General features: G+C 35.4%; 1 protein-coding gene across 2 annotated transcripts; it reads left to right on the top strand.

The window, feature by feature from the left end:
- Positions 1–40,744: 40,744 nt before the first annotated feature.
- LOC114305417 (protein neprosin) lies at positions 40,745–46,083 on the top strand. 2 transcript variants are annotated; one of them, XM_082869192.1, is made up of 7 exons: positions 40,745–41,168; positions 41,283–41,369; positions 41,498–41,782; positions 42,656–42,820; positions 43,103–43,156; positions 43,550–43,696; positions 45,521–46,083. In XM_082869192.1, the coding sequence occupies exons 1-7, from the start codon at positions 41,007–41,009 to the stop codon at positions 45,896–45,898; spliced, it is 1,278 nt and encodes a 425-aa protein (XP_082725318.1). In that variant the 5' UTR covers positions 40,745–41,006; the 3' UTR covers positions 45,899–46,083. The 2 variants fall into 2 exon arrangements, with proteins under 2 accessions (XP_082725318.1, XP_082725320.1); XM_082869194.1 differs by lacking the exon at positions 43,550–43,696 and having other exon boundaries at positions 40,777–41,168.
- The last annotated feature ends 26,006 nt before the right edge of the window (positions 46,084–72,089 follow it).

Below are 72,089 nucleotides of genomic sequence, written 5' to 3'. Positions count from 1 at the left end.
GGTATGCGTGATTGGTGGCACGAGGATCGAGACATGCATATATCTGTACAAATACATTGCTATGCCCCTTTCCTGCTCTCTGTTGCAGCAAAACGAAGAATCAGTAACTTTTCGGGATTTGGCACGCATTTCAAGAACAGGTGTAAACAGAGGCTAATTGGGGCATTCCGGTGGATTTCCGCGCAAGACAATCCGGACATGCATCATCCATCAGAAGCGAAGCAGTCCCTGGCTTGCACGCCAGTTTTATTTGCTTTCTTAGTTAATTCATTAATTAGGATTTTGTAATATTTTGGACTGTAATATTCTTTTATTTTGGGGACTGTAATATTTGGACTGTATTATTTATTCGGACCCTCCGAGTGAGGGCACAACTGTAATAAGTGTGCGTGAGTGTGATGTATATCTTCCAACCCCACGTCTTTCTCCCTTTTATTTATCCGCTTATGATGGTTAGATTAGGGCATGTTTAAATTAGCATACAGTATGACAGCATGTTTGCATCATTCATCTGTTTTGCATGCACCGGGCTCGGCGCATCATACTAACTGCATTGTATTTTCAATTCCAAGTTGAATACATGTTAGTTGTAGCATTTCATATGCCATCTTAGAATAGCCGAGCCTACTATAGTTGCATTTTGCATGTGTTGCATTAAGCATTTTTGTATACTTAGGATCATGCATGATTTCTAATGTAGTTCCTATTTTGGCTTGGAGTACTCGGTAAGTTCTATGCTTTAGCATCCTCGCATGCGTGTGAGTGACTGCCATGAATAGCATGCTTACCATGAGGCTATGTGCTTATGTGATATATCTGCCTGAATGCCTGTGGGTGAAGGTTGAGTTGTTTAGATTGGAATAAATCATCGACTGTTTGTTTTAAGCCCACTAGATAGTGGCAAAACCATCTTTTCTAAACCCACCTGCGGGTGGTAAAATCTGCATTTTAAGCCTACTTGCGAGTAGCAAATCATCTTTCAAATAAACAAGCATGAAATGTTTTGTTCCAATTCGGGCGATCCAGTCTATACTTATACGCTGTGTGCATCACATAGTAACCTAGGCTAATAACCGGAATAAGAACACACAAAGTTTTCAAAAATAGATATCACGGTTAGTAGAGGCCGATCTTTGATCGGGCGAGCGGGGGTGCTCACGAAGTGACCTTCCCCAATCGTACCCAAGTTCCCGAGCCGAGGCAACTTTGGTGATGACGGACACGTGGCCTTTTGGCACCGAGTCAGGGTTTCCTAAATTTCCCAAAATAAAATATTTAGGTGGCGACTCTGTATCTGGCAAAGCAGTCCATGTTTGGCACTTCTTTCAAAAATCTGTTTTCTCAAAACGATTTGCCGGATTTGGACTCTTTGGTTCAGACTTAGAACCGTGACTACACAAAGTCGAGTCTAAGCTGTAGCGAGGTCCCCCCGCGGGCTTGTTACAGTTACCAAACGCCACCTATAAATTTCTCTTTTTGTAAATCTTTTTTCACTAATCTCTAATTTTGCATAAATTATTCACAAATTCCTTTCAATTTTTATGTGAATTTAATGATCTAATTAAAAAATGGTGCGTACACACAAAAAATGTAACACTAAGCATCTATATTACAACCAACTATTTAATTATGAATAATCAACTTCTCATTGTTAACTGTATTATATTGTTACAAAAGATTTTATATATTATTTGTGTGATATCTTATATATGTTATTGTATTCATACATTGTCGATCTATGATGTTATATTATCATAGGATATTTTAATTTTCTAACACATATCGCTTTAGTAATATAGTTATATTTCTTAAAAAAAAATTACACAATTATATTTCTTAAGAAAAAAAATTACAAAATTGTGTATTGTTCTCTTTTCAACTTATATTCAATATATATAGACATTATGAGAACCCGTATTTTTGCATATTAAATTATTTTGGTAATTATATTTAGCTACTTAAATTTTGTAATAAACATCCATAATCTAATTCCATAACAGCATTTTGTGATGAAATTCTATAATTAACTTTTAATTATTTAATTAGTGAAATTTTTATCTTCATAGTATTATTATTGTTGTTGTTGTCGTCATCGTCGTTGTCGTCACTTTTATGCCTACACAAATCTAATTCTTAATATATATTATTTTGTATAATTGTTCTGTATAAAGTTTTGCATTAATAATTTGTGTACAAGAAAATTAACCCATGGAGATTAATTGGTTTAATCTCAAGTCTTTTAGTTACATGTAATAATATTATAATATTAAGTCAATTAATAGTAATTATTAAATTATAATGTTAATAGCACCATAATTAGTACCAATATTAAATTCCTTTAAATAAAATTATTTATCTTATTGTGATTAAATTTTTGTATCTAAATACAGTTGTGGAAACTAAATGAGTTAAATAAATAATAACTAAATTAATCAGGGATAGTACGGAGCAAAATATCTAGTGATTAGGTTGTATATATTCATTGATTTTTATCTTTACACACACAACCAAAAAAAACAAATGCAAAGTCAAATTTTAGGCAAAGAAATCCGGCCCCCATCTTCCCAAGGAGGTTGCTGAGCAAGCGTACCAATGCATGCTAAGGCATGCTTACAGCCACACCCTAGCCTAAACATTGTAGGTAATATTCCCAAGTCAAGAAGAAAAGAAAAAAAAAATAATTAATTAAAAAAAAAAAAGAAAGGGCCTCCACACTCTTAGAAATAAGGACACTATTCAACCTAGCCATTCTACTATACACGGCGGAGGAGAAGAACAAAATAAAGAGAGGAAGAGCAGAAAAGAAAAGAAAAAGAGAGGAAGAAGAGAGGGTGCTTGATGGTTACTAATTCAAAACTAGTTTTGAGAATTGTTTGTAAAAGCTCTTGAGGTAAGAATACTCAATCTCTATCCTCCCTTAGATATTTTTTTCTTTAACTAAATCTATATATTAAAAATATGCAAGAGTGTGCATAGTTAATACACACATAACAAGAATAGCTCAATGCATATTTATATTTTAATAGAATGACAATCTTATAATTATATGATTTCTGTTCTTCTTGTAAACATAGATTAGATGGTTTAGCTATTGATTTTATCTTCTTATGTGTTTAAATATTCTCCATTGTTTGAAATAATCTTGGATGGGGTAAAATGAGATAGGATTGGTTCATTTTTACTCAAAACTTATATTTCCTTCACTATTTCAAATTTTATTGGAGGTAAAATGCTCTAATAAATTGAAAATAACTTGTGTCAAAAATATGTTGGTACTGGGGTATATATATAGGTGTTCTATACACGTATAAATTTTTATAAAATCATTGGACATCATTCTCTTACTGAAATAACTATATGTCCTAAGTGTTGTTCACAACACAACAGAAACAGTGACTTCAAACAGGTCCCATTTTCTCTGCAAATGGTTTTTTTCTGCACGACCACTTGGGATAGTTATATATAAGAGTTATCTTTCATTTTTCGCTGAATTCACAAAAAAATGGATAAGTCTAAAAGGAGAAATTGTAGTTTTACTAAAATGCGATAGAATCTGTCCAGTTTTCTTAGAAATATTATTTGACCATCTTCCATTGGTTTTCAGTCTTCAAACTCTTCTGGAAAAATGTTCTAAACTCAAATATCTAGCAAGCCGTTCTAGCCATACCTCTTTTTGACACCGTTTGAGGCCCCTTTCTATTTTTTAAACACAGATCACCTATGTTGGAAGTTACTGTAACTCACTGTCCCAGAAAAACCAAATTTTCTCCAAATTTTATTTCTCCATTTTAAAATAGTTTTTATCCCTGGTATTCTTCTCGAAATAATTTCCTAACTCGATGAACTAGCACCGAATAAAATATTGTAATAGTTTAACTTCGCTTGTTATGGGTTTCATTTTTTTTTTTTTTTTTTTTTTTGGGTCTGACCATACAGTGCTGAAAAAAGAAGTGTGTGAATTCCTAAGAAATTTTATGATGATTCCTAAGACATTCTATCATATTTATTTTGGTTTCCATACATGATTTTGTTGTACTATATAAACATTATGTAATTGTGGTTTTTAAACTAAAACTTGCACATGCATGAAAATGTGAATTCGGCGAAGTAAAGAAACACGAAATTGAACCGATGATACATTAAAATTTAAAAGTGATAGGGTGAGCCCGGTTTAGAATCTTGCGTAAGTGACTTGTGAATCCTAACATGGCACGGGAAGGTATTTAAGCTCTTATTGGTGTAAGCGATATAAGGTTGGTGGTGTGAGTGTCACAACATAGACCGTTTCCTTAGGGAAGACTATGATGTCACGACTCGGGTACGAAACCCTGGTGCGTGGGCATCATTGGTAGTTATAACAAGTAACATTTGAATATTTGACCAAGGGGGAGTCAGAATTGTCCGTGGCCATTACTTAATGGTTGAGTGGAAATAGTGCTCCGCAGGGAGTTACTTAGACTTACCTGATAAACTAAACCTATGTAGATTTAAAAGAAAAGTTGACATTTTTCTTATGATGAATTGTTGTTTCCGTTTGCCATTGTTTTTATTATCTATTGTTATTATTTCAACTGATAGCATTCCTGTTATGCGTATTAAATGCTACTTGTTATTCTGTTACTACACATTATTCATTAATTATGAGTATTATTATCGGGGTGGGCATTTTTGGGGTTGTAGTATCTTATTGAGCTCGTCGCTCATTGGCATTCCCATTGCCCTGGCGTTTTATGCCAGGTATCAAAGAAATCGAAGGAAATACCGAGGCCTTATAAGGCGACATTCAGCCTTGGTTAGCTTGAAGAGTGCCCAAGTTCCATGAACCATTTTTCTAAGTTTTCTAGTTTTTCTTTAGTTTTCTTTTTATATTTGTGTTATTTTTTTATGTACTAAGACTAAGTTTTAAGTTTTATTGGAGTTGTAATTTAAGAACTTTTAACTTCTGGGTTATTAATTAATGGATGCTGGTAAACTTGGTGGCAACATTGATGAGGAGCTCTTAATTAAGAAAATTGATTTTAAGTTCTAAATTTTATTATGATGTCCTCAAATTTTGGGGCGTCACAGACGTACACGTCATACAAACAAGTGTTCACAATAAGTACTTTCAATAACAAATCAAGGCTTTGCAAAACACCTCCATCACGACAATAATTGTACTTTTTTTCCACTCACGGAATATATCACATTATTGAGGGAAAATAGATTTTGAAATTCATAATAATATGATATTGTCTCAAACTCTTACTCATCAAAATATTTTTATTATAATGAGTTATAATGGTGAGCAACAAGAAAATAAGAATATAGTGAAACAAAAACTATAGACGATCTATTGGAACATGCTCTCCAAGTAAAGTTAGACCAGCTGAAACAGGAATTGTCCTATCTATTGTCAACTTTAAGAAAACAATGTACCTCAAGCACACATTTTAGTCAAATTATAAGGAAATCATTAAATGATGTCAAAATATTATCATAGCAACTCAACGATACAGAAAGTAAGTACATCAAATAAAAAGTTTTGATCAAGTTTTGTTATATGCTGATTACTTACAGATGCCATAATAAATTATGTAACTTGACAATTTCATGAAAGTGACTCTTCAAACACTTATAAGCATGGATTTATAAACATCGTGAAAATAATTATAAAATTCCGATATCAATTGAAATATTAAGCTACAAGGTCACTCCATTTTCTTAAAAAAACTATTTCACATTTTCTACATAAAGTAAAATATACTAATGGCTAATTTTATATTTTTCATCATGCGAGATATTCGTGGCACAAGAAATGAGACTCAGTAACTCTTAATGTATAAAAATATATTACACATTGATATTAATGCATTCTTACACCAATAGTATGCAATAGTGAGTTCAATAAATTTATATTAAGAGATGAACTATTGAATAAAATTGTGTAATTGTGCAATTAATTTACAACAACCCTCATTTTGTCTTAGTCATATTCATAAGAATTTACATGATTTTGGTTTGTTAGACTTGCATCTTGCAAACTTTGATATTTTGTCTAAGTAAGGGTTCTTTTCTTGTTTTGATGCTATTGTATTTTTGCCTAAGTATAAGATACCAGTTTGTTCTATGCTTGGTGTGTTGAACCTGTTATTTACCTTTGCTACCTCAAACCAAGATCACACCTTTGAACCTCTTACACCTAGGCCGAGGTGTGCATCACCTAGGCATTCGAGATCTTTGATCCTTGAACCTTCTTGCTGAGTTGTGCACCTTAACCAACACCTAACAACCTTGTTCCACGACTTGTGCAACCTAGGCCAAGTATTACCCCTCTTAGCTAAGGTCAGGAAGACCTCACCTAACTTTCACTTGTCTAAAGCCTATATTTTGATCCAGGATCCTTGTCTTGCTAGAGTATCCATGCCTCCTTACTTGTTGTATGCACTTTGACTTACTCTTGTCTTTTCATTCAGACAGCTTTTTGAGGAGATTTGACCAGATGATGCCATGTGTCCTAGTAGTGAGTATTAATCAGTAGCAGTTGAGAAACCCATATCATTTGTCATATTTTTCTCTAGAAAAAGAGAGAAGCTCTAGGAAAAGGAAGAAGAAGTTCTTGGAGGAAGTCAGATTTTACAAGCTTGATTCTTAGACCTTGAACCATTTGATTTGTGCTTTGAGGTTAGATTCTTGATTTATTTTTGTTGTTCTTTATATTAATATGATCACATTGCATGACCTAGCATGATTCATGAGCCATGCATTAATTTAAAATTTTGTTTTAGAAAGAAATGTGGTGTTTTTGTGTTCTTGAAGAATAACCATATTTTGATCGAAAGGTTTATACCAAGTCCTATGTTTTTGTGTTTGTTCTCATGAAATCTTCAAGTATGGGTACCTAGGTCATGTTTCGAACTAATATCATGAAATCTCAGATTTTGAATTTAGCATTCATGTCCTTCATGTTCTGTATGTTCATGTTCTTCATGTTCTTCAAGAGGAAACCCAGATTTTCAGACTTTATTATTCTCTAAGTGTGGTCATCGAGACCCACTCTTGTCCAAACCTCACACCTATGCCAAGCACTACATCTCACATTGGCCTACATTGCATGATCACTTACACATTAGTCAACCTTCTATGAATACTTAGGCTGACCACAACACATCATTGCCGATACCTTGTAACATCCTAAGCGGGCAGCCACATCTCGATCAGGTAGACCACACCTCAACCAAGAGATGCAGAACCTCGACTCTGACCTCCTGAGTTCACCCAGTTAAGCCATTTCAGCACAGCTCATCTCTATACACCCATTTCTAGACTTGGTTTGTACAAGCATGCTTTTTCTAGAAGAAAAACATTGATTTGACTTTCAAAACATGTTTTGCTCTATTTTGACTTGGTTTTGGAAAGAAATGTCAAGATGTATTTTACTTATGTGAAACTTGTTTTGAGAATGCATTACATAACCATCTTTGAGCATCTCTTCTTGTCTCCATGAAGTGCATTCAATGGAATTTACCATGTAATTGTAGGTCTTGGATTATTGCCTTAATCCCCTCGTTCAAAAAGTTATTGTGAGTGATATTTTTAATAAAATTATGTTATAATGTTTTAGATAAAAACTTTGCTTTGTTTTGGAAAAATATTTAATCAAGTATGAATGATTATCTCTTAGTTTTTGTATCAAGTATTATGTTTGTTTTGATGACATTCTTGAATGGTCCTATGTGCTAGGAGATTTTAATACAACTAATACTTTTGTTTGAGATATCTCCTTTGCACCGATGGGTGGGCTTGTCTAATCGATTCCAAGTCGGTTATTCCTTTGTTTTGTCAATGAATGTCATCCTTTGTATTATGTAAATGTTAGTAAGCATCTCTTAAAGTTTTGAAAGCCTTGATTGATGAAGTTAGTTCATCCTTTGATTTGTTATAAGCTATGATATGTATTGTTTTGGTAAAATCTCAGATACCATTCATTCAAACCTTTATTACTTATATCATTCACTAAGTTTTCAGCTCACATCTCTCCCCTATATATATGTAGGTGATGAGCAAGAAGGTGATGTCGCCTAAGACTTTATTTGGAAGATGTTTTGGTCCATACTTTTGTATTCATCTTAAAAATTATGCTTCTTAGCTTTATAGTTCACTTCTTTTGTATGCTTTGGCTAGAGAAGCCTTTTGATCAAGATGTAATGTCAAATTTATTCTATTTTGTATCCAAGTTATAAAACCATGTTAATATGTATGTTATTTCATTTAATCTATGCGCAACTCGTATGGACTAATTTGATTTAAATTTATTACTTCCGCACATGTGTGCCCTATACGTATACTCTGTATGTGTGAATTCTTGTAAGTTCGTCTTTGGTAATCTAGGATTATTAGGGGCGGAATGAGGTCGTGACATAATTTCATACATTCAATTGTATTACAAGTACAGATTATGAAAAATTGAAGTGGAAAGTCGATAGAAAAATATTTGTATAATACTATATATTTAAAGGACTTGTTTATTGTTTATTATTTAAAATAAGATTATGATCTTGACAATCTAACTATAAATTAATATTTATATTTATAAAATTTCTCATTTATCGAATATATATTCATTTCTTACTTAGTTATATTTTAGATATAGATAAATTTATTCATACAAATTTTCATACTTTATATACATATTATGTATCAATTTAAAAGATGAAAAATGTTTGGGAGCTCTAAATTGGGAGCACTAAAGGAGCTCTAGAGAGTGGGTCCCACTGACTGATGTGATGTTTTGGCCTTAAGTTTTTTTTTTCTTTTTTTTTTTTTGAATTTTCATATCATTAGTGATCTATTAATACTCTCAAATTAATGGGATGTATCATTGTTGTTAAAAGGTATACATAATCATAATATTAATAATTGATAAAAAAATCGTATGTTATGTGTAACTACTAGGTATAATAAATGTCTACCAAACAATTTCCTTTTTAGAGAGATCATTAAATTTGTGGTGACTAGATTCCCGACAAAGAAAGTAGTGTAGCTTTTCTCTGCCATAATATGCAGCTAATGGTAGCTCCATTGGGCTTTGAAGATGACCAAATAGATAGGGCCTTATTTATGTCCTTTGTTTGGATCTAAATGCTAATAATAGCCTCCCTTTTTCATTACACATTGGGTGTGTTTGATTGGAGATACGGAGGAATTATTTACTGTGCAAGTTATAATTCGGAGGAAGTATTTAATTTGTCGTTTATTTTTTTTTAGTCTGTCGGATATGGAGTCCGGCCGGACTCCTTATCTCCCATATGGGGACTATTGTGTCTTAGGGGGGGTGTGAGACAATTTTGGAGAGACAATCCACAGTTGGGATTAGGTGGTAAAATGACCATTTTGACCTTCCACTATTTAATTATGTATTATATTTAGTAAAATTTAATAAAATTTAAATGTCTCAATTTAAAAATAAAATAATTTTATTTAACTTTTTATTGATGTTTTATTTTTTTTTAAATAATTTTTTATAGATACTTTGTTGATGTTTTATTTGAAAATTTTGTTTATATTTTATTTAATTTCATTATTTAAATTTTAATAGATGTTTTATTTAATTTCATTGTTTAATTATTATTATTTTTTAAAAATTTATTTAAAATTTTAATTAAAAAATAACATATATTTTTATTGATATTTTATTTATTTAATTTAAAAAAATAAATTTATTTAATTTTGTAAAACATAAAATAAAATAAATTTTTATTTAATCTCGATAAAAATAATAAAAATATTAAAGATATGTTTAATATTGCTATTATTTAATAAACTATTGAAAAAGGATAAAATAGTATTTTGGTCATTTATTCTATCTAGTCCGTCCAACCAAACGTTGAATTCACTAAAAATAGTATTTTCCAGACATCTAATCCTATAAAAAAACAAACACATAATACATATCCAATTCTACCAAATAATTCGGGGGATTCACAATCCCAAAACTCAAATTCGAAGGATTCTAATCAACCTTATCCAATCCGTCTAATTAAACACACCCACTTTGCGCTCAGCCTATCCGTCGGTCTCTTTTATATATACATATTAAATAAATTTTTGTTTGTTTGTTTTTTCATAACCATAAAACCTACTCTAGCCTATATCACTGCTCATGAACAGATTGATACTATTCTTCCTTCAACAATGATTTATCCCACTAATTTAAAAACACTAATTAATCACTAATGAGGTAAAAATTCAAAAAAAAAAAAAAAAAAAAACGAGAGCAAATATCCCATCATGTGGGACCCACACCACTTTAAAGCTATTAGTGCTCCTCTTTTTAGTGGTCTCACTCATTTTTATTCTTCTTTAGAGCTCTCCAACCTACTAAAAATCACTTTTCAGCTTTTTAACCCATTTTTTTCTTTTACAAAAAAAACTCAAAAAAAAGTTTAAAATATAACTTTTAATTATCTTTCCAAAACACTCCAAAATAATGAAAAATAAACAGAGATTTATTGAGTTGTGTTGTTTGCCCCAATTTAGACTGATACTACAAGTTAACACCAGCAATTATAAGGTAAACGACATTTGGCCCCTTTATTTTTTCATTTAAAATATTAACAATATATGACAAGTAATTGAATGTGCAAGACATAAATTGATGAAATTAAAATTATAAAGACTAAGGTAAAATCTTTTAAAATTACATGGACTAATGATGTAATTTACTTATATTTATTTTCAGATTTTGTCTTAATTTTTTGTTATTTTAATTTACAATTTCTGCAGAAAAAATAATTAGATTATAGATTTGCTAAACTATTTGTGAGTATCATCTATGAAACTATACATTTTGATCTGTTAACTATAAAAGATATACAAATGTCTCCATTTGGAGGGAGCAAAAAAGAGTGAAAGTGGTGTATTTTTTTAATTAAAAGAATCAAAATGTATCAGATTTATAGATAAAAGAACAAAAAGATTAAAAAAAAAATAGGAGACATTTTTTTTTTTACTGAGTTTAATATACTTTTCACAACACTTTAACTTTTGCCTATTTTGAAGACATTTTTCGTGTCAATCTCAATTCTAAATAATGTCACAAGAACACTTATTAACATTGGTATATATAAATAAGTTAACAATAAAAAAACACTTATTAACACTGCATAAACACCGCCTTTTTCATAGATGTAGTAAATCCCACAAATATGCAATTTTGTGTAGGGCTCACCATTTCAGGGTGAGAGAGAGAGAGAGAGGGAGAGAGAGAGAGAGAGAGAGAGTTGTAAGGCGGTATTTGGTAGTCTCAAAAATAGGACAGGCTTCTCTATAGTCCACTTCTCTCTAATTTACATGGTAGATTCGAGTATATTGTTAAGTTTGTGAGATTCATCACGGGTCCTATTTTGATTATTCAAACGTCTAATATATAGAGTTCGTTAAGTACTTTATACTTACAAAAAATCATGTTAATCGAATATCAATAGCTCCTTGATCGGAACACAATTTTGCCAATTAATTTTAAAAATAAATTATTAACAAAAATGTGTTCCGATTAAGGTAATCGATATCCGATAAGCATAATTTTTTGCAAGTATAAAGCACTCGAGGAATTCTGCATATGAACGTTTGGATTATCGAAACGAGACCCGTGACGGACTCCACAAGCCTAACAATACAGTCCAGTCCACTATGTGGACCGGAGAGAAGCGATCCTCTTAAAAATATTATCAAATCAGTACAAATATTTTTTTAGAGTTTGACCTTTGTAATAAAATAAATTATGAATTTTTAAGTTTGTCAATGTAAATTCTAATCTTTTAATTTATTTTCAATCTAAACATTTGTGTATTTTCATTTATTAAAATTAACGAAAAATAATATTTTTAGTCATTAAACTCAATACAATATATAAAATATTTAAAATATTCATTTTTATTGAGTTTAATGACTAAAATATACATTTTTATATCGATTTTACTTGACAGAAATAGGCAAATAATTAAAATTAAAAACAAGTAAAAAATTCAGAATTTAAATTGACAAGATAAAAAATTCAAGATTTATTTTATTAAAAGAATTAAATTTTGAATTTTTTTTTAAATATAATTTTCCCAAATATTACTCATCTTTGGATACTCATCTTGTTGTCTTCAAAAAAATAATATAAAATCCCACTACTTAAACCAAGGGTAAATTATAAATGCATCGCCTGAGGTTTGGTTATAATACGAATTGTCCTTTGTGGTTTAAAAAATTATAAATATCTCCCCGTAAAAAAAATTTATTTAAAAGAATTAATTAAAAAAATAAAATTTCTAACTATTTACCTATACAATAATAAAATTATCTGAATTATTAATTAAAATAAAATTTTAACATTATTAAACTGTTAATTAACTTGATGATTCATTAATAAAATGACCCATTTATTATGAAATTAGAAACCTTAGAGGCATAATGTAATTTTTAAAATCACAGATGATAATTTATAATTTAAATAAATCTCAAAGGGTGTGTTTATAATTTAACTTTAAACAAATAAAGTAAAATTTAAATATCACACACCAGGGGTGTTTTTTAAAAAATAACAAAGAACTGATGAGTTCCACCACTTGATCCAATAAAAGTTAAATTAAAATATCGCACACCAGGAATGTTAAATAAATTTCGCAGTCTCTGACAAAGGCCCTCATTTAATATTTGGTAGGAGAATATTGGACAACCATACGTTGATTCCCAACTGTTTGTTCATGGCAATTATTGTGAGGATTAAATTACACTACCTTCTTTGGCAATTTAAAAGAAATATAATATAATTTATAATTTTAATATAATTATATTAATTTTTATTTTAAGAAGGTCAAATAAACCAAAAATAATGCACATGATGTGAAGACACAGAGATAATATGGTCAGACATACATTTTTGTATAACAGAGCTAACAATGTTATTCTTCTATCTATTTGATTAACAAATTACTAATGAAAAAGAGACGATATGTAATGTGAATTAAAAACGTACAGTATAATTATTCTAAACTTATAAAAAAAATATTATTTATTTATTTTTAACGTGTAATTTACGGTATATATTTGAGTTGAAGGCGACAGTTCTACACTCCTTATTCGATAGTCAAGGTTATGCTTGCATGCCATATTTACACTAGCTAGGAAAAAGGGGAATTGCCCATGCTCAGAGTAACCTATACGCATATCATATATCAATATATGATAATTGATTGAAACAAAACAGCGATAATAAGTGTTTCCCAGCTAAGCAAAAATTGACCATTGCATTGGAATTGTGTGGAAAATGTTAGATTGTGTGAAAAATGTAAGATACTTTTAACTTTTTATATTAAAAAAAAAGTTTATATGAAATATTAGTAGAGATTAAATTGATGTGGCAGATAAATGATGTAACCTAAATAAAAAGTGATGTGATTTAAATAAGATAATATGTTAAATAATATTTGATATTTTAACACATGCCAGACAACCTAAGTCCTTAGGGTCGATATATTGAGTAAGTTACAAATACCTTCTGTGGGAATATATTTTCTGAATACCAACACGTGACTAAGGTGACGTCGACGTGTAAGTCGAGGTGCCACGTGTCCTGGTCGTGATGCCGAGGTTATCTCGGCGAGGCCGAGGTTACCTCCGAAGATATCAGAATCTGAGATAAGCGGATAAGGCACAAGAGTCCTAGAAAAGAGGAAGACTACAGTTGAGAAAGGATAAGACTCTTACGGAGTTTATCCCAATCTTACTGGGAGTCCAAGATAGATAGTAATCCTAAGTCCATTAGAGCTAGGCTCCTGTTGGGACAAGGATTGAGTTAGCTATAAAAGAGAGGCACTCCCGTGGGTCTAAGGTACGCGATTTATATTCTGAATAGTGACTTTGCACTATTGATTATCTTTGAAAGATATACTGAATTGATCGTCGGAGTGCCCCTTGGTGGACGAACCACCACTGGAATCTTCTCTTTCTGTTACAGGTTAGCCAGGTGTCATCTATTTTGCCAGTGTTCTCTAGCTGAATACTGAGTTGGGCAGTGTGATCAGAAAATCACTCACACATCTTCAGATTTGCTTAAAATATGAATTGTCTCTTGTGATTTTAAAAATTACATTTCGTTCCTTGAAATTTCTAATTTCATAATAAATATTTCATATTATCAATAAATTATTAAATCAATTAACAATTTTTAATTATGTCAAAAATATATTTCAATTAATAATTTAACTAATTTTATTATTATGTAGCAAAGTAGTTAGAAATTTTATTTTTCAATTAATTTTGTTAAATAAAAAATTCTTACAATGAAGTATTTATAATTTTTTAAACTACAAAGGATAATCCGTATTTTAATTAAACCTCAAGAGATATATTTATAATTTATCCCAATATATTTTATAATGCTTGCTTACTCCATTGTTGTTATGATTTAAGATCTCGTCAAAAAAAAATTAACTATAATATTACATTTATCATATTTCTATATCATATTATACTTATCATCTTATGTATCAATGTAATATTGGTGTAACAGATCTCACTAATATTGTTACAATTTACGATGTTGCTGAGTAAACTTTAACAGTAATGTTACACTTATCATGTGATTTATCAGCATAATATTTACGTAATAGGTGTCATCAACGATATATTTTCAATGCAATATTGATAACTAAATTAGCCCATTGAATTGTAAAATAAAATACTAAAAATAAATGGACATTGTTATATTAATCAAACCTTAAATACAACTATCATATCATACTATCCTATAAATAATATAAATATAACTGTCTATCATATTATCATGTTGAACTGGTGTAGGCTTGGGATTTAAGAGTTTGCTCCTCTTTATGTATCAAGTTCAAAACTTCTTAGGTGTTATCAATCCTTATGTTGAGTTAGTCCATACAGAGCTTTGCTCTGGCTTTAAATGGGCCCCCCGCTAGTGGACGGTGGGATTGGTCCCCTAAGAATTAGTCGAGATGCACGCAAGCTGGCCCGGACACCCTAAATTATCAAAAAAAAAATATATATATATATATTGTCATGTTGAACTCCATACATGCGATAGTTAATACATGCATGACAGCATGAGAAGGTATTTAGTATTTTAGAATATAACATTATCTTTGAGTGTTAAATTTTTTTTCGACAACCATTAGATTTAGTGATCGGCTTTCCTTCAGTGCAAGGTCTGGATTGGAGGGTGTTGTTTAGGTTCGTAGAGTTTATCATGAATTTATTTTAATAATTTAAACTGTTTATTTTTTAAGTTCTACGTGTATAGTATACAAAATAAATAAATAAAATAAGTCGATTAAATAATCGTAACCTATTCAATTTATCGCATTTGTCTAAAAAAAATAGGGGTAAATTACAAATACACCCTCGTGAAATTTGCTTAAAATACAGATTGTCTCCTGTAGTTTGAAAAATTACAAACACTCCCTTATTAGAATTTTTTATTTAACAGAATTAACTAAAAAAATAAAATTCATAATTGCTCTACTATACAGTAATAAAAATTGCCTAAATTATTAATTAAAACATATTTTAAACATTATTAAAAACTTTTAATTGACGTGATAATTTATTAATAAAAGGGACGATTTTTTATGAAGTTAGAAACCTCGGGATGAAAAATGTAATTTTCAAAATCACAGGGAGCGATTCGTATTTTAATCAAATCTCATGGTGTAATTGTAATTTACCCAAAAAATAGATGATAAGTGTGCTTTTAAAAATATATAATCCAATTTTTATTTTTATTTTTTGTGAAAAACGCAAAAATTAAATAGGTTACAAATATTGGATCAATCTTCTTTTCATTTTTTTTTTTTTTTTGTGAATGATATACACATAAGATGACCTTACAAAATAAATGATTTAAATCATTAAAACAAGATTTTTAGTGAACTTCATGAGCCTAAATAACACCCTCTAGTCTAAATTTGTATTGAAGAAGCTATGCCCTAAATTTGATACTACATGCATTTATTAAGGGGATATTTGGAATGAACTGTACTTTTTGACTTTTTGATATAAAAAAAAATAGAGGAAAAAAATATGTATATTTGGGATAACTTTTTGACTTTTTACATAAAATTGTGTATTAAAATATTATAACAAATATCAAAATTATATTTCTACCCTTGAGTGGACCTCCGACAAAGCTACAGCGCCTAGCAGCTTTTGCATTTCATTTTTTTTTTTTTTTTTTACATACTACTGCAAATTTTGCGTGGACCAACGTGTGGCACTTGTGTATAGATAGGGTGATGGGATGCCACAACTGGAAGGAGGAAAACTGTCTTTTTGCTGTTTGAATTTTCAGACATACATTCCCGGCCAAACAAGGTAAAAAGATGAATTTTTTAATCTTTTTTAGTAACTTTTTAATTTTTTATCTTTTTTAGAGTATGTCAAATATGCACTAAATTTTACAATACATGACAATTATTATGTAGGGTTCTCATGTATATAGAGTTTTTTTTTTAATTATTGGACAATAGTATCAGGTCATTATGATCATATTGTATCACAATTTCTATTTAAAATTTTATAATGTAATAGGCAAATTTCCATTAGAATATCTAAGAAATTGTTATTACCTTTTTATTTGAAGTCACATGGGAGATATTCACCCTGTGATTCAACAATTGAGGCCGATAGATATCTTTGCATGCCCGTGATTGAATAAGAAGGGTCTGTTTGGTTGCATAAATGAAATGATTTCATTACAAAACAATTTTTTTTTTTTTTTTTTTTGAATCTCTCAATGTTATATGTTGCCCTATATTTTAAAAGTAAAAAACCAAATTTAATTTTCCTTAAGAAACAAACAAATTTTGTTTATATTTTAGATTATTTATTTTTTTGCAGCTAAACAAATTTATTATCTAATTAATAAATAAGTTTAATTCTAAATGTTTAAATTCATATTTTTTTTGAGACAACCAAACAATACGTAGATTATGTCCTAACATGTCATCCTTCATCATGCTTACACCAAACATGTAGAGACATTTAACTAGCTTCCAAACTCCACACCATTAATTAACTACATGGATACCCATCTAAATAATTTCTTTCTTGCCCTTTGAAATATTTGATAAATCAATCAATGATTAGCCTCCTTAGCTTTTTATATAGATCATCATTTTTTATCCTAATTATTTTACTCAAGACCCTAAAAGGATGTGGGCTCTTTGTCAATCAATGGAGGGAAGTACATAAAATAATACAGTAATATTACATATTTAGAATATATGTACATACAAAAAAAAAATATATTCAAATTTTATAGTTTATGGACGAAATTCATTCAAAATGTACTCCTATAACAAAAAGTTTAAATGCACTTCATAAATTTAAAATTTATAAAAATTTTAGATATTTTCAAAATGATATTGATCACTTCAAGTTTATGACACAGCAAAGCTGTAACAGTACGTGGGCTGAACATTGCAGAGCATAATAATATAACACAATTATAAACTTAGATTTAATTATTTAAAAATTATTTAAAATTATCATCTTGTGATTCACATTTATTTTATAGATAGAGCTCACATTCCATCAATTTAATTTTCATCACACAACCATCCACCCAAAAAATTATGAATGAACAAGTCTGAAATTCAAAACTTTTCGTATGAGATTAGACAGAATATTCAGTTAACTGGAGAAAACCGTCTCAAAAATATCTTTCACTCATGTATGTTAAAATAAAGTCAAAAGGTTGATGGTCTTTTATATTCCTTGATGAATTTCAATCAATTGATTTATTTTAATTAGTTATTGCTTGACACTTTTAATTGAGAGGTTAAAGAGTTAACATTTGGTAGGATTAATTAGTCCTATTTTTAGTTCTTTATTTCTTTATGGGCTTATTTCTTGTATTGTGTTAGATTTATGAATTGTGTTGTTCGATTTTCTTATGTAATTTATAATCTAGTTCGATGTAGATATTTATAAATAACATCCCATTAATTAAAAATAAAAATAAAAATTATCCGATGAGTTCCACGGCTCCTTTTCACCTCGTACTTAGATACATGAATCGTACAGGTACACGTGATGTCATTTTCTGTCCCAAAATTTTTGCTCTTCGCTTGTATCTTTTCCTTAACGCATGATTAATTAATTTTACTGATAGATATTTGTGATAAAGAAAGGTTACATCACAATAGATGTCAGGAATAAAAATATATAAATTTATGAAAAAATTTATAATTTTAATTATTAATATTTATAATTTTTTTTTATTGATTTGTAATTACGTTTTCAAAACCTCATTGACATGGTATTTCTCCCTTAAAAAATATAGTAGAGAGAATGTAGGAAGGGAAAATCCAGTGGAAAAATAGCGTAGAAAAAAAAAAAAAATTGTGATCCCATTCTATCATTCAATGGTAAGTGTAATAATTTTTTTTAATTTAAAATAATTATGATTTTACATTCTTATTTCATAACTATTAGATATGCAATGAAAAAATTCTATTATATATATGGAATGGAGAGGATCAAAGTCCGAAAAGAAATACAAAAAAATTACATTTATGTTTTGACAAATGTCTCATGTGAGAGAGAAATGACAATTCTCGCTCGTGAATAGAGTCAAATTATAACTTGACTGAAAATATAAAGGATTAATTGTTATAATTGAAAAATAAAAGACGAAATGAGATTTGCTGTAAATTATAAAGGTGCAAAGTATAATTTACTCTAATTTTTAACTTGAAAAATCTCATATCACCAAAAAAAAAAAAAAAAAAAAAAAACATAGGAGGAGGAAATAGAAAATTTAGAATAAGGGATATTAATATAAAAACTTCACTTATAATCTTTTATTACAGTGATATACTCTCTTAGATCTAGCCTATAGACTAAATTTTAAGGAGTGACAAAAAAAATAAAATAAAAAAATTAATAATATTTATTGGATTAATTTCCCTACCATCTCTCAATATCTAGCCCCAAATTCAAAATTATTTTTCTCAAGCTCTGGGGAATTGTTTGTCCATCCATATATATTGGCGTAATTCACTTTTTGGAGTAAAAATTGTGGGGTGGTCACTCAATCATTTTAAAATTATAAGTATAGTGATAGCACAAATAATTGATTAAATCAATGTCATTGTCCAAACAAGTCCCAGGCAACTGTAATGGGATTTGGACCACCTATGGAGGATTAGATGGTTCTGCACGATTTTTCTAAGTGGAACACCACCAAACATTTCAAACTTCTATAGTAGTAGACAGCTATTATTCCAATGTTTCTCTTACCTCCACAACTCTAGATACAATGTTTGTACCCAAACAACTCCAGTTTCACCAACACAGTTTTCTTCTTTAATTTTAAAATTTTGACTTTAATTTTTGTTTATTTTTTAAAATTTTGGGTTTGTCAGTTATGATTGCGCAATGACATTATATTTGGGGAAATTGTATTTCAACATATTTATGATGGTGCAAGTCATTTTTTACATTTGGTGTGTCGCACCCAAAAAAAAAAAAAAATTCCTCTAGAATATTAGCAAAACAGTAAGGAAGCTCGAGCTCCTTTACAATGCATTTACCACACAAACTTTGGATTAATAACCAAATCCAGTGCACAAAACTTTCGGGTCTACATCATAAGAAAAAAATTACAATTTTTATAGTAAAATTTATGAATTTTTATAGTGTAAGTTAAGATTTTTGTAATAAAAGTTATGAACATAAAATTATAATGTATACTTTTACACTATGTTTGAATCATGAATGTAGATAATGATTTAGAAATAGATAAAAAAAAATTAGCCTTGGCCCCGTTTGGGGACTTACTTTTTTAGTCAATTAGTCAAAAAGTTACTAAATTAGCCAAAAAGCCAACAACTCATACCAAAAAGTTAAAGATTCTCATTTCTCTCTACTTTTTGCACATCTTTTCGTAATTAGCCAAAAAGTCATCCCAAACATACAAGTTATTTTCATTCACATCATCGTCTCCTTTTCTTTCTCTTTTTTAAATCTCTATCCAATACTATGATGCAAACACAACCTTTAAATTTATGAATAACAAAATTATTATTATTATTATTATTTTATTTTTTTTCGTGATAAAAGTTATATTTTGTGTAATGAACAAAAAATTATACTTTCCATATAAAGTGGGTTAGCCTTTCCTGGTAAGTTAAATTTTGGCAGTGTAACATTGTGAAAATATTAAATTTTAGTAATGTTGCTCCGATGATGCACTAATAATTTATTCTATTTTCTTCACTAAATTAAATTAAAAGATTTGCAGGCAAAAAAAAAAAAAAAAAAATCTAGCCAAATTGTTAAATTTTGTGTCAGACAGAGGGTTTAGCAATATCACTTTTTGACAACCCTTTTAACAGTTCCTTGGAGTTTTCGTTTTATAGTGAAATTGGCTTAATTTGGCAGCGGCAACTCCATTGGAATTGTTCTTAGTTGATCGATAATTTTCTCTTCGTACTTCTAAGTGAGAAGCGAGATCGATTGCACTTGCTGAGCTATGTCACGACTCCTAAGTTGGACACTAGTAGACGCCAATAAAATTATTTTTTCAACAAAATTGCTATCTAGCAACCTAATTTTTTTTTGTACAGATTGATTCTCGTGATTGAAATCCACACTATAACACCAAGTCAAATATCACTTGTAGTGCCAGGTCATCACTATCTTTAACTTGGATCATAATGGAAGCTAATAAAATTGTTTTATGAACATTTACTATAGTCATATTTAACCTTGTTAAGGTAGAAAAAACCAACCTTAACAACTGATGTGAAATGTCAACAACTGATAATACTTTGTATGGATTTGAACCCTGTGTGGTAGTGGGGGGTAAAAGAAAATTTCCCATCACATTAGGGCTGAGGCCATGGTGTCTACCCCTAAGAAGTGAATGACAAGAAGCACTTTAATGCTCATTTGTATGGATTTGCAACTTGTGAGGTAGTTGAAAAGGACATCTCCATTCACATTACGACTCTAGGCTATGTCTACATCTAGGAACACAACATATAGCAACATGAACCAATGCATTTGTTGCAAATTCCTCACAGTACAGTAAGTATAACATGTGAACTTGTTTGGAGCTCCAATCAACTCTCACATGCAATGGTTGACAATGACACTTTTTTCCACCTTGCATTTATCAATTTTCCTATCTTATATATAAAAAAATAAATAAAAGACAACCAATCAAATTATTATTCAGGGTTAATTTCATGAAACTCTGTCGAGGTTGTTTGACAACTCTGCCTATTTCAAGTCCGAGTAAAGGAAGAGGGTTGTGTGTTAAGTTGCTGACAATCAACATGTAAAAAAGCCGCTTGGATCTCTTATGAAAATGAATCCTACTTTATATCGATTAAATACTAGGTCATTCTCTTTAAGTGATGCATTGTGCCTGCCTCCGGATGTTTCAAAAAGTGAGTGAGGGATGCTGCATCGACGCTTGGAGTGGTGAAAATGGGCAAAGGTTTCGGCGTTTTTCTAGATGGGCACGAATAAAGAAGCTAGTCAAAAAATATAGGTTTAGGGTGGCTACATGGAATGCAGGAACTTTAACGGGTAAGACTATGGAATTGGTAGGTGTCATAATTAGAAGGAAAGTTAATATAGTTTGCATATAAGAAACTAAGAGAACGGGTGAGAAAGTTAGGGAAATAGAGGATACCGGTTTTAAATTATATTATAGCGGTAAGGATAGACATAGGAATGCGGTAAAAATAATAGTTGCCAAGGGTTTTGTAGAACATGTAGTTGCAGTCATTAGGAAATGTGATAGGATTATGTTAGTTAAACTAGTTATTGGAGAGAATATAGTAAATGTTATTAGAGCATACGTTCCCCAAGTAGGATTAAATAATTAGACTAAGAGAGATTTTTTAGATCAAATGGATGAGGTATTACAGGAGATACCCGTAGAAGAGAATCTAGTTATAGGTGGTGATTTTAATGGCCATGTAGGAATAGATAAACTAGATTATGAGAGGGTGCATGGTGGGTATGGTTTGGGTGATAGAAATGAGGTTAGAGAGAGAGCATTTTAGATTTTGCATTGGGACCAAGAGAAATGAACATTTGATAACCTTTAAGAGTGGGTCAATTAAGAGCTAAATAAATTATTTTCTAATAAGAAAAATGGACCGTCTAAAATGCATCGACTGTAAGGTAATTCTTAGAGAGAAGCAAACGTCTCAACATAGGATTTTGGTATTAAATTTATACTTTAAAGGGCAATACTAAGCTAGAAAGGATAGTGCGCGTTGTAGGACGAGATAGTGGGACCTAAAAGAGGATAAACTAGAAATATTTAAGCATAGAATGGAGAGAGAAGATACTTGGGATTTAGAACATGATGCTAACACTATGTGAAACTTGATGGACAATTGCATGAGGAGAATCTCAAGGGAAGTTCTTGGAGAGTCGAAAGGAAAAAGACCTAACTCTAGGGAAACTTGGTAGTGGAGGAATGAGGTTCAAGCGGTAAAAAAAAAAAAAAAAAAAAAAAAAAAAAAAAAGTGCTTTAAAAAGTGACAGAATGATAGAACTGAGAAAAACCTTAAGAGTTACAATTGGCTATAAGGAGGTCAAAAAGGTAGTGAGAGAGACTAAAATAAAAGCCTATGATGACCTATACACTAGACTAGATAGTAAGGAGTAAGAAAATAGGATATACAAATTTGCTAAGATAAGAGAGAGAAAAACAAGAGATTTTAATTAGGTTAAGTGTATCAAGAGTAATGACTCTAAGGTGTTGGTGAAGGATGAGAAGATTAAGGAAATGTGAAAGAACTATTTTGAACAGTTGTTAAATGAGAAACATTGAGGTAGGTCAAAAGGGGAGGACGTAGGCCATAATAAGGAAAACCAGGACTACAAGTCTTATTGCAGGATTAGGAACTTTGAAGTGGAAATTGCACTTAAGAAGATGAAATCGAATAAGGCTCTAGGGCCTAATGATATCCCTATTGAAGCTTGGAAATGTTTGGGTAAGAAAGGGGTTGCTTGGTTGACTAGATTATTTAGTAAGAATTTATTGACTAGGAAAATGCTAGAGGAGTAAAGGAAGAGTATTTTAGTGTCAGTCTATAAAAATAAACGAGATGCACAAAACTGCAACAACTATAGAAGAATCAAGCTAATGTGTCATATAATGAAAGTATGAGAGAGAGTGATGGAGCGTCGATTGTGAGATATAACAGAGGTGTTAAAGAATTAATTTGGATTTTATGCCTGGTAGGGTCAACAATGGAAGTGATCTATTTTTTAAGGAGAGTAATAAAAAAGTACAGAGAAAAGAAAAGAGACATTCATATAGTTTTCATCGATCTTGAGAAGGCATATGATAAAGTGCCTCGAGATATAATGCAATGGGTGTTAGAGAAGAAATGGGTGAGAAAAGGTTACATTGATGTGATTAGAGATATGGATGAATGTGTGGTGACTACTAATAGATCGTGAGAGGGAGATTTATGGTTTGGAATTGGGCCGAGGTAACGGCCAGGCAGGTTGAGAGCCCAATGATGCATGGGGCCGAGATGACCGGCGATCCGCCTGTTGACGGGCTGCCAGGAATTGGGCTGGGCAGAAATTGGGCCAAGCATGTGCCGACCAGACCGTAAAGAAGCTGCTCGGCAGGTAGTGCTCGGTTGGACTGAGCTCCTTGATCAGGCGAAGGCGGAGCCAGTCGAGCTGAATGACCGGCGCCCGGAAAGGCGTGGTTAGCCGAGATAATCATTTGATCGGCAGTAAGGTCGACCACAGGAGGTGCCTCGGGCTAGGCTTTGCCGAGATGCAGCCTAGCCCGGTCCTCCTTGGGCTTAGCCAGTGAAGTGCTTGGGTATGAAGCACGGCACGACAGTGGATAAAGCAGCTCGGCTGCCGAGCTCCAGCTGTGAAGGCAGGCAGTTGAGATTAGGTGATGGTCAGCAAGGTTTATGCTGACAGATGGGATAGCAGAGCCACGTGTCAGGAGATGACTAGGAGTAGATATGGGGCGCAGAGGGTATATACGCATGTGGACGCCCCCCCGTACGCGGGAACACGAACATTTTGGTAAAGAAATTCTTACACTCAAACACTCCTCTCTCTTTTTCTATCCTAAGGTGTGTGCTGACTTGATCGTCGGAGGGTTTTTCCGGCCACACACCGCCGGGTAGCTCACCCTCATTGGCTCGTAGGGGATTGGACAGAGATGGAGCTCGAAAGAAAGGAGTACAGGCTTGCCGGAATATTTGCTCCCCGTACAATTGGCGCCGTCTGTGGGAAGGTTGACAGACAAAACCTTGTCTTCCAAGTTCATCTGATCGCCGTCCATGGCGAACAACGATGAGTTTCCGTTGTCTGCCATAGACGGAGCCACCCCGGAGTTCACCCGAAGGAGAGAGGGTCCTCCCGCCATCCATCCAATGGCGGACTTGGGGACGCCCACTGGAGGACAGTCAGTAGACGCGCGGGATAAGCGCGGAAGAAGTCATGGTCATTCGCGGAGTCCAGACGGTCACCGGCGGAGGAGAGACTCACACGCCAGACGACTGTAAAGTAAGTTGAGGGACCAAGATGCTGTCATCCGGCGAATGGCGGCGGAGATGAAGGATCTGAAGCGACATGTCAAGGGGAAAGGTGTAGCTGGAGTGGGAGACCACAGTGAGCGCACCCCATCCCGCCGTTCAGGCGGACAGAGTCAGCGACGTACTCAGTCCATATCTATTACCAGAAGTTACCACGTTGGTGATTCCGATGTAGGTGCAGAGAAGTCTAGCGCACAAGACAGCACCTACAAACCCTCACGTCCGGAGACGACGTCGAGGTACTCTTACTCCGCTCATTCAGAGGATCTACGGGCAGTCTTAAAGGAGCGGGCTCGCCGGCGCGAAGCTCAGAGAATATCGGCGTTCCAGCGGTTATCCTATGGGGTTCATGCCAGCGAGGAGGTCGGAATGCCTCCACCCCGCCAAGCAGTGCCACTCTTTGAAGATACGGACTTGGCCAGGCTGAGCGCCACCCCTTTCTCCCTGGAAATAGAAACAACACCGTTTCTGACAGGCTTCCACCAGCCTAAGTTCACACTCTACGACGGAAAAACCGATCCTTACATGCATGTGAGCCACTTTCGACAGGTTATGGCCGGACATAGGCGAAACGACGGACTTATGCGCCTAATCTTCCTGTCAAGTTTAGGCGAGCTGGGCTTAAAGTGGTTCGAGAGGTTGTCGGAAGGGAGCATACAAAGGTGGCATCAGTTGGCCGAGACGTTTGTTACACGCTTCAAAACCAACACAAAAACACCGAAGGAAGTCGATCACTTACTAAGTGTCAAATGGAACTGTGCGACACACTGAAGGCATACAACTCAAGGTACTGGGAAACCTTCAACGAGATCTTGGACTGCCCGGTCAACCTTGCAATCACGCAATATAAGCGTGGTCTCCCGATCGGCCATAGATTGCGGGACTCGCTGACCATGCACCAACCGACCTCCATGGGCCAGCTCATGCAGCACATCAATGAGCACATCTGAGTAGAGGATGACGCGTCAGCTTCTACCGTGAAGGCAATACCGGTAGCAACAGACAAGAAGACAGCAGGCAAGGTGCACGCAGTTGGGCAAGAGTCCAGCCACACAAATGAACGAGCAGAGGAATCAGACCGTGGCTCGAATCGCAAAAATCGGGGTAGAGGACATCGGAACGACCGGGATGACTACGCCCGAGATGATGTGGCGGATGCTAATAGAAGATTGAAGGCGAGGACTGGCATCACCACGGTCTTCAAGATTCCAATTTATCGCATACTTAGTGAAATCCGAGACGAGGAGTATGTCCGGTTTCCTGCTAAGTTGGGCGATGGACAGAAGGACTACAATCTGCGGTATCATTGCACATTCCACCGGGAGAGAGGCCACCGGACTGAGGATTGTTTGCCTCTGAGGCAACACTTAGAAGAGCTGGTCGCGGCCGGGCACCTAGACCTTTACATTGATGGCGGTGTGAAGCCAAATTAGGCTCCGGTTGAGCCCAGGGGACAGGATGACCGAGATGCGCCGCCACAGGGAGTTATTAATGTCATCCACGGCATCATGGAACCGGAGCGTGTTTGTGAACTCCGGGGCATGATAAAAAAGGCAGAACATATGAGGGAAGTTTTGTCGGTACAGCCTACCATCAAAAGGGGAAAGACTGAAGAAAAAGACGTGATTAGTTTCACCTCAAGGGACCTAGAGCGTATCCAGACGCCGCATAATGATGCCCTAGTAGTAACACTACGTGTCAAGGACTTTGATGTTAAACGGATCTTGATCGATCAGGGAAGCTCGGTCGAGATCATGTACTATGATGCGTTCAAGCAGTTTAAACTCCGGGAGACAGACTTAGCTCCGACAACTTCGCCACTGGTTGGATTCAACTCACAACCGGAGTGGCCTTTGGGAAAGATTATCCTGCCGGTCAAAGCGGGATCCGTGGTCAAACAAGTTGAGTTTTGGGTGCTACAAGTGCCTTCGACGTATAACCTTATCCTTGGAAGGGGATGGCTACACGCTATGCAAGCTGTAGCGTCGACCTACCACCAGGTGATGAGATTCCCCTTGGCTATGGGGACAATCGAGGAGATTTGGGGCGATCAAGTCATGTCCAAGCAGTGCTTCGTGGTGGTCAACGGAAGCCGGGTTGCCAAAGGATTCGTTCAAATGATTGAGGGACCGGAGGACTAGGGTGTCTTGGATGATGTGGGTATCAAGGCCGAAGACAAGGCTGTTGAGGAATTGGTTGAGGTGCGAATTGATACAGAACAACCGGACAAGTTCTTCTTGCTCGGCTCAAGTCTCACGGCCATAGAGAGGACCGAGATGGTTGAGTTTTTGATGGCCAATATCGAAGTCTTCGCGTGGTCGCCCAACGACATGCCTGGCCTCGATCCAAGTTTTATCTGCCATCACCTCAATGTCTTCCCTGGAGCAAAGCCAGTCATCCAGCGAACAAGGAGATCGGCACTGCATCACGCCGAGGTAGTTGCAGAGGAGGTTAAGAACCTGCTTGAGGCACGAGCAATTCAGGAAGTGCACTACCCTCTGTGGATTTCCAACACAGTAGTGGTGCCCAAGAAGAATGGAAAGTGGCGAGTTTATGTCGACTATAAGACAGTCAACCGAGCTTGTCCCAAAGATAGCTTTCATTTGCCGCGCATTGACCAGCTAGTGGACTTGACGGCTGGACATAATAGGCTCAGTTTCTTGGATGCCTACCGCGGCTACCATCAGATTGCCATGCACGGGCCTGACCGAGAGATCACCTCTTTCACGACTCCAAGGGGACTCTTCTGCTACCGAGTCATGCCTTTTGGTTTGAAGAACGTCGGGGCAACCTTTCAGAGGATGGTGACCAAAATCATGAGATTCCTCAATTCAAATGATACTAACAATGCTCAAACTCATGAGATTTCTCAAAATTATGCATTTGGTACTATATTTTTCATGAATTTGTCAAAATGATATTCAAAACTCTCATGCATGTATGATCTCACATGAATTCTTGTTCAATCATCTTCAAAACATGTAATTAAGCCTCATAAGCTCATTATTCATGACTGCATGTCTCAAATGATTATCAATTCAACTTGTTAACATGTCTCATACTCAAACATGAAGTTTCATAGCAATTTGTTACATGCATAAACATATTGATCTCATTTTCATCATTTTCAATTCAAATATTGTTCTTAACTTCATATCATCTTTGAATTCACTTAGTTATGAATTTAAACGCATAAATTTGAGTTCAATTACTCACCTAGAAGCTTCAATTTTCCAAATTCTAGCTAGTTCTGAGTGAATTATCCCAATTCTTGAATTCTCTTGCAAAATCTACAAGGATGCTCTCTTTCTCCCTCTAGAGTATATATTTTCAAATTTGGAGCTCAAGAAATGAGCTTAAGCACATTTAGTTTCTATATATATGCTTCCTTAATCAAACTTAATTAGAACTAATTAATTGTGTTTATTTTAATCAATTTAATTTAATTAATTTGATTCGAATGAATTTTTAATTAAATTTCGCCATAGACTCTAAAAATTATGCTAATCACAATAGTACAATCAATTTTGGTTTCTGACGCCTCCACAGCCCTCAATTTTATTTTATAATAGAAAATAGAACATATTTTTCTACGGTGAACAGATAGAAATTCAAAAGCACATATAATCATATAATTAGCATGCAAAATCATATCAAGCACATAATTATAGGCATAATTAAGATTAATTAGCATAACACAGAGTAGGGTTGTTACAGTCATACTTGGAATGAAAATTTTTAAAATATCTAATGGATATGCTTTATCTCAGTCTCATAATATTAGGAAAATTCTGGAAAAATTTGAGAAGTATGACAATTGTCCTGCTAAGACACCTATAGATGCTAATGTTCGTTTATTAAATAATACAGGTAAAGACATATCACAATTAAAGAACTCGCAAATCATCGGAAGCTTGATGTACTTAATGAATTGCACAAGGCCTGAATAGCCTTTGCAGTCAGCAAATTGAGTAGGTACACAAGTAATCTAGGAAAAGATCATTGGACATCTATAATTAGAATGTTTAGATATCTAAGACATACCCAAAATTATGGATTGCATTATATGAAATATTCAACAGCACTTGAAGGGTACAATGATGCGAATTGGATATTGGATACCAATGACTCCAAATTCATAAGTGGATATGTCTTTACTCTAGGAGGCACAACACTCTCTTGGAAATCCTCCAAACAAACTTGCATAGCTAGGTCCATAATAGAATCAGAGTCTATCGCTTTGGATAAAGTAGGAGAAAAAGCAAAGTGGTTTCAAAATTTCCTAGAAGATATTCCGATGTGGCCAATAAGCTTAACAAAAGACTTGGACATCATTCTTGTTTTTGCTCCGTCTTAGCATGTATTAGACCTTATTTCAGCATGATATACCCCTGTCTAAGGTTGGTTTGATAGCCTCTTGCATGCACCATGCACTTGTAGTGCAATCCTCTCTATTGCCTTAACATGCATCTTGTGTTTGGATTATCATTCTTGCATGTTTTGGCTCAACTCAAAGAAGCTTTCCCTCATGTTTTACCATGCTTGAGCTCTGTTTGATGTTTTTTTAGTCATGCATGCATTGTTTTGTATAGCCGTAGTGCATTCTAGCTTGTTAGCTTTGAGTGTCCAAGTCAGTAGCATGCATTACTTAGACCATTTTCATGATTTGGCATCATTTCATATGTGATTTCAGTCCATATAGTGTGGTCATGCACTCACATTTGTCACATTTTCCATGCATTGGGAGGTTTGTGTTTTAAGCCTTGAACATGAGCCATTATGCATGTCTTATTGCTTATGCTTTTGGGATGCCATCCCAGTGGCTTTTTGGGATTATTTTGACATGCCATAACTCTGATTTTTATTGGTTAAGTCATGCCATGCTTGGTCTTGGTACGTGTAGTGTAACCCTCTTTATTGGCCTTGTATGCATCATGCCTTATGCCCTTCATGTTGGCTTGTTTTAGCTTTGGCCCATGCATGTTTTAGACTCATTTTGGCATGATTTAGGACTGTTTTGGTTGTCCTTGGCCCTTTGGGGTTATTCATGTGGCTTTGGTACAAGTTCCTATGCTAGTTTCAAGCTTTGAGCTTTCTTGCATGCCATACTTGTCTTGCTTGGTTGATTTGGTGTCATTCCATACTTAATTTCAGAGCTTATAGTGTTGTTACACTTCCACTTTTGTCACCCTTTGAGTGCCTCTAAGGGTTGTGTTCTTGTTGCCTAGCTTGTGGACCAATATGTGTGCATGCATGTTTTGCCTTTTGGTGCCTTAGTTTTGGTGTTTTAGCCACTGATTTGGGCATGACTGAAATCTGTCCATTTTAGTTTAAGTCCATTTTGCATGTTGTTGCATGCTTGTCGCATTGCATGTTGTTGCATCGCTTGGTACATTGCATGTTGTTGCATGTTTGGTACATTGCATGCTAGTTGCATTACATAACATTGATGCATACTTGTTGCATGCCATGTTGTTTACATGTTTAGGTTGCAATGCATTGTTTGCATGCCATTAGCTTTGTTAAGTTGTGCATGCATTGCATTGTGTTTGGTTTGGGTGTTAAGCCAAGCACGAGGAACGAGGGACGTTTCATACTTGAAGTGATGAAACGTGCCTCAATTCTCGGCCGCCGATCCTCTTGATCATGCATGATAGAGGTTAAGGCATTTATGTGTTTTTGTGTATTTCATCCATATTGATTTGTGCAACTCGGCCTCTTTGGCCATCATGCATCAAAATGCATGATTGATGGCTCAAGAGTCGAGCACTACACTCTTTTGAGCTTCAAACATGATAAGGAGTGTGGTTGTACAAATATTTTCTTGCAAATGTATTGCCATGCCTCTGTTTGTACTCTGCTGTAGCAAAAGGAGGAGTTTGCAGGAAGAGATGGCCGATCGGCTATCTAGTGTGCCGATCGGCTACATATATTTGGCCGATAGTCTCAAAATTGATCGATGACCATTATCCACTGGCCGATGGCCACCTCTCTTGGCCGATGACCTCTTAGAATGTCCATGAGGTAGGTCAGAAGCATCATAGAAGTTGGCATAATTTTCAGAGGTGCAAAACAGTGCAAACAAAGGCAACATGAGACATGGCAACGGATTTCCGAGCGAAGTCGATCGAGCATGCATATGCCCTTCTTCTCGAGGTCGTTTTAACTGCTTTGTATAGTTAGTTAATTTGTGATTAATTAGTTAATGTGTTAGCTAATTTAATTCATCGTTGTAAATTCTTAATTAGCTTAGCTTAGCTAATATTCAATTTGATTATGTAATAATTAGTCTAATTAGATTATTGGATTAGTTAGAATAGCTTAGCGTAGCTAGTTTGTATTATTCATTTGGATCCTCCGTCGAGAGGGCGAATTTTGTAATAAGTGTGCGTGAGTGTGTGAATGTCTTCCAACCCCACGTCTTTCTCCCTTTTACTTAACCGCTTACGATGGTTAGTTCTAGGTCATGTTTTGATTAGTATCCTTATGCTTGCATGCTTGCATTCATTCATTCATCTGTCTTGCATACACCGGGCTCGGCTCATCATACAAACTACATTGTATTTCAATACGTTTACTTGAATACGTGTTCAACAACATGTTATCAAGTTGCATTTCATATGCCATCTTAGAATAGCCGAGCCTATTTTAGTTGTATTTTTGCATGTGTTACATTAGGCATCTTAACATAGCTAGGATCATGCATTGATTACTAACTAGTTGTTATTTTGGCTCGGAGTACACTGTAAGTGTTTATGCTTTAGCATCCCTGCATGTGTGTTATTGATTGCCATGACAACATGCTTGCCATGAGCTATTTGCTTAAATGATATAATTGCCTGAACGTCTGTGGGTGAAGGTTGGATTACTTGAATTGGAACAATTAATTGAAATGCGAGTTTTAAGCCCACTTGAGGGTGGCAAATCCACGTCTTAGCCTACTTGCAAGTAGCACCTTCAAACCATTTTCAAACAAACATGAGATGTTTTGTTCCAACTTAGGCGATCTAGTCTATACTTGTATGCTGTACGCATCACGTAGTAAGCTATAGCTAATAAACCGGAATAAGAATGCATGTGTTTTCAAAAATAAAATATCATGCTGAGTAAAGGCCGATCTTGATCGGGCGAGCGGGGGTGCTCATTGCATGACCTTCCCCTCTCGTACCCAAGTTCCCGAGCCGAGGCAACTTTGGTGATGATGAACATGTGACCTTAGGCATGAGTCAAGGTTTCCTAAATTTCCCAAAACAAAAACATTTAGGTGGCGACTCTGTATCTAGCAAAGCAGTCCATGTTTGACACTTCTTTATTAAAATCAGTTTTCCAAAACGATTTGCCGGATTTGGACTCTTTGGTGATTTATCGGTCTTGCATTGCAGTTTGCGAGATTAGATTTAGAACCATGACATTGAGTTCGAACTGTAGTAGCTAATGAACAAAACAGATTTCGCGCCATTCGCGCGAGGAGCCGGGACTTTCGGGCACGTCTACACATACATTGTGATAGTAAAACATCAATAGGACGGGCACAAAATCATACGTATAACAACAAGTCTCGACACATTCGTCGACGACGTAATACCATTAGGTAGTTGCTCTCAAATGTTATAATTAACATTAACTATATAAGGTCTAGAGATAATATTGCAGATCCATTAACAAAAGGGTTAGCTAGAGAGCAAGTGTTTAATTTATCGAGGAGAATGTGATTAAAGCTTCTTAACTAAGAACCGCTATAATAGAAACCCAACCTAGAAGATTGGAGATCCCAAGAACTAGGTTCAATGAGATAACTGAATTATGGAGATTCCCTGATCACTAGAGAGGTTTACTTTCCTACCTATTTCTATGATAAGAAGAGTGATCCTTGTAGCGTTGTAAGGATAAGCTTTGCTTTTAATGATTCTTATATCTTTGTAATCCAAGTGGAGTGTGGCAGGACACTCTTTGTCACGACCTAAATTAACCCCTAAAAGTTTAGGACATGATCGGCCTGTACTTAGGCCTCAAAACAAAATTTCAAAAAAAAAAATATATATATATATATATATATATATATTATTCACTAATAGGGCTCAAAACGGAAGCAATCAAATAATAGAATGTCCATTGAGTAATGCATATATGCCGGGATCATTACACAACTAATTATAGATGGAGAAGTCCACATGCACAGTTCATATAAATATAAGTCCTTGTCATGTGTACATACACAAAGAGTTAATAACCCAAAAATTACATAATCATAAAATGTTTAACCAAAGCCACTAAGAACTTAACAAGAATGTGGCATTAAAGGGACTCCTTAAGAGATAAAAGACTCCAACTTTGGGGCTTAACAAACAAGTCCTCAAAAGACGCTTGAAGCTAACCTAGGGTTGGCCTACAAGCTGACCACCTACAAAACATACATGAATACGGAATGAGCCAGGCTCAATGAATAATAATAATGTATGAAGGCATATAAATGAGCATGTGTCTTGAAGAATATGTATGCAATACATGTATGTCCTTTTCATCAGCACATTCCTAAACGACTTTGGGTCCACATAAGACAAAACAACCTTAGGCCCAATAATAACAGAACGGCCTCAGGCCCAATAATAACAAAACGGCCTCGAGCCCATTTCATATGTCATTGCAGTCAAGTGTTCAACTAGGTTAACCAAAGCACAAGTTATAAAAATATATAAATCATAACATTCAACATATTGTTACACTAATATTACTCACAGTGATCCGGTCGTGCAATGATTTCTTTCGGCGAGCAACCTACACATCATGCACAGAAATTGATAAGTAATGCATTCTTTTCTTTTCTTCTTGTCTTTTGTCATTCTTTTATTTAGTTCACTTCCCATTCATTTTTAAGTATTTCGGAGGGATAAAATATACATATTAACATATTTAGAAGGTCAAAAAGGGTATCAGAAAGCAACAAAATTTTTCCCAATTCCTGTACGTGTGGAGAGGTGAGCCACACGTGTGGCTCCGCACATGCTTTTATTTCAGAATGTCAACCTTTGCCTCCTATGTTTTCTGCATGTGTGGCTGTGAGCCTCTCACGTGTAGCTGTGCATCCTGCACGTGCAGCCATGAGCCCCACCCGTGAAGTCCTAGGCCCTGTTTGTGCAGTCCAGAAATGCAACAAAATCAGGCTTTCCAATTACATTTCCAAGGCTCAAATCAAGCACTTTCTCTTCAAAAACATGATGTAGGAATATATTAAGCATGAACCATAAGCTCAATGAATCAAACTTCTTTAATTGAACATATAGAACTTAAATTTTCCATAAATCTTTAATTTTCTTCATCTTTCATATATATACATATATACATAATGCCCAAAGCATGCATAGAGGCAAGAGTAGGAACAATTCCTCACAATCCAACTCAAATCAAACTAAACATACAAGAATCAACTCTTAAATCAAATAAATGTAGAATATCTATGCTTATCTCATGATATTTGGTCAAACAAAACCATATCTCATAAACCCTAACTTCCATGGGTGTCAAAGCTTCATTCTAAGTCTTGATTCTAATCAATTGAGGGAAGATATAGAGTATTCTTGGTGAGTTAAACATACCTTAAGCTAAATTCTTTGAATCCCTTATTCAATTCTTCAATTTCCAAACCCTAAGTTGAGTTCTTTTTCCCCTTTCCTATTTTCTCTTCTTTCCTTCTCTAAAGCTCTTCCTAGGAGGTATTTTATGTTTTGATGGGTCTAAGTCTCAACTAAAGCTAAAGTATATATCATTTCTTTAACAAGAGTGAGCTTAATTGTGATGACCGGGTCTCTTTTTCTCTCATTCTTTTCATTCTTTTTGGTTTCATTTTCTTTTGTTCTCGTTGGGTTGAAACCCTTGGAAATTAGTTCCAATTTAAGGCTCTCATTCTTGTTTTTGTCGGTGTCAAAGTTTCTTTCTTCCGGGAAGTGCGAAGTCAGGTTCGGAGCGCCCAGGAAGCAAGTCCGAAAACTCTGGGTTGCTGGTCTAGGGTCGCTCGTGCTGGGGCCCAAGGCCGCACGTGCAAGGTTAGGCCGCACGTGGGGGAGGCCAAGCCGCACGTGGGGGAAGATGGGAGTTTGGGTGGATGGCATTCTGCTTAAATTGTAGGTGCGGAGCAGGTGCGTGCGGGAGGGCCCCACGTGAGGGAGTGGGGCTCTGCACGTGTGGGGCACGTGCCGCACGTGCAGGATGACTGGGCAGTCCGAGGCTCCATTTTTCTATCTCATTTAGGGTTGTTTCTATCTTATTTCTTACACACTCCTCTCTCTCTAAAAACACTTTTACTTCCCCTTCTCTCTAGAAAACATCATCAAACCCTAATACTCTTTGATTCTTGTAAATCTTAGGGTCTAGATTGAACATCATCCCTCTCTATTTTGGTGAGCAAGCAAGAACAACATTGTGTGGCGGAGATTGAGCTTTGACAACCTTGGTTTCTAGGGTTTTCCCCTCTCATCATCTCTATTTCTTCATCAAGCTTTGAGGTAGGGATATTCTTGAGTTATATATACATGTTTTTCAAGATTGAGTGTTGATTTTATACTTCTCTTGGATTTATTTTGAGATTTCGATTTTGGCTCCAAAAAAAAATAATGGGATTTCTCAAAAGAGAGTCTAAGAACTCAAAAGTTTCTATATCAATCCTTAAGGCCTTGTATCTATTTTTCATAAAGTTGATTTTGATGAACTTTCACCATAAAAATGGAAAATGTTTTGGTTTTGATGTAAAACCCTAGAAATTTGGGGGTTTTAGAAAACATGAGAAAAATTATGAAATTCTTCTTTTCTTGTGTTTAAATGAGTCAAGGAGTGTGGATTTCATAATGTGATATAAAGAAATGATAATTTTCTTGGTATAAGAGAGTGGAGGACCTATTTTTAAAACTATTGTTGAATGCATGGGAATATTTAAGTGTAAGATGATAATTGTTATGCATTATGGATTTGTGAGAATTATAAACATTAGGAATTAATGTTTGAAAACATTACATGTAGTCTTGATGAGACTATATTGCTAAGAACTGTGAAAAGTGAAATTGTGGCTAAGTGTAGATAACATATGGTTATCTTGGAGAAGAGCATTGAAAAGAGGTAATGGGGATTGTGATTGTGAACATTTTTGTAAGAGACATTGAAAATGGAGAAATGTTATGAGATATGGAAAATCTTGCATTGCATTCTCATTCTTGTTATTATTATTTTGCATTGTAAATTTCGATTGATGATATTTATTTCATGAAAGAAAATGATATTGTAATAAGAACTATGGAAATGTGGTATGGGGCAAATACGTGGTAAGTCCGGATAAGTTGGCCTGAGTGTCCATGGTGAAAGACCAGAAAACTGCGCAGATAGGTGTCGAGCCTTTCGGTTAATACCAGTAAAAATGACAATTGGGTAGTACTTGTAAAGTTTACTTGCAGACACCAGTCTAGGGATTACCAGTGTCGTATTTTCCACCCCTATTGATTAAAGATTGAAAGTTTTGAATGTATTGAGATTGCAAATTTTTATTGAAAGATGATAATCCTTAAAAAGGAGCATGAAATGGATTTCTTTTAAAAGGTGCATGGCATGGCATTGACATTAGCATTTTAATTAGAGTTACATAACTCTATATACTTTGTGAGAATTCTCTACTAGGCTTTATGCTCACCCCTATGGGATTTGGTGCAGGTAAAAATGTAGTGATCTCGCCGAACTGAGGACGTGGATATTTCGTGAAAAGTAAATAGCTCTCTTATTTTTGTTGTGATTTTTGTAAAGCCAAGGGCTAAGTGTGTATGGGTCCGAGAGACTATTTTGTGTAACCGGGCTGTTGCCTTGGAAGATGTAAGTCCTTAAGGGCATTTTATTGTTTTGAGACTAGATGTTTCACATGCTATAGATTCATGTGTCCTTTTGTTTCGTTGAATGTATACCGCATGTGGAACTTTTGTATTAAAATCATTTATTAAATATGTGAAGATGGAAGGATTATTGTTATTGTTTAGTGAATGCTCATTAATGTGGGTAGTTCATATTTAATTTTTTTGAGGCGTTACATTAATTAAGAAATTAACCAAATAAAGCCAATTAAAACATTATGAATCAAATTTTACAAAACTTCATATTATGTCCTAAAAATCATGCTAATCGTAACTGTAAAGTCAATTTCTGGTTATCGCGTCTCTAAGGCTTTTAATTTTCAGTCTAAAGATCTCAATTTCAACAGATTTTTTTTAACCGACAGATAGAAATTGATAAACATGCAATTCACACACTAACACATGGAATTTCATATTAAACACATAAACAAACATATATTTAAACATATGAAAGGGTCGGGTTATTACACTCTTAATAAGAATCATATATATGAGTGTGAACTAGACCGGTTATATGAGAATTAACAAGACTGAATTCTCTAGAGCACTCATTGAACCAGGCATTGTTCAGGCCAAAATGAACACAATTGTAGAACAAGACCGTGTCTAGTAATATTCTGTGTGTAATCTATTGTCTTGGCTTACACCAACAGCTGAACAATTCAAGGCATCTCATCGACTGGGCAGCTAGTTAGTCCAATAAGTTTTCACTAGGGAAGGTTCAAAGCCAAAAGTTATCTATCCTAAAGCAGGGTATCTCCTTAATGTATTATCTCATATTTTTTGCATATTGTTGTATATCTGTTTCCGTCAACTCCATTCATGTAAGGAATTGTTGGAAAGTTTGAATTTTTTGGCTTATTTTTGGGCAACTTTGAGCCCAAATTGAAGTGGGACCCATGCACCTTTTGAGGTAGGTCCAAGTGGTAACGTATTCTTTGCCACGTGTTGAATCATGCCTCGAAAATGGTTCGTCAAAAATATTTTCCGGGTGAATGTAAAGTTGACGTCATTTTCAGATTCGTGAAAATAAAAGTTGAAGAGACAAAATGGGTTTGCTCATTAAACGACTTGTCCCATATTGAAATAAAGAGAGGTTGCCATACTTGGGATGGGCCCTAAGGAGCATCCCAAGTTTTATAAGGAGTGGAGTTATGGATAAAATAGGTTTTGACCCAAATCCACCAATGATAGTCAAAATAGATATTCAAAATTATACATTATTATTTTAGCTAATTACTTTTTCAGCATATGTTCTAACAAAACTCTCTAATTTAACTATATTTCTTTTCTTTTATAATTTTTTTTTTCAAATACTACAATATTTTTGTAATAATTATAAATTAATTATATTGGTCATATTTTTTTAACTGTTATTTTATTTTATTTTTCTACTGGTCATATTTATTTATTTATTTATTTATTTTTATAACAACCATATCTTTTCAACCACCATATTTTCTACTAGTCATATTTTTTTATTAGAACGATCATATTTTTTAAAGGGGGATTTGGTAATAGACCACTCATTGTCTAATTTGTCTTTCAAAAGGACAAGAATTATATAGGTACTTTCAAAACTCCCTAATATTTTAAAATTTATTTCTTTTACTATATTACCCTTATATCTATTAGCTTTCCTATTAAGCCATCTTCACAGTGTATTTTAGAGTAAAATTTTACTTTGAATCAGAGTAAAGTTTACTATGATTCAAAGTAAAATTTTATATTGTTACGCAAATCAACATGTTTTTAACCAGAGTAAAATTTTACTATGGTTCAGAGTAAAATTTACTATGATTCAAAGTAAAATTTTGTATCGTTAAGCAAATTAACATGGTTTTAACCAGAGTAAAATTTTACTTTGAATCATAGTAAACTTTACTCTGATTTAGAGTGAAATTTTACTCTAAAAGTACAATTTTACTATGATCTAAGGAGAGTATTCACTTTGAATCACACTAAGTGTCATGTATTAATAACCTTGTGTTTTTGGTTGCTGAGAAAATCACAGAAACACAATAAGAAAACCAAATATAGTTTGGTTGCTGAGAAAATCAACATGTTTTTTAACCAAAGTAAAAACTCAGAGTAAAGTTTTACTTTGAATCATAGTAAACTTTACTCTGATTCAGAGTAAAACTTTACTCTGAAATTTTGCTCTGACTGAATCAGAGTAAAGTTTACCATGATTCAAAGTAAAATTTTATATTTTTAAGCAAATCAACATTTTTTAACTAGAGTAAAATTTTACTCTGATTTGTAAAATTTCTGTGTGAAATTCTTATTAGAGAGATTCTTATCAGAGAGAGAGAGAGAGAGAGAGAGAGAGAGAGAAAAAAATTGAATAGATCATCTATTTTAATAGATCGATCATCCATTGAACAAGTTGAGTATGAACAGATCAATTCAAAAACTAGTACAAACACAAATCTATATTACAATGATATATAACCACAAAACACACAGATAAAAAACTAAACAAAAACATCTAAATATCAATATAATCATAATCTAATTGAGGTGGCCATTTCAGAAAACACATCCAAATATCTCTCTATCTTTTGATTTCAAAGAATACATGTGTTAAACAACACTCATACACAAATATATATATATGTATACACATATATATTCAAAATTCAGATCTGTGTTTAAAAAAAATATCGCGTAATATACATATACAGACTCACTTATCGATATATATACATATACACATGTATGCATGAGTCATATATACATACATACATACACACACATATATAAATACATACATACACATATACATAGGAAGAGCAAATCAGTAGAGACGTAGCGGAGCTTGGCGTGATCGCCAGAGGGAGCGGCGGAAGAGGATCAGACGCTGGCGGCGTTGGCGAGGTCGACACAAAAGTTCCAGAGGCGGTAGCTGAGCTTCCAGGTCTGAAGCTTGAAGGAGTTAGAGAAGGGAGAGAGGGAGGAGAGAGACAGAGAAGGTAGGGAGAGAGTGGGTGGAGAAGGTGGGAAAATTTAGTTGAGGGTATAATAGTTTAATAAAATATTTAAATAATAAATTTTGTCTTTTATGCAAGATTTTATAATTACAAGGGAGTTTAAAAAGTATAATTTTTTTCTTAGTCCTTTTAACAATGAAAGGGAGGTAAAGGGGGTTTATAACCAAATTTTCCTTTTTTAAATGGTCATATTAAGATAACAAAATTTTTATATTTACATATATTTTCTACATAAACTATTATAGAAATAATGTGATAATATTTTATTTTTTTTAAGAAAAATTATAATGAATGTTTTATTTTAAAACAAAAAATTCAATTGAGCCATAATATTTTGTATAAAAAGTTGATATACATTTTTTATTTATATATCATTATTTTTTAACAATAAAGGTTTCAAAATAAAAGCTTTGAGTGCAAGTTTAAAGAACAATAAAGAAGAATAAATTGTCAAATATATAGCTCTAGTGCACAGTAGTTCACTTCTGGTTTTTTTTTTTTTTTGATAACCGGATATCCAAATCAATTTATGCGCACCTTAATTAACATAGTAGTTTGCTTCTTGTGATAAGTTACTGTAGCACAAAGTTAATTCAGCCATTGTTGTGCAATGCTGTTGGAGTAGAATGGGGTGTTTGTTGGAGATTAAAAAATTTTAATTTAGAAGTCTATGGTAAATTATTTGTTGCAATTTCTTGCTTCCAAGTTAAAAAAAAAAAAAAAATGTGGATGCCCTAACACTGCTTTAGTCTTTAGATGTAGAATTTTATTTTATTCTATTCTATTTTTCTTGATATAAAACATTTTTCAACATGGATATAGTACACATTTATTGGAGAATTGCCCTTTCCACTGACTCTATTTTTCCCAACAAAATTCCCATTTTAGCCTTTATAAGGGAGGTAAAGGCTTTGTGGGCTATTCCAGTTAACTATTTGATATTTTGAATGTTTTAACTCAGTGGTTATTTGGCATGTGTCAAAATAATATATATTATTTTAACATATTATTTTATTTATGTCACAATCATTTTATTTAAATCATATCATTTTTTTTCACATCATTTCAAACTCAATTTATATTTTACGTTTTTTTTATAAAAAGTCAAAAAATATATTATCTTGGCACTTCCCAAACAACCCCTTAATTAAAATAATTATATTTGAAAAGTTGACTGATTTTTTAAATTAATTTAATAATTATTTTTAAAAAAATAAAATAATTATAAATTGAATGTAATATTTTAACTTATTTTATTTTTTAACAAATTATTTTAACTAAACCCTCCCTACAAACACTCCCAAAACAAAAGAACAGAGCGTCGGCAGTTTTCATATTGTCCATATTCCAATTTATATATTTTTATTTTTTAAAATTTTTATAGTGGAAGTCAAGTGGGTGCGCAATAAGAGTCGTCTCCTTTAAGAGGGTATGATGGCTGGAAAACAACACTCTCTTTGAGGGTTCTCCAACAGTCAACCAGACCACCAATAGAGGCGGCGCACTTTAGCAGCGGGAAGAGGAGGAACAAGATGGAGATGATGGGACTGTGCTTATCATTGGTTATGGTTATGGTTATGGTTATGGTATTGCTTCCACTCTGTCATGGTGATGGATTGAGCATTTCTACTCAGAACCTTGAGGTTTCCAAGCAATTAAAGCGCTTAAACAAGCCTCCCCTCAAGTCCATCAAGGTCCTCTTCTTCAATCCCCTCATACCCTTTTCACTTTCTCTCTGTATATCTTTATCTATATATATTTATGCATGCATTGAATTTGGATTGATTTTTGTTTTGTTAAAAAAACAGAGCCCAGATGGAGATATAATTGATTGTGTTCATATCTCCCACCAACCAGCTTTTGATCATCCTCTCTTCAAGAACCACACTATTCAGGTCACCTCTCTCTTTTCTTTTCTTTTTTCTTGTCTTTTTTTTAATTGTAAATTTCAGTCTCAATTTAAAAGCTGATTCACTGTTAATAGGACCGGTCTAATGGGTGTGTTTTTGTTTTTGGTTTGCAGAAGAGGCCAAATTATCACCCACTAGGGCAAATTGGTGAGAAAAAGGTGTCCAATGTGAAGGTGAAGTCCAATGGAGGAAAATCAACAGTAATAAGTCAGCTGTGGCATACTAGTGGAAGATGCCCAGAAGGAACAATTCCAATAAGGAGAACAAGAAGAGAGGATCTTCTGAGAGCAAGCTCTATCACAAGTTATGGAAAGAAGAAGCACAAAACCATCCCAAAACCAGCAGCAGCAGCAGCAACCTCTGCTAATCCTGACATCATCAGTCAGAGTGGTCACCAGGTGCAGCCCCCACCCACCACTATACACATTCTGTGCCAATAAAAAATTTACCTATATAAGTAGGTAATTGTAAATTTGTAGTTGTTTAGTTCATTTATAACACAAAAAGAAAAAGAAAGGTGAATATCATGTAAACTAGGATTGAAAAATAATTACAAATTCATTGAGTGCAAGTGATAATTTATGTAAAAATGATGCAGTTCTCACTTGCATTTACTTGTAGTTCATTAATTTGTAATTATTTTATTTATTTTCCATTTCATTTGCACAATGAGTACTATGCAAAAATGACTCACTTTTATCCAGTTGTACTCCAATTATTTCCAATTATTTAAAGGAGAAATGCATTTCAATTGGATTAAGTGAAAATGATTACAAAAATATGAAGATACAAGTAGATTTTGTGTCGTGGCTTTGTTTTGGGTAATTAAAAAAGGTGACTTGACTTGCACCACAACACAAAATTCACTTTGTACCTCCATATTTTTGTAATAATTTTCATTTGTTCTCTTCTCACTTAAACACAATTCTCACATTATTATTATTATGTTTATCTTTCATATTTATTTGATATTCCCTAACGCTTGTTTGGTTGGGGGATTTGGGGAGGGATTTGGAAAGGGAAAGAGAAAAAGTATGTGAAACTAGGTGAAATGAAAGTATATTTTATTCATATTTCACTTATTTTTTCTATTTCCCTTTCCAAATCCCTTCTCAAATCCTCCAACCAAACACATCATAAAAGAAAATGAGAAAAATGAGAAAAAAAAAAAATGCATCTTTTGTTTCCATCTTTCTTGATTTGTTAATTTTTCTCTTCCTCCTAATAAATTTTTAAATTTTATATATTTATTTTATTTTGGAGTTTTTTAGCATGCAATAGCTTATGTTGAAGGAGATAAGTATTATGGAGCAAAGGGAACTATGAATGTTTGGGAACCTAGAATTGATCAACCTAATGAATTCAGCTTGTCGCAACTCTGGATATTGGGAGGCTCTTTTGCTTCAGATCTCAATAGCATTGAAGCTGGTTGGCAGGTAAATTCTAATTTTAATAGTAAAATTTTAATCTCATGTAAAATATGGTTGATAACATTTTTGTAATTAAAAGTTTTTTGTTCAAAATTATAAGCGAGACATTTTGGTTTGAAATGAAAAGATAAAAAACAACCACTATTCTGTACACAACTTGTCTGTATATCATCATTATTGCTCTGGTAAACAAAATGTAGTTGTAATTAATTATGTTTGCATTTGTGTTTCATTTGTGTTGCATTTTGATTCATTTCATTTTGTCTACTGTGGTGGGAGTGAAAACAGGTGAGCCCAGACTTGTATGGAGATCACAACACTAGACTTTTTACGTACTGGACTGTAAGTGCTGTTGTTTCAATTGCCTTTTTGGTCTGTATATACTCCAGTTTGCTCACAGGCTTTGAAAGGGGTCTTTTTTTTGGGAAGTGGGTTATAATTCACTTTTCAGATTATAACTCACTTCCCTCTCTTACAAAAAGTAACTTATAATCATTTTTCCAAAATAGTCCGAAGTGTGCAAGTAATACAAAAATTGTGATTGGTTTAAAATAGTAAAATTCAAAACTTTGAATGTACACTTTTTACATATCAAATTCACTATTTTAAACCAATTACAATTTGAATATTATTCATACACTTTTAAAAAGTGTGAACAAATTCATTTTAATGTCCTTCTAACCATATTGTAAAGGTAATGTGGGTCTGAAATGAAAAGGGTAAATGACATGACAGAGTGATGCATATCAAGCCACGGGGTGCTACAATCTGTTATGCACAGGATTTATTCAAATAAACAATGAAATTGCAATGGGGGCCACCATCTACCCACTTTCTGCTTATGGTGCTAACCAGTTTGATATCAGCATACTTGTCTGGAAGGTAACAAAACAAAAGAAATAGTAGGCAAACAACAATACATTTACACATGATTTATTTATTTTTTTAATTCTGTTAGGTTGCATTTCTATTTCTTATTTTCTATTTTAATTTCCAAGCTTGTGTGGAAAAGGACAGTGCTTCTTTCCAATTGGGTTTCTCAACTAGAGCGTTTCATTAGGCTTTCCACGAGGCCCACATTAATCTTTCTAATTGTTTAGATCTTGTTTGGCATGATTTAAAAAAATTAAAATAACAGAAAGTTACTATCCTATTTAAGTCGCATCATCTTATTTAAATCACATCACCTCTCTAACACATCACTTCAAACCCAATCCATACCCAACTCATATTTTATAAAAACTCAAAAAGTACACTTATTTAGATCATTCCAAACCACCCCTTAATGTTTAGGACTCGTCAAGTATTTCATTATTGCAAAAACTCATATTGATTGGATATCAATAGTCACTTAATCAAATCATATTTGTATTAACAATTTATTTTTAAAATTATAATTACCGTTGACACAAATTTGATCTGATTAAGTAGCAATCGATATCCGATCAATGTGATTTTTGTAAGAATTATGTAATAGACGAGCTCTAAACATTCAACGGTTTGAATCATCAAGCCTAACAACATGCCTAACAAGCCTATCAAGCCAAGTAGCATGCTTCAGTCTGATTTCGGATTGCAAAAGCCTTTGGAAAATTGTTCTCAAAAATGATTTTTGAAAAAAAAATCTTGAAAACACCAAAAGTTATTTTGAAATTTTTGTAAACTATTTTTGCAAAAAAATTAAACTAATACATAAAATAAAAAATAAAAAATAAAAAACCTACGAGTGTTTCCGAAAATTTTGTAGTGTTGTTTGTGGAAACATTAAAAATGAAAATAAAGAAAATAAAAACACAACTAAACTTTTCCATGAATCCATCCATAAATAAAATTGAAAACACAGCTCAAACCAAAACTTTTTTTTTTTTTTCCCCAAAACAAGCCTTAAAAGTATTCTTTGGCATTGTGTCGATCTTCACTGTTTTTCAAATTGTAGAACCACTTTCAAATGCCTTACCAAATAAGAAGTAGATCCAAGGTAGAGAAGTGTTCAAAATGGGGGCTGTCAGAGCATTTTCACTACGATGACCCACGTTTCTCTAGGTACCTAGGTGAGAATTAGAAATGTATAAATTTGACATTAATTATTTAATGAAAAATTTAAATTAAATTGATTATTTATTTATGAATTTCAATAATGAATTAAACAGTTTTATTATGATGAATTTAAAATTACTATAATAAGTAATTATTTGAAATAATAGTAAGAATTTTTTCCTTGCTGCAAAGATGCTATTAAAACACATTTATTTTTTCTCAATTTATCTTCTTCTATAATTTATCTTCATTTATGATAGTTAATTTTCCAATCTTGTTAACTTGAAATCTCTTGATTTGAAACACACATCCATCTAACAAGACAAGATAAATGCATTATTATCTTACTGCATTTTGAGCACTTCAAAAATTTTCAAGATATTTAATAGTAATATCTAGTAAAATAATGCATACTGACACACTGCTCTTGTTTAAAAATTCAAAGAAGTATTATATAATACAATGATAGAGTACCAACAAATGTGCTATTATGCCCATAGTAGATTACAAAAAAAATACAGAGAATATCTGACATATGCTCATATGTCCACATGTTCTGGTTTTCCTATCCATGTTTGTTTAGTATGATATGCATCACATACATCATTGTCACTGGACTTATTTTCAATATTTTAATATTTTAATGAATGGGTAATTATAATTTGTTAGGACCCTAAAGAGGGTAACTGGTGGATGCAATTTGGGAGTCAGTATGTACTGGGTTACTGGCCATCCTACTTGTTTTCATACCTTGCTGACAGTGCATCAATGATAGAGTGGGGAGGAGAGGTGGTGAACTCAGCATCAGATGGGCAACACACCACCACTCAAATGGGTAGTGGCCATTTCCCTGGAGAAGGTTTTGGTAAATCTAGTTACTTCAGGAATATTGAGATTGTAGATGGCTCTAACAATCTTAGAGCACCTAAAGACATAAGTACTTTCACTGAGCAATCCAATTGCTATGATGTTCAAACTGGCAAAAATGGTGATTGGGGCAACTACTTTTACTATGGTGGTCCTGGTAGAAACCCAAATTGCCCATGATCAAATTGAAAAACTAGGCTAAGTAGTTTTTCCTATTTCTTGCCCCTATTTTGTTTGTTTACTAGGAATTTTATGTACTCATAAAAATATCTTAGAATTGTCTATAATTTGAATGTATGATTTAATTTGAACTTGGTGTTGTGTGAATCAGGTTTAAAATAAATTTGATTTACACATTTTGAATATTTTACAATTTTTCTATGTAATTTTTTTTTTTTTTTGTTTTGGTTGCACCCATAGTGGGCCTTTATGTTTTATTATTCAGGTTTACTATTGTACAACCTTTTTTAAGGCTAGGCTGGCATAGCATAGCAACATGTGAATTATGGAGAGAGTTTTGACTTTCTTTTAGGCTGTCTATATGAGAAGGAGGCAGAGAGGTGGTCATGTTTCTTCAACCTCAAAGAAAGGGTTGCCTGTTATTCTTATTTATGTAATTGCTTTTTTGTGCTCCATTCATAGGAGTTCTAGATTGTTAATTGCTTTCATGAAATCCATTTGTTTTCTTTTGGACTTGTGAGATGGGTTTGTTAATTGGGTAGATTTGGCCGAAGCACCATGTTTTAAGATTTTATTGCTATAAGAACACAGATTAAATGTTTTGAAGTTGAAGTCCCCTCTAATATTGCATAGGGTAATTTATTATCAAAATAATCTTCTAGTTTAGTACCCATTTTCCCATTTTTAAATTGGTTAATTTCACGGGAGGCCAGTCTTATTGAGAAGATTTATTTAGTTATAAGTCTTGCTCTTTTTTTCACCTATCAATATCTCTAAAATACCATTTCTTCACCTTTTTTTCATTCCTATTATCAATACTATTGTGACTCTCTCCTCCTCCGCTAGCAACCACCTCTGCTCACTGGCGATCACTTTCGGTGCTAACGACCACCTCTAGCAATAATTCTCGACGACATTTTTTTGAATTGTTTCAACAAAAATGACATCTATCAGCACTATATCACTTTTGCCACTACCTCCACCACTTAATCACTCATTTATATTTACACACACACTTACCGTCATTTATTTATATACTTATTTACTCACAAAAATACAATCACATAGACAAATATAACACAGACTAATCTAATAAAATTTTTAGAAATACATTTAGTGGTAAATTTATTATTAAAAAACCACTGATTGATATCTAAAAAAATTACAAATAAATTTGATCCACTCACTTTTTACTCATGTTCACTCCATTATTTATAAGAATTCACCATCCTCTCACACACATATAGAAAACAATAGAGATTAATAAATTTATCACTAAGAAAAAAAAAAATAAAGATACATTTAGTGATAAATTTATCACTGAGTGAATTGTATAATAATAATAAAAAAATAAAAAAAGGGCATTCACTCATTCACATTCATGCTTCTACTTACTCACAAGACACTCTTATCCTACATATATATACACAACCAGAGACTGATAAATTTATCACTATCACTATTTTTTTTTTTTTTTACAGCAAATCTATTTTTAAAAATAGAGAGAGATGAAGGGAGGAGGAGGAGGAAGAGGAAGAGGGATAAGATCTGAAAAAATAGTGTTGTTTGGAGTCACTTGGAGTCGATTTCACCATTGAAACAACTAGATCGATGTAGATCTAGAACTAAATCGATGGATCGGCGATGATAAAGTGAAGATCAGAGTTGTAAAGTGTAGATCGGTGATGGTGGATGTGGTTGGTGAACGACAGTGGTGGATTCATGATGGTGGTGTGTAGATCGATGCCAGTAGTGAATGGATGATGATAGTGGCGAGTGTAAGATGATGGTGGCAGTGGTGGTGATCGTTGGACAATGATGATGACCGTGGTGGTGGTTGTGATGATGTTGACGGCAACGGAGGAGAACGGTGGAGATGGTTGGTGAACAAAGGTGGTGATGGTAATTGGTGAACAAAGGTAGCAATGGTGATTGGTGAAGGTGGCGGTGGTTGATGATGGTGGCTGTAGTGGGTGAACCACCATGGCGACGGTGGTGGTTCGGTGATGGTGGCAACAATGGTATGAAAACTCTTTAGAGTTTTCTACGAGAGAGAGAGAGAGAGTAGGCATAAATGGTCGACGAAGAGAGAGAACAAAAGATTATTTAAGACAACACAAAACACTGAAGGATAAAATAATAAAAAAAATAAGAAAAATAACAAATGGGCCAGGATTTATATGTGCATAAGATTTTGAGTCAGGATCTAATAGATAATAAGTCCCCAAAAAGGGACCGACCCGTAATAAACCCGAATTTCACATAGTTTAAACTTTTCTGATTTCAAGTTTTAATGCTTTTATATGTAAACTTGTAAGAATAAATTTAGCTGATGTTAGTTTTTAAATATTTGGTTTACATGGGAAGATGAATTCTATTCTGTGCAGTTTATTACTTGGAATCGACCCTCTTGTGTTCTATTGGTTTGCATTTGGATGTGTATTGCCCTACTGAGATTCGGCCAACGCCCATGTTATAAGATTTTAGAGCACTGCTACGTACCTCGAATTATCAACGGCTCGAATGGCGCGAAATTTCAAAACGACGTCGTTTTGGGATTTTTTTTATTATCTTACCGGTAAGATTTATTCTCTTACCGGTAAGATAATTTTTCTGTACTAGGTCTGAGCCATTCTCTTACCGGTAAGAATATCAAAACGACGTCGTTTTGACATTCGAGGCATTCGAGCTTTCACGCATTCGAGGCCTCAATCTTTTTCCAAGATTTTATTAGTATTACGATATGGATAAAATATTCTCTAGCAAAAGTCCTCTAATATTACAAAGAATAATTTCTTACCAAAATAACATGTGGTTAGTTAGTTTAAAATGTTGGGTTTTGGTTTTCAGAAAACATTTTTTAGAAAATTTATTTTTTTTTATTTTCCAAATTTTTTTATTTTTGGTTTTTAATAAATTTTTTTAATATTTTAAACAATTGTTTTAATTTTTAGACACATCTAATATAAATATATTTAAAATGTATAATATTTGTGAATTGTTTTTTAAAAAAGATTCGCTAAAGCTATGTTTGATTGAGGAATTCAGAAAAGGATTTAGAAAGGGAAATGAAATAGTAAGTAAAATATGAATAAAATATATCTACATTTCATATAGTTTTACACACATTTTCCTTTTCTCTTTCCAAATCGCTTAATCAAACACAAAGTAAATATCAAAAATACAAATATATATAAATATACAAAAATTCAGTATATTTTTTGTATTTTTATATATTTATTAATTTTTAAAAATATTTTTTCATAAATATTTTACTATTTAGATACATCTAAGTAAGATATATCTAAAAAAATAAAAAAAAAAAAATTTACTTAAAATTTTAAAAATATTTACTAAAAATAAAAAAATAGGAAAAAAAGAAGAAGAAGTAAGTTTGGATCGAGTGCCGCATGCCCCATCTTCGCCCCCATTATAAACATTGCACTCATATTTGGTCCTGTTTTGATGGACCCCTCCCCACATGTGCCCTGTTGTCATGTGGCAAAGCTTTTAGGCACAAGCAGTGGGGAATCCGGATCCTCGGCCGCCCTACCCGGCGGCCCTACCCGGCAGCCCCCCAAAACGACGTCGTTTTGGGGGTTTTTTTTTTTTTTTTTTTTTCCCCTTTTCTTCTTCTGCTTCGTTCTTTTCTTCTTCTTCTTCGTTCTTTTCTTCTTCTTCTGCCATAACCAGAGGGGAGGGGAGGGGAGAGGGAGAAGAGGGAGGAAGGAGGCTCGTCGCCTCGCCGCCGGCATCGCAGCTCGTCGCCTCGCCGCCGGCCGTCGCAGCAGTCCGATCGTCGCAGCCGTCGCCTCGCCTCGCCTCACCGCCGTCGCCTCCGCCTCCTCCTCCTCCTCCCCCACTGGTTATGGCCCCCTCCAGTCCGGCCTTCCCTTCCTCCTCCTCCTCCTCCCTCCTCCTTCCTCCCTCCCTCCCTCTTCCTCTCCTTCCTCCCTCTCTTCCTCTGCGTTTTTTTTTTGTTGAAAATTTGCCCCCAAAACGACGTCGTTTTGGGGGCTGCTGGGTTTGGCTGCCGTTTAGGGCGGCCGAGAATCCTTGCTCAAGCAGTGGGGTGGTTAGAAATTTTGTTCAGTGTGGTCAATTATTTAGTCTCCCATAGCCTATAAATATGGCGCACGAACATCTTTCTATAAATCATGTATTAGTGTTTGATTCGTGTTTAGCACAGTCATGCAATAGGATATATTAGTAGAAATATCTTATTTTTATTTATTTTTTAATGGGTCATGCTAGGGACACCTAGTGTCTCATTTATTATTATTATTTATTTTTTATTTAAAGTAGCATACTCATAGTTAATAAATTTAATAAAAATAAATATATAATATTCAAATATATGATATTAATATTTACAAGAAGCTTTTTAAATTTCGTATATTTTCAATTACATTGACAAAACTAATTACAAGTAAAAACACAATATTAGGACGTTAACACTATTCAAATAAGTAAACAAAAGAGCTTACAACATACAATTCAAAAAAGTAGTGAGAAAACATTCAAGCATCTATAAATTTGACACACTTCAATTCAAAAAACTTATGAACAAACAAAAATTTATCAAAATTAATATATAATTTCACTGGGGTCAATTTATAAAAACCCAAAACTTTTTGTTATAGTCCTATATATACTCTACAAATTTTTGAAATTTCACTGGTGTCAACTGACACCAGTATATTAGGTGTAGCTCCACTCCTGGGCATAAGCACACCTCTTGTAAGCTCATTAGGCAAGCCCTCCAAGCTCAAAACTCCATCATATACAAATTACAAGCAAGCAATCAAAGTAATACAAGCAAAACGTGTTACAATTGCAGTTACAAGTTAGAAGCAAAAGAATAACATGTTAGGTTTTTATAATTGACATTATCATTTGACAAAATTTCTTTCAGTTGTAATTTTATTTGCTTTTATGTTTCAGTGAGACTGTAAGTGTTTAGATGTCAATCCAACTTGAATTGTGCATGTTAGTAGAGTTTCTGCTGACATTTTGTATCTTGAGCATTTCTTATTTGCTACTTTGTTGACTATGTACGGGGATCGAGCCGCCCGGTTGGCTCGTGGGGGTTGAGAGGCAGCACCCCATGGCAGGTCCTGAGCAACACCCAGGCTGGGTCGAGGGGCAGCGTCCTTGAAGTCAAAAAGAAGTTGATCATCCAGTATCTCTATGTGCAAACTAAAGTTAAATATGTTTCATCGCTCAAGCAATGAAAGTTGTGTTCAAGCGGTTACCTATATATTTTGTACCACCTTTACTCACACCGTTCGAGCGGTAAAGTGTGTGCTCGAGCAATTTTTGCGGTTCTGTTTTCTATGAAATGCGCCGTTTGCTGTTTATAGGGTTTAACCCTTCCAAATTCTCATAGAGAAGAAAAATACAAAGTGTTCTACATTGGAGGGCATTTTTGTATAAGTTTCTTTGATGTATAAAAGGTGATCGATTGATCAACAAACTATAGAATGTCAAACATCAAGAGTTGAATTTGTTCTTTTATTTACATAAAGAGAGAGGTGTTCTTCAGTGGATTCTGAGGAACTTGGGCTTGAAGCTTTGGAGGATTCCAGAATAGTTCATCGTTGTAGATTTGACATCGGCGTTGTGGATTCAATGTTAAGTAAAGCAATTCTGTGGTGAAGACGGTATTGGAAGAGGCACATCGGGTTTTGATCAATTAGGGAGTGGATTCTCTAGATAATTAAAGGTACTAATGTGTAATTCCTTTTCATCTTCTTAGTAGATTATTTTGTGGTTTTGACCCGTGATTTTTTATCACAATTTGAGATGCTCCAATTGTGAATTTTTTTTTTCACATTAAATCGTTGTGTTGATTTGTAATTGATTATTTGATTGTGATTGATATTTACTATTTAAAATTGATATATAATCACAAATCAATTTCTTGAGAGTTGTTTAGATTATTCACAACATTTCATTGACAAAATGGTGAAATTACAATGTTTTTACTATGCACAAATTTGTTACAAAATAGACCTAACACAAGCCCAAGTTAGGGTACATTAAAGGCACAAGTGGCCTTGTTCAACATTTGGGCACCGCCTCCTTATAATAGCATTCTAGGCCCTTTACAAAGTGCTAGGAGGAAACATTTGGTATAATTGAGAGGCATAATTACTCTTACAAAATTCATAATAATTACAAAGAAAAAAAAAAAGGTGACAAGCCTAATTTTTATAGCGATCCCGGGTTTACCCTTGTTGTACAGTGATCCGGACATGTGTCTGTGGATGTTGGTAGTTGTTTATTATCTTGTTTGCATCCTTTCTTACTTTGTATTTGAGTTATAGGATGTGTTGAGCGGGTTTGTTACAGGTTGGTTGAGTTTAGAAACCAAAACTAGTTGCCCAGATTTTTGGCCTGTACGCTCGAGCGGAGGTGTTGGCGCTCGAGCGTAGATTACACCCATTCAGTATTTTCCTGTGCAGCGTTGTACGCTCGAGCGTGGTATTGGCCACTCGAGCGGGGTTGTCTGAGTGCCGCTCGAGCGTAGGGTTGGGAGCTCGAGCGGAGGCCTGGTTCTGCAAAAGTGCTGGGCGAGTGCATTCTGCGCTCGAGCGGGAGTTTGGCCGCTCGAGCGGAAGTTTGTGAGTGGCCGCTCGAGCGGGGTGTTTTACGCTCGAGCGGAGACCTGGGTTAAAGTCCCGAATTTGTGACTCTTTAAATCACTTTTTCACTTTCTCTTCTCTCTCTTACTTTTCCAAAATCACCATTGTTGAGCCTCTCACTCTAGACTCTACCTTCTCTCTAGGTTTTGATCTAGTAGGAGTGATTTACTCACCTTTGGCCTTTACAAAAAAGTTGTTGATCGTCGAGGGCTTTATTTTAATCTGAAAATCTCGGGTTTTGGAGCACGTTGGGTTTTGTCATCTTCTCCTTTGGGACTCCGAATTTGAGGTAGGGATAACCTACTCCTCTCTATGGGTTTTGTCTTTAAATTTTGGTATTTTGAGATGTTGGGCTTGGTTTGGTAATTTTGTGAAAGTTTGGGGCTTTTGTGTAATTTTACAAAAGTTGGGGTTTTATTCATAATAAACCTAGATGCATGTTTGGCATAGAAAAAAATGGAATGATTGTTGAATCATTGATGTAAATGGGACCTAAGGGTTGAAATAGTAATTATGGAAAATGGCCTAATTACATTGTTTAATTAATTGGGATAATTAATTGGTGAGAAATGAGGAAATGAAATGTTGATTGAATATCCATTTGTGCATTTATTTTCTGTTTTAGAAATAACTGCTTTGGGCTATCGGTGGAGGATAGTCGAGATTGTTGTAGACAATGCATGATGATTAGGTAAACGGAAACTAATCAATGGAATGTGTCATGGAACTTGACGGTTGATAGAATACATTAATTGTGTGTATTGTGTGATTGTATATAGAACCAATGTGTTTATATACGTTATGTGTAGAGGAGGAGATAGGGGATGTACTCCGCGGTTTAGGGGAAGATAGGGGATGTACCTCTAAACCGGATAGGTATTGGGAGGAGATAGGGGATGAACTCCGTAGACAGAGCTCATATGCTTGTCTAGAGAAGTGAAGATAGAGCTCATATGCTTATCTTTGTGAAGTGTGGATACAGCTTGTATGCTTATCTGTGGATATTGTTGATATACATATCTGTTGTAGAATGTGGATACAGCTTGTATGCTTATCTGTGGATATTGTTGATATACATATCTGTTGAGAATGTGGATATAGCTTTTATGCTTATCTGAATGTGAGATATAGTTTTTATACATATCTGTGGAAATGATGATAGAGCTAGCATGCTTATCTGTTGAAAAGGGAAAATGAAAAGTAAATGGGACTTGTAAGTCGTTGACGTAAATATGTAATTTATGTGATTATATCTGTGTTGACCAACTATCAATTGCTAATGTTTTAGTCATTGTCCATGGTTGGTTTAGTGTATTTCTACTGGGCTGTGGCTCACCCTATATGGGAATATCATTTTCAGGTACAGGAAGCATGCCACCTCCAAGGACTTAGCTGGGAGGCTAGTGGCGGGCATAGTTTTGTCGTTTTACTTTTGATGTATTATATGTAACTTCAAGCCAAGGGCTTAATGTGTAAACGAGTTAGAACTCTTTGTTGTAACCAAGTGTTAACTTGGAAAGCTGTAAGCCCGTAGGGCATTTTGTTATGAGGTTAACATGTAATATTTAATTAACGGAACTCTAATGAATATAAGAGTGTGGTTAATTTATATGTAAATGCATGTCTTATCTGATGGGTTTATTGTTATTATTTTGAGGGCGTTACAACTTGGTATCAGAGCGTACCGGGTTCGAATACTTTGGGTACGTGGGAAGTGATTAGGATCACAATGGGTTTGTCTCGCTTGATAGAGACGTAGATGTAGTACCATATGCTATGTGTTTATTTGATAACATGCTTATGTGACTATGTGGGTATGGGATTTAATTTCTAGGATGTTGAGTGGATCCTTGAGTTTCTGGGAGTCTTGTTGGAAAGGCACTTGATCAATGCTATTTCTAACCGGAACTCTAGTAACGTCTCGGGACTATCATTATCCGGAAATGAAATTCGTAAGTGCTTATGTGATTATGTGCTTATGTGGAGTGAATTACAGTTGTCCATGCATCAGGACGTGAGTGTTTAGTTTTGGCACACTTATGAATGTGTTAACGTTCTGTGTTGCCTTTGTTAGGATGTCAGGACGAGGAAGAGGTGCTAGGCGTGGTAGACCTGCGAGGCAGGAAGTACCGTTACAGGGTGAGATTCTGGCAGTGCAGGAGGGGGTTGGGCAGGCCACTGTGGCCGAGCCAGTAGGTCAGCAGGCTATGGGTGCCTTGGCCAGAGAGATAGCGGGAGCTTTGGGTATTCTTAGAGCTGGGAATCAGGCAGCTGAGACAGGGCCTTCCTTCTTGAAGAGGGAGTTCTTTCGGTGTAATCCGGACGAGTTTATCGGGGATCCTAAAGAGCCGCTTAAGGCAGATGAATGGCTCGAACAGACAACGAAGACGTTTGAGATGCTTGGCATCGAGGACGGAGCACTGAAAGTGACCTTGGCATCCTTCCAACTGAAGGGAGATGCGGGTCAATGGTGGAAGTACGAGAAAGCTCGTGTTGGTGGTACTTGGGAGGCGTTTGTAAATGCTTTTCAGGAGAGGTTTTTATCAGCAGCAGCTAGGGAAAAGCTGAGGGATCAGTTTAGCCGGCTTAATCAGCAGGGCTTGTCAGTGGCCGAGTTTGAGGCTACTTTTACCAGTCTGTCTAGGTTTGCACCTGAACTGGTGGCGTCTGAGGAACGCCGTTGCTATGAGTTTGAGCGGAAGTTGAGGCGGGGCCTCAAGTTGAGAATTGGTGGGTCTTATATTCGAGAATATAGACACCTAGTGGACGCTGCAGCTCATATGGAGCTTATGATGCAGGAGGAGGATGAGGGCCAGAGAGGCTCCAAGAGGAGCCAGGATAGTCAGGGTGATGGCAGGAGGCAGAGGGGTTCTAACCCTCAGCAGTCGTAGGGTGGTGTTGCTAGATCGACCTTCCCAGTGCCGAGTGCAGGCTCCGGGAGAGGTGGTCAGGGGGATTTCACCTGTTACAAGTGTGGCCAGCTGGGTCACAAGGTATCTGTTTGCCCGCAGAAGGGTGGGGGTCAGAAAGCTGCTTCTTCTTCAGCTAGACCGCAGAGTCAGAGTTTGGGCAGGGGGCAGCTCTTGACTTGTTATCAGTGTGGACAACCTGGGCACATGAAGAGGTTTTGCCCACAGATGAGTGCCACTTCGGGAGCGTCTGGTTCTAGACAGACGCAGGGTTTTCAGCCAGCTCAGTCTGTGCAGGCCTCGAGGGCCAATCCGGGAGCTTCGTCATCCCAGTCTGTGCAGCAGTCTTTTGCTCCGAGAGGTGAGCAGGTAGACCAGGGGCCTACGGGGCGCGTGTATGCTGTTACCGCGCAGGATTTAGTACCAGCTCCATCAGTAGTGAGAGGTATTTTTCTGTTTTGCAACTCAGTTGCTAATGTGTTGATAGACACGGGTGCATCTCATTCTTTTGTATCTGCTGCATTTGCATCTGTTTTGGAATTGGAGTTAGCACAGTTAGCATCTCCTATTTGTGTGGTATCGCCTTTGGGTGGTGAGTTGATTCTGAAACAGGGTGTTAGAGGTTGTGATATAGAGGTCGCCGACTATAGGCTTCCTTTTCCGTTTGTTGTCATGCCCATGAAGGGTTTTGATGTTATTTTGGGTATGGACTGGTTATCGTCATACCGGGCTGTTATTGATTGCTACCGCCAGAGGGTTACATTGTGTACCTTGAGCGGGGAGTGGTTCCATTTCTTGGGAGACCGGGTTGGTAGTGTTTTGCCACCGGGGTATGATTCGCGAGGGCGAAGTGAGCTTAGTGGTTTACTTGCTAGCTTTGAGAGTAGCGAGTGTGTTGAGACTCGGATTGTGTTGCCGAGGGTGGTTTGTGAGTATTCGGATGTTTTTCCCGAAGAACTTGTTAGTTTGCCACCTCACCGAGAGATAGAGTTCTCTATTGATTTAATGCCTGGTACGGCGCCGATTTCTATGGCACCTTACCGTTTTGCTCCGGCAGAGTTGGTTGAGTTAAAAGTTCAGCTCCAGGAATTGCTCGATAAGGGCTTTGTTCGCCCTAGTGTTTCACCCTGGGGAGCACCGGCCCTCTTTGTTAAAAAAAAAGATGGTGCCTTGAGATTGTGTATAGACTACCGGAAGTTGAATCGGGCTACGGTTAAAAATAAGTACCCTATGCCCCGTATAGATGATTTGTTTGACCAGTTGAAGGGTTCCCGTTGTTTCTCTAAGATAGACTTGAGATCGGGTTACCATCAGTTGAGGGTCAGGGATGAGGATATTCCGAAAACGGCATTCCGTACGCGGTATGGCCATTATGAGTTTCTGGTGATGCCATTTGGGCTTACCAATGCACCGGCAGTTTTTATGGACTTGATGAACCGGATTTTCCGGGAGTTCTTAGACCGATTTGTGGTTGTCTTCGTGGACGATATTCTTATCTATTCGTCTTCTGAGGAGGAGCACGAGGCACACTTGAGAGTGGTGCTTGAGTTACTTAGAGCCCATAGGCTGTATGCCAAGTTTGGGAAGTGTGAGTTCTGGCTGGGGGAAGTCAAATTCTTAGGCCACGTGGTATCCGGGGAAGGGGTGTCTGTTGATACATCCAAGGTTGGGGCAGTGCAAGATTGGGCACAGCCTAAGAGTGTGTTTGAGATCCGCAGTTTTCTGGGATTAGCTGGGTATTATCGTCGGTTTGTGAAAGATTTCTCCAGGTTAGCGTCACCGTTGACGAGACTGACTCGGAAGGGAGTCAAGTTTGTGTGGAGTGAGACTTGTGAAAAGTCATTCCAAGAGTTGAAAGTTAGATTGACCACCGCTCCGGTGTTGATTATTCCGGAGAGAGGGTTGGGTTATGCGGTTTATTGTGATGCCTCACGAGAGGGTTTGGGCTGTGTGTTGATGCAAGAGGGGAAAGTGGTAGCTTATGGCTCACATCAGTTGAAAATACACGAGAAGAATTACCCCACACATGACCTAGAGTTAGCAGCTGTGATCTTTGCCTTGAAAATCTGGAGGCACTACCTTTATGGTGAGAGGTTCGAGGTATTCTCGGATCATAAGAGTTTGAAGTATCTGTTTACACAGAAAGACTTGAATTTGAGGCAGAGGAGATGGATGGAGTTCATCGAGGATTATGATTTTGAGTTGCATTATCATCCGGGAAAGGCCAATGTTGTGGCCGATGCCCTTAGTAGGAAAACCATTAGTGATGTAGCTTGTATAGCCATCCGGGAATGGGAGATGTTGGGAGCACTTGGCGAGTTTGATTTGCTACTAGGCGAATCTGTCGAGGCTGCGGCCTTGTTTTCTGTTGTTGCGCAGCCTACACTTGTGATTAGAGTGTTAGAGGCACAGAGAGGTGACCTTGAGGTAGAATCCCTCCGAGAGAAGATCTCCAGTGGGAAAGTTGAGAAGGGTTTGACGGTGTATCCCGACCTGAGTGTGAGATACCGAAACCGTTTGTTTGTACCGGAGTCTTGCCGAGAGGAAGTACTTCGAGAGTTTCACCATTCGCGCCTTGCGGTGCATCCGGGAGGTACTAAGATGTATCAGGATTTGGGTCGCCAGTTTTGGTGGCGGGGTATGAAGAGAGATGTGGCTGTTTTCGTATCAAAGTGCCTTACTTGCCAGCAGGTGAAGGCCGAGCATCAGAGGCCAGCGGGTTTGTTGCAACCCTTGCCTATTGCCGAGTGGAAGTGGGAGCATGTCACTATGGACTTCGTTGTAGGTCTTCCGAGGACTCAGCGGGGTAGTGATGCTATTTGGGTGGTTGTAGACCGGTTGACTAAGTCGGCGCACTTTATTCCTATGCGCGTGAGAGATTCGGTAGACCATCTTGCCGATTTGTACATTCGGGATGTAGTGAGATTGCACGGGGTCCCAGTGACGATCGTCTCAGATAGAGATCCTCGTTTTACTGCTAGGTTGTGGCAGAGTTTGCAGAGTGCCTTGGGCACTAAGTTGACCTTTAGTACGGCTTATCATCCTCAGACTGACGGGCAGTCCGAGCGTACTATTCAGATCCTCGAGGATATGCTTCGGGGTTGTGTCCTGGATTTCAGTGGGACGTGGGAGAGGCACTTGCCATTGGTAGAGTTTGCCTACAACAACAGTTTTCAGTCTAGCATCGGTATGGCACCGTTTGAGGCCTTGTATGGTCGACCGTGTAGGTCTCCAGTTTGTTGGGCCGAGGTGGGTGATGCACCTTTGTTGGGTCCGGAGTTGGTTAGGGAGACGACGGAGAAAGTTGAGCTTATCCGTAGGAGGCTTGTTACAGCCCAGAGTCGACAAAAGAGTTATGCCGACCGTAGGAGGAGGCCTTTGGCGTTTGAGGTAGGTGATCATGTCTTTCTGAAAATATCACCTAGGCGAGGCCTGATGAGGTTTGGGAAGAGTGAGAAATTATCCCCTCGGTTTATTGGTCCTTTTGAGATCCTTGAGAAGATAGGTGAGGTTGCTTATCGGTTAGCCTTACCGCCGCAGTTGTCCGGAGTGCATGACGTGTTTCATGTGAGTATGCTTCGGAAGTATGAGCCAGATCCATCACATGTGCTGGATTGGAGCGATTTAGAGGTAGATGAGGATGCCTCGTATGAGGAGAGACCGGTTCGGGTCTTGGATAGGCGGGATCAGGTCCTGTGTGGTAAGACCATTCCTTTGGTGAAAGTCTTGTGGAAACATCACGGAGTGGAGGAAGCCACTTGGGAACGTGAGTTGGAAGTCCGTGAGAAATATCCGGACTTGTTTGTTGATATGTAATCTTGTATTTACAGTTTGCATGTTGTTGAACTTAAGAGCTTTTATATATGTCTTAAGTTGTGAAACATTGAAAATGTTTGATTTATTGGAAGTATGTTTGGAACTTGCCTCATATGGAAGTTGAAGGTGACACTATATGTGTTGAATATATTGTTGAAATTGGAAAAATAGTGCATAATGTTGATGCATGCTGATAATACATATGTTGTTTACATATTGTGATATGTCTCTTGTTATAGGGATGGGATGACCGGTAATGGGTCGAATTGTTGAATGTTAAAATGTAACATTGCTTAAAATGGAGGAAAACTTGTTTTTGAAAACTTGTGTTTAATTTCGGGGACGAAATTCTTTAAGGGGGGGAGGTTATAGCAATCCCGGGTTTACCCTTGTTGTACAGTGATCCGGACATGTGTCTGTGGATGTTGGTAGTTGTTTATTATCTTGTTTGCATCCTTTCTTACTTTGTATTTGAGTTATAGGATGTGTTGAGCGGGTTTGTTACAGGTTGGTTGAGTTTAGAAACCAAAACTAGTTGCCCAGATTTTTGGCCTGTACGCTCGAGCGGAGGTGTTGGCGCTCGAGCGTAGATTACACCCATTCAGTATTTTCCTGTGCAGCGTTGTACGCTCGAGCGTGGTATTGGCCGCTCGAGCGGGGTTGTCTGAGTGCCGCTCGAGCGTAGGGTTGGGAGCTCGAGCGGAGGCCTGGTTCTGCAAAAGTGCTGGGCGAGTGCATTCTGCGCTCGAGCGGGAGTTTGGCCGCTCGAGCGGAAGTTTGTGAGTGGCCGCTCGAGCGGGGTGTTTTACGCTCGAGCGGAGACCTGGGTTAAAGTCCCGAATTTGTGACTCTTTAAATCACTTTTTCACTTTCTCTTCTCTCTCTTACTTTTCCAAAATCACCATTGTTGAGCCTCTCACTCTAGACTCTACCTTCTCTCTAGGTTTTGATCTAGTAGGAGTGATTTACTCACCTTTGGCCTTTACAAAAAAGTTGTTGATCGTCGAGGGCTTCATTTTAATCTGAAAATCTCGGGTTTTGGAGCACGTTGGGTTTTGTCATCTTCTCCTTTGGGACTCCGAATTTGAGGTAGGGATAACCTACTCCTCTCTATGGGTTTTGTCTTTAAATTTTGGTATTTTGAGATGTTGGGCTTGGTTTGGTAATTTTGTGAAAGTTTGGGGCTTTTGTGTAATTTTACAAAAGTTAGGATTTTATTCATAATAAACCTAGATGCATGTTTGGCATAGAAAAAAATGGAATGATTGTTGAATCATTGATGTAAATGGGACCTAAGGGTTGAAATAGTAATTATGGAAAATGGTCTAATTACATTGTTTAATTAATTGGGATAATTAATTGGTGAGAAATGAGGAAATGAAATGTTGATTGAATATCCATTTGTGCATTTATTTTCTGTTTTAGAAAGAACTGCTTTGGGCTGTCGGTGGAGGATAGTCGAGATTGTTGTAGACAATGCATGATGATTAGGTAAACGGAAACTAATCAATGGAATGTGTCATGGAACTTGACGGTTGATAGAATACATTAATTGTGTGTATTGTGTGATTGTATATAGAACCAATGTGTTTATATACGTTATGTGTAGAGGAGGAGATAGGGGATGTACTCCGCGGTTTAGGGGAAGATAGGGGATGTACCTCTAAACCGGATAGGTATTGGGAGGAGATAGGGGATGAACTCCGTAGACAGAGCTCATATGCTTGTCTAGAGAAGTGAAGATAGAGCTCATATGCTTATCTTTGTGAAGTGTGGATACAGCTTGTATGCTTATCTGTGGATATTGTTGATATACATATCTGTTGTAGAATGTGGATACAGCTTGTATGCTTATCTGTGGATATTGTTGATATACATATCTGTTGAGAATGTGGATATAGCTTTTATGCTTATCTGAATGTGAGATATAGTTTTTATACATATCTGTGGAAATGATGATAGAGCTAGCATGCTTATCTGTTGAAAAAGGGAAAATGAAAAGTAAATGGGACTTGTAAGTCGTTGACGTAAATATGTAATTTATGTGATTATATCTGTGTTGACTAACTATCAATTGCTAATGTTTTAGTCATTGTCCATGGTTGGTTTAGTGTATTTCTACTGGGCTGTGGCTCACCCTATATGGGAATATCATTTTCAGGTACAGGAAGCATGCCACCTCCAAGGACTTAGCTGGGAGGCTAGTGGCGGGCATAGTTTTGTCGTTTTACTTTTGATGTATTATATGTAACTTCAAGCCAAGGGCTTAATGTGTAAACGAGTTAGAACTCTTTGTTGTAATCAAGTGTTAACTTGGAAAGCTGTAAGCCCGTAGGGCATTTTGTTATGAGGTTAACATGTAATATTTAATTAACGGAACTCTAATGAATATAAGAGTGTGGTTAATTTATATGTAAATGCATGTCTTATCTGATGGGTTTATTGTTATTATTTTGAGGGCGTTACAATTTTACATAAAAGTCCAAATTTTTACTAGTTTAAGTACTTGGATGTGTGACAAAAAGTGGCTAGATTCTTCCATACGCATGTTGGTGGCAATTGTGGGCAAAAAGGCTGATTGCTGGGCATGGGCACTGGACATTGGCATGTGTGCAAGGCAGATGCGCATTGGCGTGGCCGCGCAACTAGGCAACATGGGTACTGCCTACTACTGCCGCTTGTGCTATTTTTGTTGTGGCTTGTCTTGGGGCTACTTGGGCAGTGCGTGGCCCATGTCTTGGGCATTGTTTTGGCTCTTTTCTTAGGCAGCCCTTGGCACTTGACAAGTACATTGAGATGCTTGTGAGGGACATCATGGGGCTCTTTGGGGCAGCGTGTGACACATGCCCTTACGTGTTGTAACCCCGCCTCCGACCTGACCCGACTCTTTCAGTTTAACAACTTACATATTTAGTAGGGTAGTTATACCACTATCTCTTTAGTTTGATTGAAATTTAACTTTGATTCTCGTAATTTTAATTTGAACAATTTGATTTTTACACTTTCAATTTTATTGTAATGTGGTCCCTCTGTTATACATTGTTAACATTTTGAACGAAAAAAAAAAAATTATATGCAAAACTACAGGGACCAAAGTGAAATTCAAATAAATTACAAAAACCATCGGTGTAATGAATATATTATACCAGCGATCTTTTCAATTTCACTTTGGTCTCTCTAGTTATACACAGTCTTTTTCCATTCTAAATTCCAATAGTAAGTAACGAGGGACCACATTGCAACAAAATTAAAAATGTATGGGCCAAATTATTCAAATTGAAAATATATGGACTAATGGTGTAATTTATCCAAAAATCTAAGATGTCATCTAGTGACGTTTACAATTTAATTCTCTTTTTTTTTCTTTTTTTCTTTCTTTTTTTTTTAATGAAAAATATTAAGTATGCTTATGTTTACTTTTTTGTTTATGTTCAATACACTGGTGTTTTAGAAGCTTATTTCGAAAATAAGCTAGAGGAGGTGGATAGAGGTGGTTGGTGGTGAGAGAAAGTGGCCAAAGGTGGTTGTTGGAGGAATGGTGGTTATAGACACCCCATTTTTTACTAATCTTAAGATTTCGAGTGCTTGTAAGCTTCCCGATGATGAAAGGGTAATTATTTCTTCCTTAGAAATGCTTAAGGTTGATAAGAGCTGTTGTGTAACCCCGTTTTGATCAAAAATCATCTTTTTATAAAATGACTATTTTGCCTCTGAACCCATTTTTATCCAAAACCCAACCTTTTGATCCCCACTAAGGAGATAGAGGTCTGGTTGAGTTCAGATTGATAGATATTTTCAAAACATTGGCTTATTTTCTACAAAATTGCCAATTGGAAGTCAAATGGACCCACTTAGGTAAAAGGGAAGTTCAAAAGCCTAGAAACACATACTTGTGCATGCATGCATTGAGGGCATATGTGCTCGCACTTGGAGGCCTAGTCGTATGCCTGACCACACAAGGGTTGAGCGGCCGCACAAGCTACGCGAGTAGGCTACGCAGCCACACAACCTATTGGCAGTATTGAGTATTTTTTGTTGCGAATTGTTCGGGAGGCATAAGGAGAAAGTGATGGGCAACCCTAGGATGAACTAGGGTGTTCCAGAACCTTCCCCTTAAGTCTATAAATAGAACCCCTCCTCCCCTCTTTGAAGAGGATCAAGTTTTGTTAAGTTTTTGAGAGTTTAAAGAGAGAACACCTCTTCCTTTCAACCCTCAACCCTAAATCCAAAAATGCCAAACCCTAGAAGCAGTTTTTGGTAACCCTAGAGTGCATCTAAGGTCTAAAACAAAGAAACTAAAGTGAACTGAAGCCTAAAGGAAGCTTCAAGCAAGGTTTCTAAGGTGTTTCTTTACCTTTGTCTCACTCTTTCTTGCTTTTTCTGCAAAACAATGGGTAAGTCTACTATTTTATATTTATTTTAGTAGCTTCTAGTCCCTCTTTTCAATAGCTAATCATAGTTAGGGTGTTGGTATAGCATAAAACATCATGTATGGTGGTATAACATAAAACATCATGTTAGGTTGTTGGTAGTGACTTTCGAATGCAAGTTGGTACAACATGGTGTGGAAATGTGCTTTATACCCAAAAAGGCATGGGGTCCATAGCGGTTGATGGACGAAGATGGGAAACAGAGGTTGTGGTTGCCGCCGAAGGTGGTTTGAGTTGGTTGCTACTGATAGGAGGTGGTTGCTAGTAGTGGAAGATAGTGGCTAGTGACTGAAGGTGGTTGCTAAAAGAGGTCACTGGTGATGATAGCAAAAATGGGTGGTGGTTGTGATGAGCAATGGGTGGTGGGGTGAGAGATGGAGGAATGAATGAAAATTTATTTTATAATCAAGCAAAAAAAAAAAATTAGTTACGAGAATTTTGTAAATTTTATAAATTGTTTATACGGTTTTTAGAAATGAGAATAGAGAGAAAATAAGTTTTTATTTATAGTTTTAAATTTATTTTGTAAATATAAACAAAAAATTATAAATTTAACCGTCAACAAACAAGCATAAGAATGTGGTTTCATAACCGAGGATGACAAAGAGCAATAAGGTTCGAAGTATACAAACATGTAATAGAACGATTTTTGTTGTTCAATGTTGATCTGAAAGAGAACAAATGTGGTTTATAGAAAATGTATAATAGTAGAGAAAAAATAAAAAAATAAAAAAAAAATTTATGTGATCAAACAATATAAAAGTACATAAAAAACGATATTTTTGCAATACTACATTTAATTAGGTTGGGTTTGGGTTACATTTCTCTCATATTGACCCAAACTCTATTGAGTTATTTATTTCCATCCCCATTTTCTACCTTATTCTATCAAGAAACCTTCACTCATTTCATTAGGGTTTGGGACTTGCCATGTCAAGGGTTTTTGCCATCACTAAACAAGACCACTATCAAATAAAAATTCTTAAAATATTTTTTTTTTGGTTAAAAAAAAAAGTAAAATAAAAATAGAAAATCATTGAAGAATCTAATCTAGTAATTGTCCAAGACATCAGGTTCAGTGGATATTTTTTGTTAGTGAGAGGTCCACCATTTGTGAAATAATTTGGTAAGAAGTCCTTTTGTTGTTTTGAAGGACATTTTTTTTCCCATTTTACCTCTTATCTATCTATTGAATTTTTTTGACTATATGTTCAAATATTATTTTATCTGTTTAATTTTTTTGACTATCTGATTAATTTTTTCCTTTATTTGTTCAAATTTTATTATCTGTTCAATTTTCTCGTTTATCTATTTAAATCTATCTGTCCAAATTTTATTAGCTGTTCAATTTTTTCCCTAAATTCTATTTGTTGATTTTTTATCTGTTCAAATCTTTGTTATTGAAATACACCAAGTCACTATCTATTCAACAACAACACCAATTTTTTCATCCAAATAGATATGTTCAAAAAAGATTTAAACGGATAAAAAAAAAATTAAGAAAGAGATATGTTGCAAGTTGTTTCAACAACAACCAATAACCACAAAAATAAAAAAGAGGAGAGAGAGAGAGAGAGATCGATCTTGTGACGTCCCAAAAATTGAGAATATCAAGGAATATATTATCAAATAAATACATGGTTTATCTAAAGTTACAAGTGTGGCGCTCCAAAATCTACTTCAAGGGTGAAGTTTAGGAAAAGTCACTAATGAGTCCCTTGGTTGATAACCAAGTAAGATCCCAAGAAAGATCGGAGGAGTCAAAATAGCCTTCTTTCTAAGTCCAATCTCTTTAGATAGCAAAGCTACTTTTTTGATAGATCTTAATAAGGTATTAATAAAAAGTCTACATGAGTTAACAGAAAATAAGGACAGGTTATAAAAGATATAAGTAAAATAATAATTACAAGATCTTGTCTTCATTAAATCAAGAATTTAAACATTATAATTTCAAAGCAAGATTACAAAACGAGATTTGACAAAACTAGTTCTAATTCTTCTAGGGTAGCCACACATCTTCAAATGTTTTAGCTTCGCCTTTAATCAGGTATGGTCTTCAATACCTGGCATGCAACATCATGAGTTTTGAATGCCCAGTAAATGCACACACACACCGTCTCTTTTTCCAAATCCAATACACAATCACATTTACAACAAGCAATGAAGTATGATAATCAAGTAAACTAGCAAAGGGTTACAAGTTAAGTATTAGTAATCTAGAAATCCCTCAAAGAGATTTCATCCTCCCAATAGCAAGAACTTGACTCGGATTATTCGGTATGCTCTTTTTTTTGTTGCTTTATAGACCTTACCCTAGATGCCTACAATGGATACGTATCAGGTACCGCCAACCAAGGACCTCAAAAGAGACGACAAAAATAAGGGCCTTACTCATAACCTCCTCCAATCTTATCGCACCGAAACCACCTAGGGTCCGAATACAGTCGATCCATTCAAAGGTTCCGAAATAACCACTTGCGTAAGACTTTATTTTCAATAGGGAACACGTCCTACCAACCAATTCAAATGTAACAAAAGAATTATCTTATGAAGTTACTCAAGTGATCGAAAACCAATTACCACCACAATAAGTTTCTCGCTGAGTTAGATGTTTTAAGTTAAGGTTAGAACAATCTATTGAGACAATAATTTCTACACGAGTATGAGTATCATCAAAGCACCATTATAAAGAAATATATTCATAAAATATGTAAATGTCATACTAATGCCATGTTTGGTTAGGAGATTTAATGAGGGATTTGGAAAAAGAAATGAAATAGGTAAGTGAAATGTGAATAAAACATACTTATATTTCACCTAGTTTCACACACCTTTTCCCTTTCTCTTTCCAAATCTTTCCCCAAATCCCTCAACCAAACATAGCGTAAGGCTCAAACAAGTAATAAAAATTGCATTCAAGAATTAAAGAACATGAATCATTAATAAAAAATAAATTTTCAGATTTGGTGTATTTTAAAGATCACAATCTAAGAGACATTTTTAGATTTTTCCCGAATTTGGCCCTGTGATTTTTAGAGAATTTTATCTAATTTCTAGATTATTTTTTTGGAAGTGGGATAGCTTTCCTAGATTTTTAATTATTTAAAAAATACTCTAGTGCTGTCCAGGTTCGTTGAATGTTATGAAAATTGAATTTTCTCTCAAACCACTCACTATTTTTTTTTTTCAATAAAACCATTTTTTCTTGAAAGCTAACACTATAAAGAAGGTTTTGATAAAAAAATTAGGTTAAGAAGCTTTTTCTGCATTTTTCTAGAAGTTTTGAAATTGGACTGGAAATACCGGTCATATGTGCACAAATCTTGAAATAGAAAGAGTAGTAGGAAAAGGGGGCAACTATGGGTAATTTTCCACTTCTCTTATGATAAAAACATGCTAAATAATATATAAATAACTCAGATTTTTAGATTGAAGGTATGCCTATTTAAACAAATGAACACCACATATACACTTGTGAAATTAATACTTGAATCCGCTAATATCATGTATTTGAATGTAGAAAATGAAAGAGAGGGTTATGTTGTGGTTTACTTGTTTGCCTAAACGGGTTGTTGTGCAAGATTGCTTACTTACTTCCTCCTTCTATCAAAGCTCACACTTTCTCTTGTCTTTCTCTCCTCTTTACTGAAAATATAGAGTGTGTGTATGTGTTTAATGTGCAAAAAATGTTGAGGGAGGTGGTGTATTTATAGAAAAATTACGGTGAAAGGTCCAAAATATCTTTTTGGTTGGAATTGAATGAAATTTTTTTGGATTTAGTTGAAGGGTAATGGAATGGAGGTTGATTAAGATGTTTAATTATGGTTTGTTTGATTGGAACTAGAGGTACAAGCATATCTCCACGTTTTAGGGCCTTTAGGACAACTTTTTCCATGATTTATGTAATATGTGCTCAAAAGTAACATCAATATATCTATATGCATATGGCTGGCAATGTGGGGGAAAATTGAGGGATTTTTCAATTTATGTTGTGTAAAAAATCATATATATATAGTAGATATTTTGGTGGAGAAAGATTAAAATAAATGGTTGTATTTTTATGTGCATAAAAAATGATTTGGGGCCAAAATGCAATTAAATTAAAATGTGAGGGCTTGGGCTCAATTAGAATATATATTTCAAGTGTAGAATTAATAAAAATAGTATTAGGGAAAATAATTCGATTTGAGTTGCTTTGTTTTGAATTAAATGGTGGGTAACCGAACGAGAACAGTGAAAAATAGAAACTGGGGTTTTAAAATGATTAATTTATAATTAGAAAGTTAAATAATTAATATTAGAATGTTAGAAATAATTACTAACCTCTCGAGATCGATTAGGGTTTGTACAGGTTCATCCGTAATGCGTTTTCGGTTCTAGGGTTAAATTTGTGATTAAACGAGGGATTATGAGCCTTTATTGTAATAATTCAAAAGTGAAGGCTTTAATAGGATTCACAAAAGTTAGGGGTCCTACAAATCTGTTAAAATGTTTTTGTTACCTGTCCAAATTAACACCTATATGTTTAATTTTTTTGAATAGATCTGAGCCTTTTAGGACTGATCTATTGAAATTCTCATATTGGTTCACTCCTTCACTCATACCTAAACCTTCATTGTCACATAAACAAACATACACACACATACAAATATTCAGAAATCGAAAGAACTATATGTATATATATATATATATATATATAGAGAGAGAGAGAGAGAGTTCAACATATAAGATCAGGAACATATAACAAAAATCTTCATCTAAACATATATTTAGAAATAACCAAGCCACTATCTATTTAGAAATATTTCTTATTGTTATTAGATAACAGATCAAAAACCAAAATATTTTTTGTTGTCTCATTTGTTGAATATCTGAATTTTTAGACGAAGATGGAAATTGAGGATGAAGAGAGAGAGCCAGAGAGAAAGAGAGAGATGACGACAACTTCATCTCTAGAGAACCTTCTAGTAGCAGAGTAGTAATGGTGGCAACAAGGCAAAGCAACAAAATCTGAGGCGGCGGCAAAGTCTAGATTTGAGGTGGTGGTGGAGGTTTTTAGAGAGAGAAAGAGAGGTAGTATGGTGGGTGTTTATAAGAAAGGGGAGAGAGAGAGAGAGAGAGAGAGAAGCGGCGACGAAGGAAGAGGAGTAGTGAGAGACCAACGGTGATGTAAGGATGACGGGCGTTGAGAGGCGGTGAGGATCTAAGTGCTGAGAGGCACGACGATGCCGCTACTTCGGCCACGACAAGAGGCTTTGTAGATGACAAAATAGGAGAGAGAGAGAGAGAGAGAGAGAGAGAGGCAGTGTAGACACCCCATTTTTTATCAGCTTTAAGACTTGGGTGCTCTACCCAAAGCTCTCGATGAAGATACAAAAGGTCGCTCCAAGCAACAAGTAATGAATGGGAAAGAAAGCCAAACCCGCCCTATACACATTCCGACTAAATCATTTTCTGGACTTTCAAACCTAATTTTCCAAATGTTTTTAAGGCAATTGCAACATTTTCATTCATCTTGGAAAGTGTAGGCAATGTGTTTTCAAAGATGTCTTGACCTACTTTTCCAAAAGAGATAGCTTAGAAAGCTAGAATGAATGAGGAAACAGGGGAAACCTTCCAAGAAAACTAGTCGGATAAGCTCGGCTCTGCCTGACACCTTTTACATGATGCATTGAACCCTTTTGGCCTGTGGACGCGTGCTTGGATGTCTTTCTACACAACCGAACATTTTGTAGGCAACATGCCGAACAAGTTTAGAAAACTTTTACTAATCATAGAGAGCTTGGATTAGAGTTTGCGATCACCCCGGGCCTTACCTCTACTATTCCAAAGGTAATCCTTACTTTCATTTCAATTTAAAACCCATCTCTACTCTATTTCTTCTATTTTAGAAGTTTTATTGGGATTGATGGTTGAAATTTCTACTAACTTAGTTTGATCTCTCTCTTTCTCACCTCTCTTCTATAGTTAGTAGAGGCCTGTATAGTGGCTTTGGCCAAGCACAAATTGTTTTTTTTTTTTCCTTTGATTTTATGGGTTAGAAACCCAGGCACGGTTTCTTCTATGAAAAGAGGGAATTTCTCTCTTCTCGAACCTATCTTACATGGATTAGTGGTTCACACTCTTTTTTATGAGTAGAAGGATGAGAATCTCCTTTCTCTCTTTAGAGTTTTTCCTTTTTCTACAATTTTTGCTGGTTTTATGATGTAGAAGCTTAGATATGGCTTATTCTGCGAGAATGGATTGGATCTCCCCTCTTATCAGCATTTCTTATGGATTCGGGTAGGTTATACCCATTTCCATGTATAAAAGGGTGAGAACCTCCCTATCCTTATTGGAGTTCCCTTTATTTTTTGTCTTGCCATTTTCTTAGTTTCCATTCATTATATTGTTGTGTACATTGGGACAATTCCTTACTTTTACTCTCTACTCTTTTATTTTTTGATAACTTAGATTTGACTTTTTTGTCATCATAATCCCATGACTAGCATATGAACATGTATCTGGGCTTGGACCATTATTTTCAAATTAAACTATGTGTTATGTGCTTCGTTGATATCCATGCTATCTTGATAGTGTCCAAAGCCCTATAGGATTTATTGTGTGCGAATTTTGCATTAGATATCGCATCTAGGATCATGCATTTCCTATTTAAGTATGTTATTTTTGCTTAGTTGGAGTACTCAGTAAGCATTTTTACCATTTCCCTTCCATATCATTTAGTTTAGCATCTAGTATTATGCATTGCTTTCTAACCCTTTACGATCTTAGCATGGTGCAGAGGAGTACTAGGTGAGCCTCTTTCATCTTTCCATCTTGCTTATGATTGCTTCTCATTACATCTAGCATGTTACCATGAGGCTATGTGCTTATTTCCTATACCTCCCTGATTGTTCATTGCATGGAGAACTCATTGCCTAAGTTGGAATGATTCCAATCTCTTCGTGGGGCGAATGTCTTGATTTTTCACGAGATTCATGCCTTTCTACCTTTTTTTTTTTTTTCTCTTTAAACATAGCGAGAGATTAGAACATTTCAAAATAAGTGATTTGGTCGATATTTGTTTGCTCTACATAGTAAAGACGGTAGTAATAATTGAGTTATATAATCATGTCATGTTAATAATAGTAGAGGTTGATCTTTGATCAAGTGAGCGGGGTTGCTCAATTCATGACCTTTCTCTATCACACATATGTTTTATTTCATATTGCATTCGTGGATCAGACTGAGGGCTCAAACTGTTGAGCGTACTCAGATCCTTTGTTCGTTAGATCACACAGTTTCTGGCAACTCTGCTGAAGAGAACTAAGAGAACTTGACTCAAAATTTCTGATATGGGATTTATTAAGATTTAGACATGTTCATTGCATTTGCATCTGTATCTGTTCGCTTAAATCCCTCACATTTGTCACCTGTCACTCTTGGATGGCTTGCTGTATATGACGGCTCGCCGAACTTAGGTTCTGTCAGGCTGGGAACGCAAACCCTTGGATCTTGATCATCGCCTTCCATTTGATCCTCTTTCGCTGCTCGGCAACGAGTTAGAGAGTTATTTAGGTGATCATGCCGGTACACCCTTTTTGACTTTATCCTACCTTTGCATATAGAGCGCTGTAGAACCTTCCAAAACTAGGACAGGATATTCACTGTTTCTAGGTTATTGTGATACCTTTTTGTATGAATATAAAAGCTCTAGATCTCTTCCAAAAATAGGACTGGATAATTCGAGCCCCCATAGGGGTGTTTGCAAATTATCTGTTATGTGCTATATAGTGGAACAAATATAGGGGTTTTCTTTGAGTGCAGAGGTTTTGTCAGATCAATTTGGGAGGGGATGCTGTTTGAGTATAGAGTTCTAGTTTTGTTGAGCTTCTATAGGGGCATTATCTGATTAGGGGATCTTTGTTCATTTATTTTGCTAGAAGGTTCGGCACCATTGCTTCAGATAGACCTAGCATTCCCCAGGCTCAATGCACTTATTCAGGCTGCTTGTGGAAAGGTAGTGATCTTAATCTGGGACAGCTAGTACTAGTATCTTTTCCATCACCAATCAGAAGAATGAGGGTTAATCAATCACCAAAAGTACAATTTGATCATTTCCCTTTTGGTTCAGTATCACCTTCACTTATGGCCAAGTTTCCTCCTAACATTGCAGAAATGATAACTACTCTACAGAATATCGTTGATGCTCTCAACCAAACAGTCACTGCTTAGGCTCGGACCCCAGCCAACATCTAATACCCACATGGGGCACCGACAACTCCTCTTGCTCCTAGAGTTCTTCCTATTCCGCTGATTCACCTACAATTGTCTACAAATGCTGAGGACTTCTGTGGTCCAAACTTGAATCCACAAGATAACCCAATTCTTGCCCCATAATTTGCTGTTG

This window comes from Camellia sinensis, chromosome 5 (assembly GCF_055761805.1).
Source record: "Camellia sinensis isolate YWXY chromosome 5, ASM5576180v1, whole genome shotgun sequence".
In the NCBI taxonomy this organism is placed as follows: Eukaryota; Viridiplantae; Streptophyta; class Magnoliopsida; order Ericales; family Theaceae; genus Camellia; species Camellia sinensis.
This window is presented reverse-complemented; position numbering and strand designations above follow the sequence as displayed.

Coding starts and splice junctions, on each gene's coding strand:
- LOC114305417 (XM_082869192.1), top strand. CDS start 41,007: ATGGAGATGATGGGACTGTGCTTATCATTGGTTATGGTTATGGTTATG. Junction 41,169..41,282: donor CTCCCCTCAAGTCCATCAAG/GTCCTCTTCTTC, acceptor TTAAAAAAACAG/AGCCCAGATGGAGATATAAT. Junction 41,783..42,655: donor TCAGTCAGAGTGGTCACCAG/GTGCAGCCCCCA, acceptor GGAGTTTTTTAG/CATGCAATAGCTTATGTTGA.